We start from the raw sequence: 71908 nt of genomic DNA on the forward strand, positions 1-71908 counted from the left end.
GCGCCTCCATTCAGCGACGTGACGCCCAGCAGGTCCGTAGATATCACCTCAGCTGGGTGTCGCTCGTAGAGAACATCGTCTCGAGAAGAATTAGTGAAAGACGAGGCGCTAGGTGTGTAGCATCAGTTACCATGGCGATCAAGCCAGGTTAAAAAAGAGCCACCTTGGTCGAAAACTCTGGCTTTAGCCTCAACATACCTGCTAACCCATGAGCCTCACATCCGTAGCTACTGTCACGTCGTTACCACGGTTACCCATTAAGATAGGCTGTGATGTCTGGACGCTGATTTGAGAAACAAATCTGATTTGCCTGCAGTCTGAACAGAGCCTGTGAGATCCTGTTTTTGTGTTGAGGACAACTGATTGAGCTCTTGAAATAAAACTGCGTGGCGTGACTTGCGATGGAAAACCACTTCCATTACTGCTCTCTCGTATATATATATATATATATATATACTGTATGTATATATATATATATATAAATAGTGTATTCTTGTCTTGTCTGCCTCTGGATATCTTTGACAGGTTGTTGTAGTATCATATCTTCTTTCTCAGTCTCTCCCTCTCCAGCTCACACACTTTCTCTGTCTTTGTCAGACTCGATATCACTTCTTCCTCTCCTCTCCTCGGCTCCCCCCCTCCCTCCCTCCCTCTCTGGCTGTCTCTCTCCCTCTTCTTTGGCTCTCCTGTCTCCCTCCGTGGCGTTGGTTTACTCCTACTTCTCCTCTCATCGACGCTTCTGTCATGTACCGTCATGAATATTGAAACACCACCCCCCTCAGTAAAGCTTGGCCTGTCTGAAGACGTTAGCAGCAATGAATACCTCCACCAGCAGCTAGTCTAAGATGTTTGAGTGGTGGCTGGTTGCTGCACTGAGCAGGAATAGCCACCGACAGCCCGCTGACCTCAGTGCTGTATCCTCTGATGTCTGTAAGTGAGACGTGCTACTAAAACACAGATGTCAACAATCAGACGTTATATAAGAATCTTAATTGATTGTTATTATTCTTCATGTTTCATTTCAGTGTCGTTAAGTGTTCAGAATGTATTTATAGCCATGGTGGCTTTGACTCTGAATGCTAACTACCCAGGCTCATCCTCTATTTTTAGCCATGCTAGCTGCATGGCTTTATTGATGGTAATGTGTGTCTGTCAGTCAGCTGCTTTGGTCCAGACTCAGATATCTCAATAACTATTGGATGGATTGTCACATGATCAGGTCCAGCAAGCCATGGTGCCCGAATGAATGCTAATGACTCGCCACTGCATTTCAGTTTGAGCCACTCTGGTTTATTTCTGACCAAATACCAAAACGAACATTCCCATCAGCTGTGCATTGTGTTCACAGCAAATTACCCAATGTTAGCATGCTAACATGCTAAACAGAGATGTGAATATTCTTTATAGCATTATACCTGCCTTAATAACACCAGCGTGTTAGCATACAGACATTAACATTTACCTGAAAGCAGTGCTGTTGGCATGGCTAATTCCTAAAAAACAAACTGAGCTACAACCATGAACAACAAACACTTCATGCCACAAAACGTCTTTTTAGAAAGACCAAGTTCATCTTTTATTATTTGGATACAACAAGCAGCAGCCACCCAGGCTGAAAAATGAAGCCAAAAGCAGTTCCCCAAAGGGCCACTTGAGGCTGCCTCCAAAAGCCAGTCAGTTCCCATAGACCTCCACATTAAAATGTTGAACTTTACAGCAGAAACACAGGTTTACAGCCAGGTACATAAAACAATGTTGGTCTCTCTCTCAGGGGTGTTTTTTATTGTAACTCACTCATTTAGGTTATGCAGAAATATGAGCGTGGCCGCGTTGAGTGACATGGCTTCATTCAGCCCACCTCAGCTCCACCCACACACCACCTTTTGCCTATTTTTGGATGAACCAGGAGTTTGGTGGAGTCGCTACGATGGTGACGGCTGGAGCCGCTGGCACTGAGCGTCACGATTGGCTCTTCAGAAACCTGTGATAGCTGTGAAAAGTGTGAAACCAATATGCTTGAACAGCTTTTCTGATAACGATTCTGTTATCAATAGCGAGCAGCAACACTGGCATTGATTTCTGAAAGTTTTCTGGGACTCGGCCTTGGCTTTATCTGCACTGCATCACTCACTCCAGTTCAGCATCTATTCGTCATCCCGGCCAACCAATCGCAGCCTGAGCTGTGGGTATAAATGAGCATCACATGAGCTGAGACCTTCTATGCACCAAAACGATCAATATAACAAGTTTACGTCTTATTCTTGAACTATCAACAGACTTTTAAGGTGAAAAATGTATTCAACAGTGGAGTATTCAAAGAATTCTTACACATCCAGAAGTTATTTCACACTACAATTCATCTTTTATTTATTTTTTTGCACATGGCAAACATGTTTCTGAAACTTTGAAGGCGGGTGCTTCATCATGGTCGATTCAGTTTCTGCAACCAATCCGTTACAACCTCCGTGTCCACCAGAAACCTTCCACTGCAACAGAAATCTGGCCTTTTTAGCCACAAATTGAGGATGAAGTGGTCAATTGTCCAATTGTGGCTTTTTCATTTGTGACATTTAACAAAACAATTTCAATGATCTGACTGGGCTCCGGAGTCATGGAACATTTTTTTCTCCATAATGGGGACAGTGTTTGCTGTCAGTTATAATAACACTCTCAAAGATGGCCTAGTTCTGTGACAAAATACCAACAATTTCAAGTTTCACTCCTCTTCCTCCTCAATCATATCGCTCTGTCCAGATCACTCCTCTTCAGTGGGCTCTTTAATGGCATGACAGAGATTCTGTTCATCGCCAAAACAAACTACATATCTGCCTTCCCCACCAGCTTCAACAATCATCCAGCTCTCTGCTAAGCTCTGCTCTTCTTTCACGTCTCCTCTTTCATATGTGATCATTGAAACGCTGTCGCTTCGCTGTGGTTCACATCCTTACACCCTGTTTGTTTGATCCACGAAGACTCGACTCCCAATTAAACATAAAGGAAATGAAGCAAATTTAATGAGCGGATTCAAGTTTCACATTTCACTCGCTCCTGAATGAGACGTACGTTGCTTGTAAGTGACACCTACGCTCGTCTCGGACAGACGATTTGGTGACAGAACAGAGCTGACTCGAATTAAAGCAGCTCAATAAAGACAGTCAGCTGACACGGGAACAGCGTCTGTACAGAACGAAACATGAAGATCCGCTCTCAGATCATTTGACCTACTTGTTGACAGAAATTGTGAAGATAAAGGTTTCCCCTGCTGTCCACAGCTGAAGTGTCCTTGAGCCAGACGTGCGGTCCCACTGCTGCCGATGCAGGTCGGCACCTGCTGCCGGCAGTGTGTGTTTGTGTGTGTGGCTGAATGCACGGCATTGTAAAGTGCTTGCAGTGCTCTTGGAGTAAAGGCACTATATAAATGCAGTCCACGGGCCATTTACCATCACCCTACTTCACACTCACACTCGTACATATCCGGCCCCTTCTCCAGAGCAGCTGCATGTTCAGTGACTTGCTTGTAGGCACCTACACAGCAACGGGTTTTTCATTCCCTGTTCAGGACCACCAGATTTGGGCCGGCGACCCTCCGTCAGAGCGCTGCGTCTTGACCTGCCCGAGGCTCGGCAAACAGAGCGAAGTCAATGTGGATGACACCGTATGCTGCAAAAAGCATGCCTGGTGACAGTCCCTGGCAAACTCACTACATCAAAATTCAGTTTCTGCTTGTAGCCACCAGCATGAGGTTACAGTTCAGTCCCCCTCCCACTGAAGACAGACAGGCAGCCAATACAAGACCGACAACAAGAGGCTTTTACCACAGACAAAGAGGGATTTTATGAATTCAGAGAACACTTAGTTGAGCTTTTATATCCAATCAAGCCTTATTTCACGCAGTGCTAAAATGTACAAGCACACATAAAACCACTCCAGGTGCTGTCAGAGCGTCCATAAAGTCAATATTAGCAAAGACAGCCGAGTTGGACAAATAAATGAGGCTTTTAGCTTACAAAGATACGTATTTGAAAGGCTGTTTTTTTCTTTTTGGTTGCACAAAATGGAAAAAAAAGCAATTAAGTTACCTTTTTATATTCGGAGAGACATTCATGGAGGACAGGTGTGCTAAACTTTTGGCTGGTTGACGCCAAATATCATGTTTGTCATAATGAGAGCAGCGTTTGTTCAGAGCCTCATCGAACTGAAACCAATGAGAACTTTCTTTATTTCACAGAGAAGAAGACGCCAAACACACACGGTGATCATTCACACCCGGATCAATGGCATCATCATAAGTCCATCGGAGGAGGCGTTGGGTCAACATATTGATTTATTTGCTCGTGATTGCAGCGCGTGCCTTCAGAGACCATTCTGTGGCCTCAGAATGAGTCTGAATATGGTGCAGAGGAGGGGGGACACTGAGACAAAGAGGACACGAGGACAAGAGGAGAAAACAGGAGACAAGAAGGCAAATACGGTGAATGAAAGAGCGGCGGAGGGACGGAAAAAAGCGGAGGGGGAGGCAGTTTGGGGGTGGAGTAATTCAGAGAATGCAAGCACTGCCCTCCCTCCCTCCCTCCCTCTCTCTCTCTCTCTCTCTCTCTCTTCACTCCTCCTCCGGGTGGAAATTCATCCTTCAGGCTCGGTAGCGGACATTTGTGTGGAGGACCGCGGGTGAACGGGACGTGTCCAGTCGTGGAGGTTTGAGGTCCCCCAGCAGCAGCCTCCCCAGCCCGGTTCACGGCTGTCGCGGCCGCCCCCGTGCCTCTGTAGCCCCGCTGGAGAGAAGAGAAACGATGTGATTTCTCTTCTTTATTCTCACCTCTCAGCCCGACATTTCTTCCATTCTTGTTTTTACGCATCACATTTTTGTTCCACTTTCACGTTTTGCTGCTGGTGGAAGTCCGCGCTCTGCTGCGTTTGCTGCTTTTTGCCATTTTTGTTATTTTTCATCGTGAAGTCAGCTTCCACCTTCCGTTGCGAGACTAACTTTGGACCACCGCCGGAGACAGCCTGTCGCCAGCCAGGGGACGGAGGAGATTTGACACCGAGCAGCGAGCCTATATTTGTCCGCTCGACTCTGCGGGAGGAGGAAGGAGGAAAAGCGAGCTCCCCTGTCGCCACCTCCGCCTCCAGTCTCCGTTTCCATCGCGCGGAAGGAGCAGAAGAAGAAGGAGGAGGATTTAGCCTGGAGAACGGGAAGGGATATAAACCCGGAGCAGCTCTGACGGTCAGTGGGCTCTTTCTTTGGTGTCAGTTTGCTGAATGTGTGGCTTGAACGTTTCTTTGTGGGCTCGGACAGATTCATGGAGAGCCAATAAAACGATTCCAGACAGCGCAGCTCTCAACTATTTTACACGTTTACTGTAGAAATATGACCGAGGCGTCGGAGCAGCGTGAATCCGCTGCGTTCGGAACACATCCGGGTCCGCTGGGGGGGCGCAGCTCTGTGCTCCAGGATATTTTTAGGCTATCGCTGTGTTATTAGCTGGATTGCTGGGCTACTTATCCCAGCTACCGCTTTCACCAGCCGCTCTCCGCCCTGCTCCCTCTTCCTCGCCTCCTTTCCTTCTCTCCTCCTGTCCTTCCTAGCCGCCCTCGGCGCGCGGCGTTTGGACAGCTGAAGTTGCCTGAAGCCCACCGGGCTCATTCCTCTGGCTCCAAACCCGAACAGGTGCATTTTAAAGCCAGGCCAGGGCAGGCTATAGTCCAAGAGGGCTGGGGGAGAGAAGGGCCTCTTTATAATTTGGGCTGACTGTATTTCATCGGGCTCTCTGGGTTATTTTTGGGCGTCCTGTGGAGGGACGGTGTCCCCTGACACTTGACGTCCGTGTAATGTGCGCTCGCGGTGAGTTAGTGACCTCATTGTTCTTCATACTATCCTCCGTCTCCTCTCGTGTTACTCGTGCTGTTGCGTGTATGCCCGTGCGCGTGCTCTCGCGCGCCAGTGGGAGTGGAAGTTGGTTACGGTGTCTCGGATGGATGGACCGTGTCGGGGGGGTCGTGAACGCACGGTTCATTACGGGCGCTGCGGGCCGGTAACGAGCCTGTTAAAAACGAGAAGGCGCGCGCTGCCTCGGTGCCGCGAGCCGCTCCGGAGGTGAAGTCAGCGCGCACCGGAGGAGGTTCGCCCACCTGGTCGTGATTCCGCTCACGTCTGCTTTGCCATGGAGACGTTTGACAGCCTGCCGCGGTCTGGGTATGTCTCCTTTGACCGAGGGACAAGACAAAGAGGAGGGGGGGGGGGGGTGCTGTGTGAAAGGCAGAGGATGAAGCCCCAGAGAGAAAGCTGAGTAAGGCTGTTTATTGAGTGTTTGGAGTCTGAGGACACTCACATTAAATGAAGACGTCCTCCTCAGCTGTGGCCCTCTGAGGCCTTCTCATGATGTCTCACTGGAACCAGTTTGGTGCTGGGGTGTGAGGTTTTCCATCAGGCAGCCAGAGGCTGACAGAGGTGCAGCCTGACCTTTGAGGGCCTGGTTGCGTTCGCTTCATGTCTGGCGTGTCTGTGTGCTGCAGCAGACGTTCCCCACGTTTTAAACACGTCTTCTCCGGTGGCGTGTTTTAGCTGCCTGTGTTTTCATGTCAATTGATTGTTAAGAAATGCTCAGCTGCTCCATCCCACAGGCCCTAAATGACTTAAAGGACTCGACTGTTTGGTGATGGGCAATTTGGAGGGTTTCAGTGGTCCCGTGGGTGCCTTTATTCTCAGTCTGAAGCCTACAGAGGAGGCCTGGAGGTCCACCTACTTTCCTGCTACTCCCAGTGGATTTAAATAAACGCTTCCTCGGTGCACCACCCTGGATCCTCTTCCAGTCTGTTGTTCAGCTCTGCTCTTTTCTCTTCTGCTCAGTCCTTGGTGACAGAAATCAGCCAGACCTGCAGCTGAGCACACTCGCTCGTATGTGTGTGTAAACAGGCGTCATGTTGGTAGGACTGGTGTGGTTTGTAGACAAGCTGTCTTTAATCCTCCACACAGAGAACAGTGTTTGTTTCCCTCCGAGCGGCAGGAACCACCTCACTGATGGTGATGATGTGTGTGTGTGTGTGTGTGTGTGTTTGTTTCAGCACCATGCTGTTAATTTGTTCACTTAGGTGTGTGTCTCCTGTGTGTGCACCACATGGTGAGGACGAGTTTAGGGACGAGCGTGTTCGTGCATGAGTTCTAGTGTTGGTGAGCCCAACTATCACTGTCAAAGTTCCCCAAAGCGAGCCACATAGACCCCCCCCCCCCGATGATGGGCCGTCACCGCTGCCCTCTGCGACGCTCACATGTTAAAGTGTGTGAGCACAAAGCCGGGTCTCGCTGGAAAAGGCCACACATGTTCAGTCGACTCTCCCCGGATAAAAAAAAGGATTAAAAAACAGATTAGTGTCCCAGGCAGTCGCAGTAAATAACCTCATCTTGTCTTTTTTTGATGAGGAGCTGAGGACACACACACACACACACACACACACACACAGGAATCACCTGTTTGTGTATTTGACAGGATTTCTATGTGCGTCACCTCATCAACCTGCAGCGTAGAAGAACTGTAATCACAAAGTGGTGAGAAATAGAAAGTGTGTGTGTGTGCGTGTGTGTGTGTGCGTGTGCGTGTGAGTGTGAGTGTGAGTGTGTGTGTGTGTGTTCTTTCATAATATTTTCAGCCATTTTCACAGAGTGGACCTCTGTGTCAGCCTTGAAGGGTTAAGTAAACGGTGTGTGTGTGTGTGTGTGTGTGTGTGTGTGTGTGTGTGTGTGTGTGTGTGTGTGTGTGTGTGTGTTCTGTGCTTGCTGGTGTTTGTGTGTCAGAGTCAAGCTCTCCACTGAAAGGCTCCTCAGTCTTCAGTCTCTAGACGTGATTCTTAACAGGTTTAAATTACCTCCAGAAGGCAGCAGAGCTGTTGCTGCGACCATCTTTTCAAGGTGATGATCAGCTTAACGGGTATCGAGCGCCGCTGCACGAGGTGCAGCAGACGCCGTGTGCTCGGCCTGCCGTGCGTCGGACGAGAAAAACAAAGTCAGTGGCTCCGTTTTGTGGTTTTGCGAGGAAACCCTGGAACGCCGCTCTGGTTTTTCACCTAATCGTTGGCGTGCTGAAAAGCTTCTGACCCGAGGCGGCCCGGAGAAGCCCGCCACAGACCTGCTGCAGAGCTTCAAACAACCGCTGTCATGTGTGGAGACGGTAAAGGCTAATGCTCGTTACTTCTGAACCACCGACTCCAGGAAGTACGTGTTGCAGTTCAGAATGAAGATGTTGGACTTTCACTCTGCTAACGTGGCTGCTTTTCCTCTTCCTCATCTTGGAAACTCGTGTTTTTTTGTTGTTCTTTTTTAATCCAACAGCAGCTTTGGTTTTATCCCGCTTCCATCTTCAGCAGCAGCAGATTGGAGTCAAACACATTCCCCAGACACACTCCTCCTCCTCCCCCCCCTCCTCCGCCCCTCTCAGGGTGTTTCTTCTGTCTACGTCTGAGCTACTCCCCATTCCAGAAATCAATATCATCCAAAATAGGATTGAGTCCGTCTGTTATGAAACGCCTTGTGTATCCTCCACATGATAAGTCTAATCTTCGGCTCACTGCTTCTCAAACTTTGGTACGAGTCTTCTTCCAGCGCAGAGATCAGGACAGTTTTTTCTTCTTCTTTCCTATTTCAAAAGCTTTTGCAGGAAGGTAAAACATGTCTGCATGTTGTGGAGTAAACCTACTTTATCACGTTGGGAGATGAGATTTGGATCCTTCGGGCACTTTCTCTCTCTGCCTCCGTCAGGCCTTCTGGGCTAAAATAGGGGCTGAGGCATCCACAGAGTTTGTCTGCCTACAGTTGGCTACGATTCTGTCGCTGTGAGTCATGCTCTCGCCGTGACTGGAACACCACTTGTCGATGCACATACGGCACATTTGTCAGAACTCGAAAATAAAACGGTCATAAGATGTTTGAAGAGCCTCGCGGGCTTTAAAAGGTGTGGGCCTGGGCCGGTCCTGGTGCTATTCTTAGACTGAAATAACAACAGGAAAAAACACCGGGCTTCGGTTGATGACACGTCGATTCAGAGGGTCTGCGTGGGTAAACTGGGACAAAGCTGTTGGTCTTTTTGCTGTTGTCGTGGTTCCAATATGCTTTAAAATAGAGGCCAATGAAGCTGTGTGAGCAAACAGACACTCTTCATCCGTAATGTTCTGCAGATGAATCAAAGCTGCTTCAGAGCTTTCACTCTGACGGCTCAACGTTTGGCTGTGCTGCTTTCTTTTGATCGTGACCTACAGTAGCTCCTGTCACGAGCTGTAACTCTCTCTGAGACGTTTCCTGTGCGTTACAGCGTCAGTGCAGAGCCCGTCAGTGTGCAGGAGCCTCCGTCGTCCCTGCAGAAGAGTCTCCAGCTGCTGTCTTCACTCAGCAAACGGTGCTGTGGAGTCAGCATGTTAAATGACACCAATCAGAGGCAACGGAAGAAAGGCGCTGTGTTTTAGTTCTGGATGTGCAGGCGGTTTGCACAAAATCCTTCGTAAAGGATCTATCTGGAGAGTTTACACGGGACAATCCTCATGGTTGATTTAAGCCAGAGTGGTGAATTTTGTGCCACGTCACTGTTTATAAAAGTACACAGCCATCAGAGTTAATTCAACACTTTTAGCTTTGAACAGAGGCCTGAGGCCACATCAATCCTGTGAGCGAATGAACGAGACTCCGATCAACACCCGTCAACTTTAAATAACCGTCAGAGAACTGTCACTCTCGTCACTGCTGGGAAATGTTCAGAGGAAGTCGTTTGAGATAGAATACATTTCTCACTGTAGATGTGCTGCTTTATGAAATCATCATCACACTGAAGATGATCAAAAAGAGTCGATCGTGATTCCAGTAAATTACGGCGACAGAGGGAGCTCGCTGCAGGAGTGGCGCAGGGCGGCGGGGACTGACGGACAGGCAGCAGCTGTAATGACAGACCTCCTCATGGCCTGTATTTTCCTTCCACAGGGAGCTCAGCTGTGTGTGAAGTGCGCTTGAACTGGGTCGTATTCTTACGGTGACTCATAACGCCACCCAGCAACGGGAAAATCCTCCCGTCTGTCAGCGCTCCTACACGACCAAAACTTGAAAGCTGTTTTTAGTTCCTGATTGACCAAACCCCACAATAAGAGTCTGCGCGCCGTGTCGTCAGCGCGTCCTCGGATTTGCCTATTTTGCGATGTGAGTAATTTGCTGGCAGCCGTAGACGCCGAACGCGCAGGTTGAGACGGTGTGGGAAATTTATTTATTTATTTAAATCTCGAGCTGTGAGCACGAGGGAGCGTGACAACATTTGTGCCGTGTGTGTGTGTGTGTGTGTAGCTGTTAGCTATCACAGCGTTGCTCCTAGCGGCAGTTTCCCGTATAATTGCAGCTGACAGAGCTGTGTGCTGCTGCAGAGGGAGATGGCGCAGCAAGCCGGCTGGACCATTATGAGTGATCAGTGCAGCTAACTGCTCAGGCCTGTGTGTCGCTGATATAGAGGCCGTTTTAGTGCCGGAGCTCAGGAGGGGGGTGTGGGGATGTGGGGGGTTGTTGCTGTTGTGATGCACAGTGATGTCTCAGCTCCATATTTGCTCAACTGTCGAATGTTTCCATAATATCTTGACTCGACTCTTTTTTTATTCACATCCTCCACTGAGTTCCCAGAATTCCTGTTTCTTCTCTTTGCTCCTCGTCACTGTGTGTGTGTGTGTGTGTGTGTGTGTGTGTGTGTGTGTGTGTGGCAGTGCAGTCATTAGTTCTGGGGCATTAACTGCTTATCAGTGGACAGTTTTATTAGCCCCCTTGTTTTGGCTGGTTAGCCTTCTGGACATGGAGCCAAATGGCGCTCTGAGTTGCCCGGTCAACCATGGAGGAATTTCATTGCCACGCCAGAACTCTTAACGCCGTGAGAAGACCTAATTGTGATTCGACTTCACTACCAACGCAGCAGCCACATGCTGCGACGTTGAGATAAAACCTCAGTCTGAACTAAAGTCTACATATAAAATGACAAACTGAGCTGGAAGCCTGAAACGCCTCAGTGTTGTTCTGCTCTGCTGGACTCGGCGTCTCCAAATGGCAAACCATTTGGGTTTGTCCAATCAGACAAACAGTCCCACATCATGAAAAAACAGCGACCTTTGTGTGCGACATGTCCGGCAGCAGCGGCAGTAAAGGAAATCTCGAGTTTCCTTGTAATGATGTCTGTTTAGCTCTTCTTAAGCTCTGAAACAGGCCCACATGTAGAGGCGTGTTGCTCGGTCATCCATGAAGGAATCCTGCTTCACCACAGCAGCCAGAGCCGCCAGAGAATGTCACCGCCTGCCGGTGCGGTAACCATGGAGACCCGCCTGGTTCGCTGAATGGGGGTGGTGCGTCTTTTAACAAGCTGAGTAGTTATGTTCATTCAAACCAAGACGAAGCGCAGACACTCACAAATATTTGAATGTTTCAGTTTCTTGGCTTGAAGTTGGTGAGACGCGGTAGAATAAAACGCTGAGTGCTTGTTTTGGCTCATCCCGCATGAGCTGTTAACACCGAGAACATTAAAGATGAAGGAGAAAGCTCCTCTGACACACGGCGTTGCTGCTTTGGAGACTATTTGCATGCTTTGTTATGAAAATTTAATAACTGCAGAGTAACTCAAAGACGTGGAAGAAGGAATGACACTTCAGACCGAAACAAACCTGGAGGACGTTGTTTCATCTGTTTGTTTCACCGTGTGTGTGTGTGTGTGTGTGTGTGTGGACTCAGGCAAACAGCTTGGCCCCTCCACCTGGCCGGGAGCCTTAAAGCGTTGGTGGGAGGTAAATACAGCAGGCCGAGGAAATGAGACCTGAGAGAAGCTGACATGTTAAATCTAACAGTCAAACACAGCCAGGTCGACTTCACACCAGCGTGTGTGTGTGTGTGTGTGTGTGTGTGTGTGTGTGTGTGTGTGTTCACTGGGTTGGATTCTCAATAGATGACACTGTTGCTGGTGTGGAGTCAAACACACACAGAGTCACACACTCGCACAAGCAGGGCCATACATATGTAGCGGTGCACGTCAACACACACACACACACACACACACTCCCACTGCACAGCCTGACACACACAGCGGCGAGGCTTCAGGTTACTCACCTTCTACAAGTTAGGACGAGTCAACAGGTTTTCACATTCCAGCAACAGAAAGAGGAAACAGTTTTCACTGGAGAAACACATTTTAAGTAAAACCAGTCTGAAGTCGGAGAATCAGGATCAACCAACAGTCCAAAACCCAAAGTTACAATCGAGAGCGTTTCAGGAGTTTTTCATTTAAAGGATTACTTTGGTTTTTTACAACCTGGACCTTATTTCTAGCATTAAATACGACCATTTACTCCCCCAGACAACTTTGGTGGCATTTGGAGTCGTTTTGAAGAAATTAGCCCCAGAGGATCGGCGCGTATATCCGTATAATGCGAGTACTCGGGGCATCCATGCGCAGCCTCTATATAACGCATAATCTGCAGAAACTTGTTCATATTCCAATATTTAGTTCTGATATGCTGGTGCTATTCCCCTCTGAGCCCGTGGGGGCATGTTATCAACATCCGGCGTCTCTAGGCAACTACCTCTGACGTGGATGATGTCATTACCGAACGCCGGGCGCTGCGAGCAGCCAGCCACAACACGGCTGACTCTGCGGCGGTCAGCTACGAATACGCAATAACGAACCATAGCTGTGCCAAACTACAGCTAAACTAGCCGACCGCCGGCTCAGAGGGGAATAGCACCAGCATATCAGAACTAAATATTGGAATATGAACGAGTTTCGCCGCAGATTATGCGTTATATAGAGGCTGCGCATGGATGCCCCGAGTACTCGCATTATACGGATATACGCGCCGCTCCTCTGGGGCTAATTTCTTCAAAACGACTCCAAATGCCACCAAAGTTGTCTGGGTGAGTAAATGGTCGTATTTAATGCTACAAATAAGGTCCAGGTTGTAAAAAACGAAAGTTATCCTTTAAAAAACAATTAATTGATTAAGCAATTAATCATTGGATTGTGTAAAGTTACTGTTCTGTTCCTCATTGGACGACAGTTTAAGTGTGTGAAGCTGCAACGAGTCAGTTCATCAAATGTCAGAAAAATCAAAAAACTAATATGAATATCTGACCAGCAGCCTCAAACCCAACAGATTTAATTTATAACGGCATTAAGAGAGAGACAAGCAGCAGTTCTCCACATCAGAGTCAGCTGAAAGCAGTGAGCTGTGGAATCTGCACAGCTGTTCACAGATTTCTTATACGATCAATCAGCTATCAATAATATTGACCGGCCTAATCGTTTTAACGCTCTAAGTGATAAAATGACTTGATTACCAGATTACTGTGTGAGTGTTTATTGATCCTCATATAATGTGTGTTTGTATTTCCTGAATCGATGGACTGAAGCGATGCTGAGGTGTGACGGAGGCACATCCAGCTCTAAACTTAGAAAAACAAAGTTTCCTGCGAACGCGCGGCAGACGAGCAGCACGCAGGCGGAGGGAAGCGCTCAAACTTTGACGCGCGCCGGTGAAGGAGCACTTCAGCCGCCGCCGTCGACGCACCAGGAAGTAAACACCCGGCGAGATGTGTCACGGGCCGTGAAAGCTCCGCTCCGAGCCCATTTGCAAATTTGTGTCGGATCAGGATGTCATGAGTCACCCATTCATCCGGTTATTCACCCACCCATTTATCCCTCTATTCATCCACCCACCCATCTATCCACACACTCATCCACCCATCAAGTCATTTATTCACCCCCCCCCATTCATCCGTCAATCTATCCTTTATGATGGGCAGTCATTCAAAGGGACGAGAGCTGTCGCCTGCCAATGTGCTCTGATGATTCACGTCCTGGAGGCGCCATAGTGTGTGTGTGTGTGTGTGTGGAGGGTGGGGGGACAGGATGTAGTAGTTGTGGGATGTCTTGATTGATAGGACTGGAGACTGCAGAAATACACAGAGACGGAGGAGAAAGAGGGGAGGCGGGTGAGACGGGGTTAATAGAAAGCGAGGGAGTGAGCGCAACAGAGAAAATGAGCAGAGAGTGGGGGGGGCACGCTGACAGCAGGAAGCTGGGCAGAGGAGGACAGGTGAGAAATGGAGCGACAGCAGTTTGCTGGTCCTCGGCGTCCTTCAGGTGTTTACTTTGACCTGCATTTGCAGCTCTGGACCTCAGGGGGTGGGGGTGAGGGGGGGTGGGAGGGGTGTGTGGGGGGGTATTGTTTACATAGTTGCCGCTTCAAAGAGCATTACAATTTAATAAAGCGATAATCTTCAAGGGCAAACGGGCTGTGATGCAGCCGGAGCCACACACCCGAATCCCTGCTGTTCACAGTCCAGCAGCAGGTCCAGAGTCCTGTCGAGACCTCGTATCTCCCTCAGCTGAAGTCTGTCTATCAAAAATAAGCATCATCTGAACACCTGAAGTCTATTATTAGGCTTTAAGAAGAATCTTTAACTCTTCCTGCTGCAACCTTTCCTCCAGGTTCTCACATTGAAGGCAGATCGTCCCGTTAGCAGCAGCTGGACGTGCTGATGATACGAGGCTTCACCGGAGACTGGACGAGTTACCTTTTATTCATTAGGCTTGATTTTCTTTCGGGGTTTGTTGTTCTCGTTGTAGCAGCTGTCAGTTACTGCTGCCGCTGATGTGTTGGATCATTCAGAGCTGCAGATTCACGTCCCGGCAGCGTCTCCGGCTACGCAAACTGAACTCTACTGACAACAGTTTATTCCTCTTTACGAGTCAAACAGGAAGACGTTTGGTTTTATTCCAGATGTTTTCGACCTGCAGCTGCAGTTCAGTGAATGGTCGGTTTACTCTGTGTGCAGATGTTTAGATGCTCGTTGACTCTTGTTTCGTACTTTAACATGTTGTTGACCAGCTACAGATTTAATTCATCTGTAGTTTAACCTTTTTTGTCCATGATCACATTTGAATGTTTGCTCGTGTGCCTCAGATTCCTCCTTCAGGCATGAATGAAGCATTTTGAATTGACCTGCACAGACCTGAGAACAGTGTGTGTATTCTTGTGTGTGTATTCTTAAAAAAACGAGTTTTATAATCTATGATTTGTCTTTTGCAAAGTTCAGACTTGTTTCACTCACTGAAGCGCAGTCACAGTGTGATGGTTACAGAATAAGAGATTTGGACTCTGTCGAGTTCCGCTGTAAGAATGTTGAAGTCATCGAGGAAACGTGAATTTGTTGAGAATGACCACAGGGGAGGGGCCTGCAGAGGTCTTTCATGGGGGGTGCATGTTCTCTGAAATTTACACAAAGAGAGAGCATGCAGTTCAGGGCTGCTCTCCCATTAAATATGAATGTGCTTTAAGTGAATTTACAACAAATTCTAACAGCAGAAACAGCAGAAATTTGGTCAATAAAAGCACAAAAATAGAAAAGCACGTTCATACGCTGCAGGATGAGTTATGCTTTCGCATCACAGAAAAATGAAAGAGCGAGAAGAAAAGCAGCCAAAGGCGCTCTGCCGTCATCTGCTCTGTGTTTAAGTCCTGAGACATCAGGTGGATCTGCTGCAGAGCCACAGCTTCTCTTGAAGTTCACCTCAAACCAGGTGTTTGGCCTCTGCAGAGCGGGGCCTGTAATCAGCCGAGCTCGGCAGGAATGATGTGAATTCTGTCTGAAACCCTCACAGCCTCGTGGTTTCTGGGCTCTCTTCAGGGCGTGGCGTCATTCTGTTTGTCTCTGAAATATAATTCACGTAGCAGCCGTGCAGGCATCGATAGACGCTGTCAGTTTTGATTTGAGCAGCAGATCTAATGTTGTCGCCCGCTGATTCTTTTCATCCCTCTGTGCAGAATTGAAATATTTCATGGAGACGCAGACAGAGAGAAAAGTCTTCTTTGAAGTCCGGTAATTCATCCACAGCGTCCTCCCTCCGCTTCGTTGTTATTCTGAGACGCTAGCAGATTCAGCAGCATGGCCAATACGTTCATTGTTTGCAGCGTGCTATCGGGAGGTACAGGACTGCACTTTAAATGACTGTCACCCACTTACCCGAGAGAGCGAGGGAGAGGGGGGCGGCAGAGAGGGAGTCATCGGGGCGGGCGGCGTGGAGGAGACGGAGCGAGCGAGCTATCGCGCCGCGCAGCAGTGTGTCCCCCCCGACACGAGGCGGACTGTGTGTTTGTGCGTGTTCGGTGCACATGCGTTGTTATCCTGAGGCCTGCAGGACGTCTCTGGGTGCTTTGAATCCCTCAGCTCCTCTCTGCACATTAACTGGAAACACCGACACCTCCCTCTCGCTGCTTCGCTCTCGCTCGTCTCTGACTGTCTCTGCTCTGCTTTTAGCTGCTGTTTGACTCATGTCCTCTGCCTCTGCTGGCAGGAAGCACTATTTCCTCCCCACCTATATGCATCATCCGCTCACGTAGCTCCTTTCAGCCTCTCTTGGACGTCAGTCGGTTGGTCGTTCCGTTTCGGTCTGCGCTGAAATACTTACTGCCCAGTGTTTTATCCACACAGGATTTATTGTTGTAGCGCCACCCTCAGGTCGACAGCCTTCTTCTGTCTCACAGCTGTTGGGTGGATTGTCATGAAGTCTTGTGCAGATAGTCGAGGTTTACAGAGGATGTTGTTTCCTGAAGTGGCATCAAAATTTCACTTTGCCACTTTGGTTTTGACCAGATTGTTTCTTTACATTTTTATCGTTGTTTTTTTTATACTTTGTGTTTAGAGCTAACTGTTAAATGGCAGCATGCTAACTACAAATGTCTGCAGACGGCGATATGGATGTGTGGGAGTTAAAGAAATCTGATAACTATATATCGCCTGATATTTTTTTTACATGAGCACATGACATAAACAGTCTTGAATTTTATCCCTTAGATTTGTTTTGTTTTTTTAGAAATGAGACTTTTTAGAGTGTTCAGTCAACTTGTCAGCGCTCTCTTGTGGACAAACTGTATAATGACGACACTGTTTCTCAGTGACCTCAAACTCATTTCTTCACTGCAGTTTCTTGTTGCCTGTCGGCTGACACGTCCACGTGTACACACAAATATACACATTTATACGCATGTGCATGTACTTCCTAACGGCTTCACTCGCTCTAAGTCTGAAGTAAAAAATGAAGCTCGCTGAATTTCCTCCAGATCGGCAACGAGTCAAATGTAAATCGTGTGATGCTGCTCTTCAGTTTGTTAACACTGTGCTGCACCACGTTAGAACGAGCAGCCGTCGGCCATGTTGGACGGTCGGGGGAGAAAGTGTGATGCTGGCGGGCCTGAGACCATCACCCAGCCCGTGTCCTGAATGACTGAGGGCGAAGGACTCGGAGCGAGGGTGGGACCTCGCCTTTCTTTCACATCTTTCCTTCTTGCTGTCTTTCTTAAACCTCTCGTCCATGTCCCCCCCGCACTTATCCTTCCCCCATCCTCGACTCTGCCTGACTGCCCAATGATAGTGTTGATTGAATATAGATGAACCTTCAGCATCGCCGGATATTCAGGGTCAAGCTTTCCACCTTTCCATCACTGAGACGCCCCCCCTCTCCATCCTCCTCACGTGGCCACACTCCCTCGTTTTCCGGTCACTCCTTTGTTTGTGAGCGTCTTTTAGAAAACACAGCGTCACCTTCACACAACCCAGAATCCTGTGAGTCTGCAAAGATTATCACGCTTTAATTGACCGGCTACCATCACAGAGGCTGTTTTTCACTTCACAGTAAAAAGTGCATGAATGCTGCTGTTGTTGATGTAGACGAGGGCAGAGAGCGATGATGCAGCAGGGCTTGAACTCCTTCTGCAGCATCATTTTCTCCTTTTTATAATAAGCCGTTTTCTTTGCTCCGTCGAAAAAACAAATAAGATGTGATATTACAGTCATTTATTCGTCCCTCCTCGAACCCTCAAAGCCAACAACATGCAAATGCAGCATGGAGTGTTTTTGTCTCGAGCGAAGAAATAAGTGCGCCGCTAACCCCGCTGCTCTCTCTTGTGTTTTCATTTGCAACAGTTTAGAGGGGTTTCAGGTTTGATTTCTCGTGGCATTTACCTAAATCCCTTTACAGCGGAGCATTAAGTAACATTCAGCGCAGAGGTGAAAAATCAAATCTACTGATAAATATCAGCTCAGCGAGGCTGCCGCTGCCTCGGCCTCTTTGACTGTGATAAATTTAGCCGGCGGGGGGGACGTCTTTAGCCCGGCGGAATGTCCAAACTACGGCCGCTTTAAAACCCGGCCACAGAGCTGGAGGTCACATTGCTCAGTCCGTAAGGCTTTCAGCCGTGGCCGGCTATTATCATAGAGATAAAGAACGGAGCCTCGGAGCTGAGACATCTGCAGTGACCGTGGAGGGACGTAGAGGTGGAGGGAGAGGGAGGGGGGGGGCAAAGGTAGATCCGAGATACTGACTGGCTGAATGAGCGGCGGGCTGGAGTGAATTATGAGCTTTTGAGAAAAAACCCCTCACTGACTAAGTGACTGGCAGAGAGAGTGAAACAGTGGAGGAGTGAGCGACTCGCCGCCTGGCTGTTCCACAACCGGCTGCATCCATGAATGACTCAGTAACGCTGAACGTGTGACTGGCTGACAGACCGAGCGAGTCACAAGCTGACTGAATGATCCGAATAATGTGAGTACAGAAAGAAAAGCTGGTATCGATCACTGATGTGGTGACTGTAGATTCCAGAGAGTGAATCAGAAGTGATGCAGTGTCAGTCTGTACGTCATCACTGCAGCTAATCCAGCTAACTGTAAATGCACACAAATTTATATTAAAACTTAAAAACATACATATGTAAATACCACACAGCCCACAGCATAACTCGGTTATCCATGGCGACGTTGTACTTCCTCTTTACAGTCTCTGAAGCATTATGGGAACTGTAGTTGAAACAGTACAGAGTAAGAAAAACAATAATAAGATATCAAAAAATCAACTTTGAACATCCCTGTAGCTCAGAATGTCTCATCAGCCTTCCTCTGTACATTCATATACACATCATGTGGACATACAGACAAAAGCTGCATTCTGATTGGATAAAACTACATTTATTGGCACACAAACGTTCAGTCTGATGGTCCCATTTATTGTGCAAATAACAACATGTAGTGACTCTGCTAAAAGCCTGTAAATAAATACAAATGAGTTCTTGCAGGCTGGTGCTGTGGCAGGTGTGTGTGTGTACCGCAGGTGTGTGTGTGTTCCGCAGGTGTGTGTGTGTGTGTGTGTGTGTGTGTGTGTGTGTGTGTGTGTGTGTGTGTGTGTTGCTCTCTGACGCTCATCAGCACATCTTGCTGCCTGGTTGTGTATTTATAAGTCGGTGGTGTAAGCCAGATAGGAGCGACACAGAGATGAGAATTGATGACCTGCATCACCAGGGGATGGGAGGAGATGGTTATCACCGCAAACCCATCACACACACGCACGCACACACACACACACACACACACAGGGACACAAATCCATTAAGCTGCACAAACACAAACACACACACATATCCAACATACAGATACGTGTAACCAGACAAACATGTAATATGAAGGGACGCATAGTGGTCAGGGGTTTACTCAACGCACACACACACACACACACAGGCTCCATATCTGTCGGTCCCTGCAGTATCCAGGTCGCTGCAGTGTGTGTAGACACAAACTATATTATCAGAAGTGTACCTGCACATGGCTGACCCAGATTAGTCCTGTTTATCTTCGAGCAGACGACAGATGTGTTTGCATTATGGAGCTAAATGGAGCTCGGCCGGGCCGGCAGGGAGCTAAATCAAACTCCGAACACCTGAGGGCTCTTCAAATAGATTTCGGGTTTGTGACCCCAGAATATATCTGCAGTTTCTGGGATGTCGTTCTTGCCGTTTGTGTTCAGCTGCACGTTTCCGGCCTCTCACGGCTGTGTGATCGCGGCGTCTCGGTCCATCGAATTAGCACGTTTTGACTGAGCTGTCTGTCAGGACGAGCGCTAATGAGGCTTCCATCTGGTGCCACTGGCTGCATTGATTGGTCACATGACCGATGCATTAGACATGACTGCTTTAAAGACTCTGTGAGGGAAAATAACTTCTCACTCTGAAACGTTACGTCCAGCATGAACTGAATGATCTGAAACCAAACGTAGAGACAGTTCACACCTTAATTCACACAATTCTAACTCTGTCTTCATTAATTAAGGCGTTAATGTGTCAAATATAAAGCAGCTTTTAACTGAATTTGACATTTTGGAAGCATGCTTGATGCTTTCTGCCGCACGGCACCAGAAGATAAATCTGAGCGTTGGACTGTTTAATCTAAAACGAGACGCTCGTCCCCATTTTAAACACCCGCCCTCACAAAATGATTCATAATGTAAGAATAAAGTGTATCATCTCACTCATCTTATAAAAATAGCTGTTTCTGAAATGATGAGTGATGGTCACACAGTTTTAAAGTTTTCACTTTTTAAATTGATTTATTACTTGAGAATTTGTGGCGTGTAGCGCTAAACGGGGGGGTTAACTTCAGCAGATCTTATTCAACCTCTGACTGTATTTAAGTCAAAGACTAAAAATAGTCTCTATTAGATTATTTACCCGACCAGAGCTGTCAGAGGGAGGGAGAGCAGAGCACATTCAGGGGGAATTGGATGGCACCTGGGAGGGAAAGTTCAGGGAATGAAGCGCACCCTCGGATTAAAGGCCACAGATTAGCAAGTCTGCAAGTGTGTGTGTGTGTGTGTGTGTGTGTGTGTGTGTGTGTGTGTGTGTGTGTGTGTGTGTGTGTGTGTGTGTGCATGTGCGTGTGTGTGGAGCATATAGAGGGTCTGTTGTTGCCCGGCTGTCATTTTCTGTCACACTGGCAACTGTCCCCAGCTGTCTGTCTCACAAAACACACACACACACACTGAAACACACATGTGACCAGCCGCTCCCAGCTGTCACTGTATCTCAAGTCTTAGCTGGTGGTCCCAGAAGGACCCCCCAACACACACACACACTGACAGCACACTCACACCTTGAACTATGGAGAGCAGATACGTGCACGACACATGTTTGTGTTTTGGCTGAAGCGCTCGACTGCATCAAAGACAGATTGAGGAGTTAGCAAGACACACACACACACACACACACACACACACACACACAGGGATGTGAGAGAGAGACGTCTAATTGGAGTGAAATGTAATTACTGCAGCTACCTACACATTCTTTACCAATAACAGTTTCCTCCTCCTCTTTTCTTCTCTCTCTCTGTTGTGTTTCTCTCTGTCTCTCGACCACCACTCCATCTCTCTCTATCCGATTGTTCATTCTTTCATGTTTCCTTTCTGCAGCCGTTGCAATGTTATAATTAGCCTACTGAGATGCGCGAAGCATCGCGGCACTTTCCCCTCATGAGCTGTTAGCCTTCGCACACACACACACACACACACACACACACACATCCTCTCTCTGAAAAGCCTATGAGCCTTATAAGCGAGCGAGCGAAAGCGCTGATGCTTCAACGTTCCAAAACACAACTTTAATCAAAGTGGACGCGTGTTTGGCTGCGTTCGCAGAAGAACCGCAATTCCCATGATTCTGCCCCGCTGGTTTCTATTTTTTTTTTTTTTGCCTCGCCTCAAATTAAATCCTCATTTTGAGGAACTTAAAGCACAGCGAGCCCTGCGGGGGACAAAAAGGCTTTGTTAGACCGGCAGGAGGAAGGCACAGTTTGACAGAGTAGGAAACAAACCTACGCATCAATATGAAGAATGTTTTCTGACGGCAGGAAGTCGTTCTGTTTCTTTCATCTCAGGAAGTTCACGTTTCGGCTTGATTTCATGTTGAAACAACAAAGACGAGGATATTTTGAACGCTGACGAGCTTTTCTGCTCTTGTTTTTGACGGAAGGATTATTTGGTAGATAAGGATCTTGTTTTCGGAGATAATAAATGGCGTCCCAGTCGCCGCAGGTTGTCTGAGTAATTCTAGAAAACCAACCTTCGCCGTGTGTTTGGGGAACGCTGGGACGTCCGGAAAAGCCACCGCGCCCGCAGTGTTTTAGGCCACGGTTCGCCTGATGGTGCAGCGACGCCCTCACGGCGCTTCACTTTCCTCACATGATCTCCTTTATCAGATCTATTTTTATTCGCACACACTTTTACCTGCTGCTGTGCTTTTAACTCCTGCAGATAGCGGCGTGGCGCTCCATTAAAGCTCGCCGTCTCTTTCACATGCTCGGGTTACCTGACCATCCCTCATGAATGGACACGTGCTCGTCCCAGACCGGAAGCTACGCCTCGCCGTGTAGCCTGAGGATGGATCAGGTTGGCGTGAGCCGGTGTTTGGTGTCTCCTCGTCCGTCTGTCGTGTTTTTCCCTCGGCTCGCCGTGTTTTATGAGTCAGGTTCACATCTGCTTCCAGCTGTCCGTCACTCGCAGATCACTCCCGCGTCACAGCTGGTGCGAGCGAGGAGTGGCCGGAACTTTCCGCCGGGACTTGTTGTTTCTGTCAGCTGGATTTGTAGCTGTTGTTCTCGCGTGTTTTTATGGCGGGACGTGTTTGTTGTTCCCCTGATGGAGCCGTGACTCCCACCGCTCTGCTCCTTTGTTCTGCTCTGATCTCCTCCGTGAACCTCCTCTGTCAGGAGTCGAGGTTTCCTTTTCATTTCTGTCTTTGTTGTGGAATTCATAAATTGATAATTTGCCTTTAATTCAAAGCTCATTGGATCAGTGAGTGGATCTTTTTCACAGCTGGAGAGAAAATGAAGTCCCACTTTACATGTAATTATCACTTCATTAGTGATTCTGGTCTTTTCCTCTCCTATCTCCTCTCCACTTTTCCTTTCTCATCCTCCTCTGTCCTTTTCTCCGCTTGTTTCCTCTCCTTGTCTCCTCTCCACTCTCCTCTCCTTGTCTCCTCTCTCCTCTCCTCTGTCCTCTCCTCTCTTGTCTCGTCTCTCGTCTCCTCTCCTTGTCTCCTCTCTTGTCTCCACTCTCCTCTCCTCTCCTTGTCTCCTCTCTCCTCTCCTCTCTTTTCTCCTCTCCTCTCCTCTCCTCTCCTCTCCTCTCCTCTCCTCTCCTCTCCTCGCCTCTTTTCTTCTCTTTTCTTCTCTCCTCTCCTCTCCTCTCCTCCTCTCTCCTCCTCTCTCCTCCTCTCTCCTCTCCTCTCCTCTCCTCTCCTCTCTCATCTCCTCTCTCCTCTCCTCTCCTCTCCTCTCCTCTCCTCTCCTCTCCACTCTTGTCTCCTCCTCTCTCCTCTCCTCTCCTTGTCTTGTCTCGTCTCCTCCTCTCTCCGCTCTCCTCTCCTCTCCCTGTCTCCTCTCCTCTCCTCTCCCTGTCTCCTCTCTCCTCTCCTCTCCTCTCCTCTCCTCTCCTCCTCTCTCCACTCCTCTCCTCTCTCGTCTCCTCTCTCCTCTCCTCTCCTCTCCCTGTCTCCTCTCTCCTCTCCTCTCCTCTCCTCCTCTCTCCCCTCCTCTCCTCTCTCGTCTCCTCTCTCGTCTCCTCTCCTCTCCCTGTCTCCTCTCTCCTCTCCTCTCCTCTCCTCTCCTCTCCTCTCTCATCTCCTCTCTCCTCTCCTCTCCTCTCCCTGTCTCCTCTCCTCTCCTCTCCCTGTCTCCTCTCTCCTCTCCTCTCCTCTCCTCTCCTCCTCTCTCCACTCCTCTCCTCTCTCGTCTCCTCTCTCCTCTCCTCTCCTCTCCCTGTCTCCTCTCTCCTCTCCTCTCCTCTCCTCCTCTCTCCCCTCCTCTCCTCTCTCGTCTCCTCTCTCGTCTCCTCTCCTCTCCCTGTCTCCTCTCTCCTCTCCTCTCCTCTCCTCTCCTCTCCTCTCTCATCTCCTCTCTCCTCTCCTCTCCTCTCCCTGTCTCCTCTCTCCTCTCCTCTCCTCTCCTCTCCTCTCCTCTCCTCTCTCCTCTCCTCCTCTCCTCTCCTCTCCCTGTCTCCTCTCTCCTCTCCTCTCCTCTCCTCTCCTCTCCTCTCTCCTCTCCTCCTCTGAGGAGCTGCTGAGCTGCTTCAGTGTTGGCATGTCACACAGACCCTCTCCTCGCCGCCTTATGTTCACACATATGGCTCATCCGCTTGCCTTAGCAGCAGCTAACAGTGGACCAGCCGCGGCTGGATGGAGGCTTTGCGTTGTGATCGATCTGGTTTCTGGTGGACTGTGCTGCACTGAAGCTGCATCATCTTGTTCCAGCTGCTGTCAGACTGATTTGAGTGGGAACACGCTCACAGATCGTTTGGTCGCTGAGGTCACAGTTTAACAGTTTTACTCCCAGTGCTGCTGTTTAGAAATTCCTCCATAAGTGGCCAATAATGACTTCTAAATGATCACAAAGTCTTCCTGCAGCTCTCCCGCACACACTGCAAAAGAACAAAGCAGACTTCTCATATCCTCACACTGGAAGCATAATCTCACGCTCCTGTTTACACACTGCAGATCAGTCAGCACGAGCGAGCCGGCTAAATACCTAAAATATGCCTAATCTCTGTGCTAAATGTCTAAATCTTATTGTGAAGGTAAACCACATTGTAATCCCGAGTTCTGCTCAACAGCTGCAATGCAAACACAACCTGCGGGGACTTGTGAGGGAAATGTGTGCAGGATGCTGAGGCGCTGCTTTGCTGCGTTTGGTGAATGAACGAATGAGGAGAAATCATCTGTGTGTGATAGGTGTGATACGTGAGAGCGTCCTGCATGGCGTCAGTCCATGAACGTCACCGCCTCTCCCCCCTCCCCCTGTTTCTCAGACCGTTCTCGTCCCGTCTGGGCGAATAATAGAGGCATCAGCTGTGACTTTGGGGGGATTGAAAGGTGACGGGAGGAGAGAGGGAGGAAGAAAGGTGGAGGGAAAGTGAGATTGAAGGAGGGAATAAGAGAGGAGTGGACTTTAAAGTACCACGGACGTGCCAGCGTCTTGTCCTTGGCATGATCCCTCTGATTGGCTATCCCCGGGGAATTTCTTTCCTTTAATAGGCCGCTGAGTGGCCTTACTGTGTTCTCATTGGTTGCTGAGTGGAATTTTAGTTATTGTAATATTTGATGATGAGGATTGTTGTTGTGTCATGTGTTTAATTATGCAAAGACCAAATGTATAACAGGTTTATGTACGTCACTCACTGATTAGAGCTAAAATAAAGAATCAGGTTAGAACTGGTTCACACAACCACATGACAAAAAGTCATCGTCATTATTAGATAATTCCAACTTTTGATCATCTGCTTACGTTAGTGTTTGGACTGCACTTAACGATTATTCTCATTATTGATTAATCGGCCTCCTTTTTGTCCATGAGTTAATCATTTGGTAAAAAAAAGGTGAACGTTCACAGTTTCAAGGTGCTGTTTAGTTTTTTGGTGGGTCGACACATCGTTTCAGTTCTAATTAATAGTATTTTGGGGGGTTGTCGAGCAGATACATCCCATAAACATATCACTAAACATATTTAGAGTTTTTAGTTTGAGGACTTCTTGGTCCTCTCGGTGTCTGTCTGTCCCTTCAGGTTCACATCTCGCTGTGTTAAAATTTAAGCAGCTGTCTGAGATGTTGGACTTCTTCCTCACAGCGTGCTGTGTGTGTGTGTGTGTGTGTGTGTGTCCCTCTGCCTCGGGTACAGCTTTTTTTTCTCCCATGGGAGGGAATCAAAGCCTTTCTAGAAATTTTACCTTTGGTGCTTCCAAAGCTCCCTCCTCCCGTCCCCGTCCTCCCGTTCCATCACCTCCTTTTCATCATACCCCAGCGATGGCATTAAAGTCTCTCTCAAGTCTCATGATGCCACCCAGGATGTCTCCTTCATCCCCCCCAAACAAAAAAGTGCAGAGAATTTACTGCGTTTTAGTGAAGGGTGAAATGTGTTTTGGGAGTTTGGTTTGTTGAGAGACTTCCTGGAAACGATCACAGCTTCTGGAAGTCATCTGGCCTTTTTGTTGGTACACAACATGTCGAATCAAATCAAATCACCTGGTCAACAGTTCAAAACCCCAAAATCACATTTTACATGATTTAAATCAGAGAAAAGCTACAAATGTTTGCTTGATATTGACTGAAATGACCACATTAAGGCTGAATTCTACGTGTTTCAGCACGACAGAAACAGGCTGCAGGTGACGGATTTTGCAGCACAGCAGACGTTTGTTTGCAGAGGTATCACAGATTATCGCTCAGAGATGAAAAGCGTTCGGTATCAGTTTGCCGATAGTCGAGACATTTTGCGAGCTGTAAATGTTGGAGAGTAACGAGGCGTAAAACACACTTCGGCTGTCTTTGGACACGAGGCAGCGTGAAGACGATCCACCCTGTTATTATCACCGAACAGGAAGTGCATCTGCACTTTGCTAAGTACAGAGTTCACATCGTGTTCTGTCGTCTCCTCTTAGCCCCGTGTCTCTCTCCTCTGTCCTCTCCCCCAGTTTCCTGTCCATGTCCATCAAAAGCTCCGCAGAGGAAGACAGGCAGTGAAAACATACAAGTGTCCAGTTAACTGTTTATTTATAACGATGTCCTCGCAACCTGATAGAGGAGGGGGGATTCAGGGGCGCTGCGGTCATGTCTGGGTATTTATTTTTATCACAGAGCAGCAGCGAGTGTCTCCAAAAGTCAGCGAGTCCAACAGAAGATGAAACACGAGCAGCAGCTTCTGTCTGTGTGTCTGAAACAGTTTCAGTTTCATGAAGCTGTAGATTTATCTGAGGGGTTTCCACATGTTAACTAAAGCTCAGACAACAAAATTAATGTAATAATAAATAGATTAAAGCTTGTTTAAAGGACGTCCTGAAACCAACACGTCACAGATTCAGCACCTTTAAAGTGGATCCGATGTGTGTCTCACTTGGAAAAGCCTCTGTTCCTAACCCGCCTGCTGGCGTTACGCTGTCATTACTTTCGGGTTGTTTTGCACAGCGTTGCCTCATTTCTTTTAGCGGCGCAGCTGCTGTGGGTTTAGAAGAAATAAATTAAGCTCTGGGATTCAAGAAAATCATCAGCTTCCATAAAAACACAGTGAAAAACAAGGCTTCAGTGCCGCGTTGACTCCTGCATGTACACGCTCTGTGCTGCAGAAGTGTTGAGGATTAACTTTGTTCTGTGTTCGGCTTCGTTCGAGCTCTCTATTGAAGACGCCACCTTTGTATTCAGTCAGAAACTCGTTCTATTAGCCTGATGAGTCCATCCGTTTAATTATCCCCAGCGCCGTGAAGTGAATACAGCATGAAGCCACGTCTGGAAAGGTGTTTGAACGTGTGTCCAGCGTCGTTTGAACGTGTGCAAAGCAAAAGATTTGATTCTATTTAATTTCCCCTCATCCTTCGCCCGCGCAGCCGAAATACGATCAACATGTGGGAAAGTCTTGCGGACAATCGCCCCCCAGCACCGTAAATCTCAGCACTCACTGGCTCAGTGTTTGCAGGGCAGTAAGAGGAAGGGCCTCAGCCAATAGGAAGAGAGTCACACAGACATCGTTAAGTTCCTGTTTGGAGCAAAAGTGTCGCCATGGCGCCCGGTGAACTGGTTTCAGCCAACAGACCCACAAACATGCGAGACCCAAGTCTCCCCCGTCTGGGCAAAGTGTTAGTTAAGTGTTAGCGCACACACACACACACACACACACACACACACACACACACTCTCCATGTCGAGCTTGTGGAGCAGCATCTCTGTTCCTTGATGTTTTCAGCCAATCAGGAGGGAGCTGGAGAGTCAGGTGGAGCCCCGGGTTGTGCTTGTCTTTTCGTCTCTTCTCTTCCTGTTTCCTGTGTTCACGTCCATCTGAAATGCTTCGTGCTGTCTCTGTCTGGCTGTCCCTGTCTCCGAAACGTCCTCGTCCTCCTCCCTCAGCACTCCCTCCGGCAGAGAGATCAGAGAGCAGTACCAGGGGGTGGGTTTGGGAGGCGGTGTTGAAGGTGTTGAGGTGATGACGCCTGTGTGTGTCCCTCACTCTCTGCGTGGACAGTCCTTCGTCCGGCAGCGGGGACAGCCGGGTGGACTCTCTCGTAGCGGCGCTCCCTCGCCATCGTCAGACTGATTGTCCCGCGAAAAAAGGCGTTGACGGTTTTGTAGATTTCAGAGAGAAAGATGTTGCATACCTGAAGCCTCTGGAGGGAGGAAGAGGAGGGAGGGGACAGGAGGAAGCAAGAAAGTGTTTTGGAAAAAGAAAGATGAGCAAAGAGGACAGAAAGGAAAAGCGAAGATATCCTGAGACCCCGAAAGACGGAGAGAAGCAATGAAAGAATAAATGAAAGCGTTAAAAAGAAGCAGATGACAGACTGAACAACAGCGAAAAAGCAATAAGGGGAAATAGGAGGGATGTTGCCCCCAGCGGTGCAGCTGAAGGTAGCCGACATGAAAGGGATGGAGTTATCCCTGCAGCCATCTTGGACTAGATTCCAGAGGGGTTGGTAAAACTTTAACGCTCCAAACAGCGTGTGGAAAGAATTCCAAGGTTCATCAATGAAAAACAGGTTTCAAAGAGGGAAAATCTCGACTTTCACGAAGCTAAAAAGGTAAAAATGACGACGAGGAGAAGAATTTGAGCCGAAGCTGTTTTACTCTGTTTCCTGAAGTTTGGCTCTGGGGATAAAAGCCGGAGCGGCGGGGGGAACGGCGCCGTGGCGCTCATTAAAAACAAAGTTTTGTCCAAAGGTGATGCGCGGCAAGGGCGAGGCAGCGGCAACAAAGAGCCTTTTCTCGCTGGTCAAAAGCTACCTGGGAGGCCTGGTGTTGTTGCTGTCGGGGATTTCCCGCCGTGACTTCACTTTCTCTGCTACGGGCCAAAATGGAGTCACGGCGGGGGTCCCGCTCTCTTTCCTTTCTTATTCTCTTTCATTCTTTCTTTCTGCTTTTCTGTCTATCTTTCTCTCTAACGAAAGCCCTCAGGGGAAATCACTTGTGTTGTGACACACACACACACACACACACTTGCACAGGAGGGGGGTCTTCTTCTCTCTAAAAGAGCTGCATGAATAACAAACGCGAGTTCAGTCCTCCACTCTCACAATGGACACAAACACACACCGGCACACACACACTCTCTCTGCTCTTTCTTCACCCCGCCCCCACACACACCTACACACACACACACACTCAGTTTGACCCCTCGCACAATACAGAAGGCATGCATTCATTAGCGCTTCCAAGAAAGCTTTGACTGGTTCGGCATTGTTGGCTAATCCAAGGTCCCCCATGCATCACCTTCACCCCCCCCCCCCCCCCCCCCCTCATCTATCCATCTCAGTCTCTCCCTCCATCACATCTCTTTCACTCCGCCTGTCTCTCGCTCTCATTTCCCCGCGGCTCTTCCGTTCACTGCTCTGAAGTCAGTGAATAACTCGCCGACGAGCGATTTATGAAGAGCCGCGAGGAGAGAGGGCCAGAATTGTTGTAAGAACTAATCAGATTACTCCACGGCATTGATAATATTATCCCCCCGCTGCCCCCCCCACTTGTGATGGATTTCTATCGACAATGAGATTTGCGTGGCACGAATCAGTTTCAGGGGCTGAACTTCTCGGGGGGATTGACTTGTGATTGGCTGCGAGCGGCTGTACGTTGAGGTGTCTCCTGCTCCGAGCGCGACTCGCTAACCGTGTCTTCTGTCTTTCTCCCTCTTGTCTTGTCTCCTCACAGATCTCAAAGGTGCTCAGCACAATGGGACGCCTCAACCTCTGAGGGCCAAGCACAAGAGACAGAGGGGAAGAGGAAGAGCGGAGCCCAGGGAGGGGGGAAAAGAGGACAAAAGAGGAGGAGGAGGTGGAACAGAAGAAGGAGGGAAGAATCTTGCTCGGCGCCAGACGAGGAGGAGAGCTTTCTGCTGAAGAGTGGGCGGAGAAGGAGAGGGAGGGAGGGAGATTCGAAAGGAGGGATTTGCCGTATCTGCTGGGGGTGCATGCTCCCCTCTAAGCCCCCCCCCCCCCTCCCACTCGGACATCCTCCGTTTTATTTTTTTCTGCACCAGTGACGGGACGACAAAAGGCAAAGAATGCGCAGTAAACTGAGTCTGGGAGGCCTCGGGGCGAGCGGGGGCCTCGATGTGAGACTACCCAGGACTAGAGCCTTGCTGCTGGGCTTGCTTCTCGCCGTGGCGGCCTGGCTCCCTCCGCCGGTCTGCGCAGAGGTGGAGATCGACGTGTTGGACGAGATGGTGTTGATGGAGGCGGGTGGGGAAGCTGAGCGGGTGGGCAGAGGAAGCGAGCTGGAGGCCTCCATGCACTCCTCATTCCTCCAGGACTTCCAGGAAGTGACGGGAGGTATCCGGGCGATGGATGCGGTTGCCATAGAGACCGGCGAGGCCGCGGTGACTCGGCAGAACGTGGCCTCACCCGCCGCCTTCCCGGACTCCTCGGCGGTGGTGGGTCGGATCTTCCAGATGAAGGTGCCAAACAAGATGGAGGATGTTTACCTGGGAGACATCGTCAAGGTGAGTCACCATTTGTTCGTTCTTTCTCTTTTAGCTCACTCGACTGCTTCTGTTGACCCTCGTGTTTGGTGAAAGTCCTCTTCCTGGCCTGTGTGTTTGGTTTCAGCTGGATCCAGCAGGCTGCAACATGCTCTTATGAACAGAACTCCAGTCGCACAAACGCCCAAAGAGGCTTTTTATTTGCAGGGTTAGTGCTGCACAGAAAGGACCAATCACAGTTAGATAACATGTTAGCTAGCGAGAGCCTCTCAAACCTCGAACTGTAGCAGACTGAACATCAGCCTCATAAACAATTCTCATAAAAGACGTAAAAGGAGTTCATCTCCATCACACCAAACACAACATTAAGGTTTAGGGCAGCAGAGTTTATGACACGGTTTTAAGCCTGTTGTACAGTGGCAGATAGAAGGAAGGAGCAGTGGGGAGGGGGGGGTAGAAGTGCTGGGGTCGGCCTACAGTTGCTTCAACCTCAGCGAGTCGGTCGACTCCGGATGAACTCCGGGAACAATCAGAAAGGAGCCGTTTCCCTAAAAAATCTGTCGGTGAAATGATGCAGATGTGCACCGTCACTCATGAGCCCCCCCTGGGGCCGCTCGTATCTGAAGCCATTCAGAGCGATATGCCCTTTTTTAATTGCGCTGCATTTTCCGCGATGGCCAATTTCCTGTAATATATGTAGCCTCGTATCTGAATCGGAGGCTTTAGTGGCTTTGCCCTCGCTCTCGTCTTCCTCGCTCCCTCGCTGTCTTTCCACTGTTTCTCCTCTCTCTGGCCCTAATCCCCCCCATTCATCCTCCTCTCTCCTCTCTTAATGTCAGTTATCTTCCTCTCTTCCTTCCATTCTCTCAGACTTCACCTCTAGCTATGACAGATTTAACTCATCCTTCTCCATCTCTTTGCCTCCGCCCCTCCCAGACACACTTTGTCTACTTATACTTGCTACAGCCAGTGTTTCCTCCTCCAGCCTCCATCCTGCTGTCCTTCCTTTCATCCACTCCCCTCGCTCGCTCCTTCGGGCTAAACCTTTAATATAGTTCACTCCCTTCCTTCCTGTCCTTCGTCTTCCTCACATCATCTCCGACCCTACCTGCTCGTTGCTCTCACCTTGCTATCTGTCCATCCTTCCCTGTTTTTTCTTTTTTCCTTTATTACGCCGTTAATCTCGTCTTCTCTTCACTTTTAAAACCCCTATCTCCTCTCCTCCTCTTCCTCTCTCTCTCTCCCTCTCGTTATCTCCCTCCATCACATCCCAGCCTTTCATATGCTGCCCCTTGCTTCCTCTCCTCTCCCCCCTCTCCTCTGCTTTTAAGTCCTATCTCTCCCTCCACACCCTTCCCTCCCTCGCTCCTCTCTTCCACCCCTGTCAAAGCACATCAGATCATATCAATCAAGTTTCCTCGGTGACGAGCAGCGTGAAAATATTCTCGTACTTTTAAAACCCAGACGGTTGACACGCAGTCAGACTGTGAGGAGGCAGGCAGGCGTGTTGAATCTCACATGTGTGTTTAAAAGGAGTGAACAGGTGAAATCGAGGATGTTCTGTGCAGCGATTATTCGCCGTGTTTCTCATCAGTACTTTTCATTTTTCGCAGACTTTTTCATGAAACTCAGTGTTTTTATGCAGTTTGCAGGCGATTGAAAGGGGCTATTTGATTGGTGCAGACCAGGCGCGTCTCGCTTGCACTCAACAGGCGGCGTGTGTGTTCTGTCTGGAATTTAAAGGGATATGATGCGTATTTCATGTGACAGTTGATCAGGTCAGCTGCCTGGCTCGTCGAAGCTCGTGGAGATGGCGGCTGAGCTTCGTTTTTATTATGTAACCGTTATTTTGTGAGTCTGTTCTTTCGGTTTTGGCACTCCTCTCTGTTCTCTCTGCTTAATTACTCCTTTCTTCTCCTTCTCTCTGCTCCTCCGTCATCTCCTCTGCACCTCCTTTCTTTCTTTCCCATCACATCTTTTGCCTCTTTTACTCTCCTGATTCGTCTCCTCTATTCACGCCTCTCCTTCTCTTTTCTGATCTGCCCTCATCTGCAATCACAGCCCACGCCTCCTCCTCCTCCTCCTCCTCCTCCTCCTCTTCTTCCCCCTGATTTTTAATCGTGCTGCTCATCTTCCTCTTACCCCTTCACCTCTTCCTCCGTCTTTCCTCCCCCGTGTCCACTTGTCCCGCAGGGGTAAAGCTGCTCCTCCAAACCTGATTGTATCTGTCACACTGTAAGCCGGGGGGGGCTCCTATTGGAGCCAATAGGAGTTGACGGCGTGGGCAAAGAAGCCAAAAAATGGGCAAAGTGGAAAGAGAGAGGAGAGATAGAGGACGGGCCGGAGAGTCAGAGAGATGAAGGGAGAAGCAGATCACGACCTCAGAGGCAGCAGGATCAGCTCACAGATCAGACGGAGATCATGTGATCCGTCCACGGCGTCCACACCTTCCTCCTGCTTTCCTCTTGGACTGTCAGAGTTTGTTTACTTCTTCCTCCTCTTCTAATCTGAACGGCTCTTTGCTTCCCCTCCGCTCCCGCTCTTCCCCTCCGTCACAAATTTCAACACTCTCCCCTTCATCCGCCTCCCCTCCCCTCCTCTTTGGATGTGAGTCCCCCCTCAGGTATTCCGAAGGTCGGTGCTCAAGGTTGTGGAGCGAAAGGCCAAATCAATTTTAGCGCTCGGCGTTGCGCTCATACTAATGGCCTTTTCTTATGAAAATCTGCCAGAGTTTGAGAGGTCTGTAGCTGCGTGACAGCCCGCCTGCCCATTCACCTTTTGCTGAGCGGCCGGGGCCCCCGTCAGTGAATGCAGCAGCGTTTATCCATTCATGCCGCGTAGAGCTGGAGTCTCAGCCGGGTGGGCAGGACGTCAGCCTCAGAGGAGGAGAGGGAGCTTTTAAAGAGGTCGCAGGGCCTGAAAACACAGACAGGAAATGTGATCTTACAAATACGTCAGTTTGATCCGCTTCTAACCTCATGTGATCAGTCTGTAGCACGGCTTCCTCATTCAGTGTCGTTAGAAATCTGAAAAACTGCTGTTTTATTTTTCTAATCTTGGTATTATTCATGTTCTTTGACCAGATAATTCACTCTGATAATGTTCTGTGAAGCTGCTTCTGGTTAAAAGTTATTGACAGTCATGAAAAAGGGAAAAAATGTGTGTTTATTTTCCTCAAAGCAAAGAATAAATATAGTATTTTGAGACTGACTCCATCATATTAGCAGTTATTCTTCAGAACTGCACAAACCTGAAGCAAATGTTGGTGTTTGAATGACATCACATTCAGGAGGGAAGTGATTTTACAGCATTTTGCTTGTTAGATAATGATCCCAACCAGTTTAAGACACTGAGGTTTGCACTTTTTAAATTAAAAAAAAGCAAAGATCCGTAGTATCAGACCAGCTCTCAGCATTGTTCCCTACCCTGACTTTATTTTAACTGTGATTGACTGTCGCGGGGTCGAAAGGACCAATGAGGGCTCTGATACTGCAGTGACAGTCAGCCAGTGATGACGACACATGTGAAGACACAGCGCTGAGACGCTCAGGACAACAGCCTGCTTGTTATTGGTCCTGCTGGTGGCGTGTGAATGGTCACATGGTGGTAAAACATCATTTTGTGCATGGACCCCCGCTCAGGCAGATTATTCCCTTTGATCGAGGTTGATGCTCAGTTAGCCTCGTCTGACTGGTTTTAAAGAGATGGATTTTACAATTTTTAGCCTCTGTTCAATGCAAAGGTTTGGATGCTCCAACTAGAAAACATCCAACTAGAGCTGGAAACCATTTCTGGAGTCCTCTCCAGGGGCAGCGTCCTGCAGCACGGCGATAATTCACCGCGACGCCGGCAGGTGAAAAGGTGCGACCTGTGTGACCGCAGCATCTGTACGGAGGTGCTGCTGGGACTGAAAGAACCTGCGGTGGTTCCATCATCCACTGTTATTAATGGAAGTGGCCGCAAGAACGCGGTTTCTGGCCAACAGATGAGCACTCTCCATAGCCTCATTACCACAATTACCAGTGTAATTAGCTGATTGGCTGATGGGCTGGCTGGCAGGCGAGCTCACTCCCCTCTTTCTCTTTTTCCTCTTTCAGTCCAGGAAAGAACTGACGCTAGCTGAATTTCTTTTGTACTTTAATTCTCGGAAAAAGAGAAGTGTGTGTGTGTGTGTGAGTGTGTGTGTGTGTGTGAGTGTGTGTGTGTGAGTGTGTGAGCGAGCAAATAATGTAAAAATGTAGATATTTTCTGTTTTTGCACGTGTGTCTTAAAACATTCCTTCGTGAATATTTTGATTTTGTGTTTGCATGAAGATTAAAAAACACATTAATCACATGTAGAGGAGTGTGTGTGTGCGTGTGCGTGCGTGCGTGCGTGCGTGCGTGCGTGCGTGTACATGTGTGTGTGGCTGTCAGAACACATTGACCGGCTGTTTGAACCCCCCCTCTCTTGATGAATGGAGACAGTAGCTCGCTGTCGTAGAGGCTCGCTCCCCCGGGGGGCATTTTGGTGGGAAAACTAACTTTCTCCTCTCCTCCCCACTGCGTCCTCTCCTCTGCTCTCAATTCATTACCGTCTCCTCCTCCTCTGCCTCTTTCTTCCTGGCGTCTTGTTAAATTTCCAGTGTTCCCTGCGTATGATTGAAGGACCCCCGCCCCCTCCTCCACCCTTTCTTGTCACTGTCATCCTCGCTTTCTCTTCCACATCAGCAGCTTTCTGTCTCTTTTCAGCTCCTGCAGATTAGCTTGCAACACAAGCGTTTTTTCTTTTTTTTCTGCAACACGAGCAACAATTATTTTTCCTTCTTTCTCTTCTGTGTGTTTGACTTTGAAACCACAGCTATCTGTCTGCTGTTCCTCTGCATCACTCTGCAGAACCTTCTCAAAGCTTTACATCCTGATGCTCAGAGCTCGGCTCGTACAGTAACAGTACTGTTGTCACTGTTTGTCATCGGCCTCTCTGCTGTCCGGCCTTACAGGAAGGCTCTCCCTATAAGCCCCTGTAGCCGTTAGCTGGCAGGGCAGCAGTGGAAAACTGGTATTAAGAGCAGGAGGGAGGAGGCGGCCCAAAGATAAAAACACACACCAGAACATATGAGTCACCCTCGCTGTAAGCTAGCATGCCGCGATCGGTTTACTGGCACCAGAATGGTGGTGGCCGTGTTGCTATGTAATTAAACGTACAGCAGGCGAGGCTTCTTGATTCATATGTTCCAAATTATATGCTCCCATAAATTCATTCATAATTTGGTGTTTGGTAGTTTTAGCTGAGGCTTGTGCATTTGACAAACTCCTACTGGAAATGGTTTCCTTCTGTCCATGTTCGTCTGTCACACTGATACCTTCGTACCTTCATGTCAGTGTTGGATTTCAGGGAGTAATTTCCATTTGACCTTTAGCACACATAATTACTGCCAAACAGCCACTGTGTCACTCCCCAACCTCCAGGAGAAAAGTCAGAAAGAGAAAAAAAGGAGCTCATTTGGTGGTTTAAGTTTCCAGAAAGAGAGTAAAAGTAGATTTTTTTTTTTTTATGCTGGTTCACCATCGAGAAAGTCTCCTGATGTTGTCACGGTGTGTCCTTCTGTAGCCTAGCAACCGCAGGTTTTGGACTGGCCGATGTCCTCCAGCATGGTTGGTTGTCAGTCAAAGTGGAAGTGGAGTTGCAGCGCGGCGGCCGTTTTTATTGGTTTTCCAGGCTTCGTGAGCCAAGCCATGTTTGGTGTGTGAAGGTTATATTTAGATGCTGGACATGTGGTTGTAGATTGTCCTGTCAGAGCAGCGCTGCACGGAGCAATCTGTTGATCATCGCTGGAGACATAATGCACAGTCATTCCGCTCGGTGCAGGACGAGCTGCGTGCCGCCTGCACAGCTCAGTGCAGCGGCGAAGCCTTTTCGCAGGAGCCGAGTGGTTGAAAGCCTGGAAACCGTCCACATGCTCTTCATCTTTTCTCGAACAGCATTGATTTGTTTAGAGTGACCAGCCTCCACCTCCTCTTCAGGCAGCAGCGCCATGCATCTCCTCCACTTCAAAAAAGGCCCGTCTATAGCATGTCTCTCATTATCCCCGAGCAATGTGTTTAAGATTTAATGGTTGGTGTCGGCGCTGCAGCTCGTTAGCCGGATAAAGATAGCTGATGCTTTATTCGCACAGCATCAAAGCCAGAGGGGGATAATCGCTGACCAAGCGACAGGGAGGGCTCGGCCGAGCTGCTCGCGAGGAGGAGAAGCGATCCTTTAAGGATGCTCTCGGCCTGTCAGGTTACAGTGAAGACGGCAGCTGGAGGCAAAGAGCGTCTGTCAAACATCTTATTGTAGGCAGAATAATTGAACCGCAGTTGAGTTCTTTTCATTCGCATCTCAGAAGAAATGATGGGAACTTGAGTTTGGATGAAGTGCGTTTAATTGTCTCGTGTTTCCCTCCTTTGTAGCTGTGTCACAGTGGATTTAACAGTGCTCTCACTCGGCCTGCAGCTCCTTCTTTAGTGCACTTCACTGTACACTGTGCATCTGACTCTATTTCATGCTGAGTGGACAGTTTTGTCTTTTTTCCTTCTGTGAGGTCAAGTCGTTTTATAAAAGAGACAAATGCACACACATTTACTTTATGAGTGCAGTAAAATTGATTCTTTCATCCTGGCAAACATTTTGATAAGAAATTCATCATTTAAAGTCATTTTTTCAATCAAAAATCGCAAACATTGCACAATTTCATCCCCTCAGTTCTGAAGATTTGCTGTTTTTCTTTGTTTTATGTGACAATAAATTAAATATCTCTGGCCTTTGGACTTTTGTTTGGACTAAATAAGTAATTTAAAGGTGTCGCCTTGGACTCCAAGAAATTGGGATGAGCATCTTCACCATTTAAAGATCAAATAAAGTCAAGGAAGTGATTATCAGAATAATCAATAATGAAAATATCTGTATTTCACACACAGAGAAGAGTGTGAGCGTTCAGTTCTGTCACAGAAAAGAGAAGTTTTGGAAAGAAAGATCACAGGAAGATACATGGCTGCATGTCTGTTTGCCAGATACTGAAATTAAATTATGTTTTTGTGTTTGGGAACATCATTAAAACATAGGGGTGTGTGTGCGTGCGTGCGTGCGTGTCTGTGTAAGCGTGCGTGTGTGTGTGTGTGTAAGCATGTGTGTGCGTGCATATGTATGTGTGTGTGTGCGTGTGCGCGTGTGTAAACGTGTGTGTGTGTGTGTCTGCGTGCGTGCGTGTTTGTGTAAGCATGCGTGTGCATGTGTGTGTGTGTAAGCATGTGTGTGCGTGCATATGTATGTGTGTGTGCGCGTGTGTAAACGTGTGTGTGTGTGTGTGCGTGTGTGTTTGTGTGCGTGTGTGTGTGCGTGTGTGTGTTTGTGTGCGTGTGTGTGTGTGCGTGTGTGTACGTGTGTGTGTTTGCGTGCGTGTGTGTGTGTGTGTATGTGTGCTGATGATAGTGAGTAATTCTGGTGAGGCTGCAGCATTAGTCAGAGCTGAAGCTGAGAGTCTGCGGAAAAAGAGCCACAAGCTGAGACAGAGATAACACACATGCCTGCTGTTTTTGTTCCAGGCAGGGGGTGTACTGTACAAATATACATGTGCAGGCATCCATGTATACTGTATAAAGTGTGTATTTTTTCTGTCTGTGTGTGTGTGTGTACGCAGTCTTTCACCTCATTCTTTCAGTATCTCTGTGCCCTTCCAGCTCATTTTCTCTCCTCTCTCTCTCACACACACACACACACACACACTCACACTCACACACAACATCTGTCTCCACAGGACGTTGTTTACACTCTGCTTTATTTTCCTTCCTCCCGCCGTCCAGCGTAGCACAGCAGGTAGCGAGGTAACATTGTGTTTGCTAAGCCAAGACTGCTCCCACCCAACCGATTGGACGACTGCTGCATAGGCAGCAAGCTGTGTGCTCGTCTCCTCGCTCGCCTTCCAGTTGTCCTTGTCATAAACACACACTCGCACGCTCACGCACACACACACACACACACACACACATCAGCAATCATAGTGGTCACACATGTTCAGCCTCCCTGTCGTTTGCCTTCACACATTCACACTCTCTTTATTTCTCTTTTGCTCTGACTGCATGTCACACACACACACACACACACACACACACACACACACACACACACACACACACACATCTCTCTCCTCTCTCTCTCAGTCTCTCACCCACACAGCTGGAATCAAACAATGGCCAGCTTCTGTTGGCTCCTGAGCAGCCTTTCATTGTTGTAAAAGAGAGAGAGAGGTAGAGAGACATGGCCAGAGAATGGGCGAGAGCTTTATGAGTTTTGCTGCAGGCTTTGGCACCGAGGTTTACCACAGAGTGTTTGTGTGTGTGTGTGTGTGAGAGAGAGAGAGAACATGTACTTAAGCACAGGTTTTACAGCTGAGAGCTCTCTCCATCATTATACTTTAATGAGTGTATAATAGGAGTGTATCTGTGGCTCAGATCGTGTGTGTTTGTGTCTGAATTAATACACACACACACACACACACGTACACGTTGAATCAGACGTCGTCCCCTCGCGCGTTCATCTGCGTTTCAACATTTAATGACATTTTAATCCCACAGCTCATAATTTCCTCCTCATGTGACCGTTTCCTGTGGACATTGCGCCGTGCTGCAGTCCAGACTATTAATAGAAAGGGTCTATTTTTCCTGGAAGGTAGTTCATCTCTGGGAATATGCATTTCCATTCAGCTTTGTTACTGTCCAGTGAAAGTCTTTTATTTTGAGTTGCACTGGGAGCGTGCTGAGGTTCGAACATGCACAGCAGATTCTATGGTTGAGGAGCCATTAATGCATAATTAATGCTTATAAATGCTTAATTAATGCTTTACAGTGTAGGTGATGTAAATTAGCTGCGTGAGGTGAAAGGTCAGTGTGTATGACTGCTGTTTTAGATTCTCTTCATGATGTCAGTTCCTGTTGCTCTCTTAAAGGGAGGTGGAGTTGGGGGTCTGTCAGTGAGGTGAAGCTGTGATGTCAGTGCACATGAGGCGCAGGACTCTCGTAGTTCTCGTTCCTGGACCGAAACACAGTGTGAATGTGAACGCTGTGGATTTTTAACGGCAGAAAAAAGATGGAGTTCCCCTCGTAAACATCCCCCCCTCCCCGCCCCACCCCCACTCATTCTATAGCTCGGCCACGCATCTGCCCGTCCTCCTGTGCGCCTCGTACTTTCTGCTGGAGACCCTTGACGATGCCAGCGATCTCGTCTCCACCCTCTTTGTCTCACCTCGCCTCTCTCTCTCTGTGCGCTGCCTCTTCCTCGCTCGCCCCACGCTGGGCCTCTCTCCGTCTCGCTCCACTTCTCATCCCTTTTCACATCATCTCTCACTTCCCCTGCCTTTTCCCCCCATCATTCTCTTTTCACGTTCCCTCCCTCCTTGTCCGTCATTCCCTCCGCCTCCCCCTCGTCCATGCATCTGCCTCTTCTCTCCCCTTCATGTTTTCCCTCCTCCCCTCCCTCCATCACGCAGAGTTTCATTTCACCCCGAGTCACCGTATCACAACAGCACGCCCAGGCTGCACCTCCTCCTCCTTCCTCACCTCCTCCAGAATATGAGGCTTATCTGTCGAGCTGTCAAGCGGCTCCCCGGCAACAATGGCCTCCTTTCTCCCCGTTCTCCTCTCGCCGACACAATGAGCTGCTTTCTTTCCCCGAACGACAAGAGACTCGACGCCTCCTCTAATATCTCTGTTTCTCTCCATCATTCTTCTTGCTTGACCTCTCTTTCTTTCTCTCCGTTCTTCCTCCGCCTCGCTGTCTTTGTCCAAATGCATCTGACTGTCTTTCACTCTCCCAGCTTGCTCTCCTCATCGGAGCTCTGTGATGTCTCCAGGGAGAGTAAAGTGTGTGTGTGTGTGTGTTTGTGCATCTTTGCTTTGATAGAAGCAGCGTTATAGATATTATAGATCCATACTGTATGGGCTGTATTAGCAGGTCGTCAGTGCATGAGACGTAAAGGGAGCTCAGGGTTGTAAGTCTACACCATTTCTCCATCTGATTGTAATAATATGTGTTTTGTTTGGTTTTGGCTGTGACTCTAAACCACACAGAGTAGCGATGACAATATTTTTTAAGCACTTATTGGAATAAGAAATCAAAATCTGATTCAATTTCTGCTCAGACAATGTCAAATGAAAGGCAGCTGCAGTTCTCCCGTGACCTGCAGGGCATGAACTTCTCCTGGCTGACTCATCACTACATAACGATCAGCAGCTGCTGGAGGAAGGGTCTGGTTCTCTGATGAACACACTCACAGGTACAAGCCTTCAGACGTAAAACTGAGCAGAAGAAGTTTCCAGCGGATAAGCTGGAAATCCTGTTGCCTTGACGGCGGGAAGAACCTAAAGATTACAACTCTAGAAATCTGATAACACGTTCAGCACTTTAAATCGGGGCTTATTCCAAATTCTGGCTCAGATTTGGATGAATCCAGCGACTGTGGCGAGCGTTTGATTTCCAGTTTCAGTGACAAAGCACAGCGTAAAAGTCTCACAGTCAGTGTTTGGAAGTGTTATCATCAAAGTGAACTTAATGGATCAAAAGTGAAAGGAGTCATTAAGCAGCAGCATTTTAATCATGTAGCAGAACTTCTCTGTGAAATTCTGGCTAGTTCGTTTTTATGAACAGAGAAAAGTACAGTATTTCTCTCTGAGGCTCAGCTCTGAGGCTGTCTGCAGCCGTCTTTAGCTTTTTGCCCGCCCCGTGTTGCCGTCCGACTCCGCGCTGCAGCCACTCTGAGCGGCGACGGCTGGAAACAAACCGGCTGAGAAGGCAGAAGGAGTGACGCCAGCGATGCAGAGCGAAATAAGGATGATGCCAGTGATATGCGATAATGTCGCCTGGTGTTTCATGCCCGTCGCTCACACAGACTTCAAATACGCCGTCAGCCGAGCTGGCTGCACCGCAGCGCCCATCGCTGCGGCTCGGAGGCCGATAGTCACGGTGGCTTTATGAGTGTGTGAGGAAAAAATGAGAAAAATGATCAAACGGCCCCAAACTTTGATGAGATTATCATTCATTTCATTTTAATTAACAGTCTTTTAAGTCTTGGCGGAGGATGTGGTTTGCTGCTGCTCTCACTCTGGAGGTGACAGCCGTACTTTACACATGTCAGCGGTTCAGGTCTTTAAAAATCCTCTTATCTCTGAGTGGCTCCGGTTTTTAATGTCATCAACGATAACATTCATTGTACATGCTGCTTTAAGTAATTGTGTCCCTCCTCAAAAACCACATTTCTGAAAACTGGGCAGGGTTTGAATCTTTGTGGAGGTCAATAAGACGAGATTTCCCTGTTGAAAAGTCCTTGAGCAAGGCACGTAACTGCTGCTGCTCTGAAAGGTTATCATACTGCTCAGGAAAAACCCCGAGTAAATTAACGCTGTGCCTCTATATGTTATGTCTTTGCCCTAAGTTGCCTTTGCCACCACCTTAATAGCTTCCCAGAAAATAGTTTATAGCCTCCTCGGTTCTCGCTGCCTGGCCCCCTCTGTGCTTCTCCAAATAAATCTTCCAAAATGCAGGTTTTCCCTGGCTGTTTCAGAAGGGCTTAGGCGGTAACCTTGCCAGTGGTGTGTGTTGTATGGGAGGGGAAGGGAGGCTGGAGGAGTCTGTGAGAGCACACGATAACCTTTAGGGCCAAACATCAAGCTTGCGCGCGCCGAAGCCTTTTGCCAGGAAAAGATATGAAATATTTTTCTTGACATTTTGGGGGATTTGATGTATTTTTCATGTTCTTTTAGGGAGGCAGGAAACTACAAGCTCTCTGCTGAGTTCAGGGAGGAGTTTTAAAGGCGCCGTTGTGTTTTTGTTTTAATGCTCAGCTCAGTCGGTGGGGGGGCGTCGCTCCTGCTCCAGAGAAGATCAGGTGGCAGGGATACAGCAGCCTTCACACCTGGAAGCTGTCCAGCTCAGGATGACGTCCACATGGACTGTGTTTGTCTTTCCCTGCTACTGCCTCATAAGTGCTGCTGATATTTTAACCTCTTCTGACCAAACTGAAGAAATAAAGTGTCACCTGTTTGTCACCTCTCACCCTTATTTAATGGGCGGCAGAGAAGGAAGCGATCATCTCTGTGCATTCGGGGCATAATTCAGTCATTTGCGGAGCAATTACGACAGTTGTGATGAGATTACCGCCCGGCAACTCGCTTGTCCTTCATCGTCTCTTTGTGATTTAATTTGCGATGCCATGTCAAGAGGCACTAGGTTTGAAGTTGTGAGGCCGTGGAGCTCAGAGTGACAAATTCAATCAAACGCTGCTGGAGGAGCCGACGGTTGAAGACACAAGTGTTTTTGTTTCTCGGTTCACTTTTCAACACTTTCAGTGGCGTCTCTGTCCCCAGCAGTGGACGTTTTGTCCTGCTGGAACAGATATTTGTTGCTAAAGTGTCTGTATAGTTTTCCTCTAACCTGCAATTAACTATGTGGATTGAATCGTAAACAATATTTACGTTTCCCGCAGAAATAATTTTAAAGCTGGATTTCCTGCATCACCTCCTCAGAAATAAGCTTTTATCTACCAATGAAAAGGACTGTCAGATTTAGGAAATGACATTTTGAAATAATGACAGCAGCAAAGAGGAAAGCCGGGACACAGAGGAGGGGTGAGGTGTCAGAAGAAGAAAGAGGGAGAGGAAGAAGAGGGGAGGAAGAGCTGACAGAAAGAAAACGCAAATCAAAAGTAAAATCATCAGAGTCGCTCATTTTCAGTTCCACAATGTGTGTGTGTGTGTGTGTGTGTGTGTGTGTGTGTGTGTGTGTGTACACATTCGATGTTATCTGGGTGGCCACACCTCAGCTTTGGGTGTAGCCTTGTGTGTCTGCTGTGGCCTTGTGTGTGTGTGTGTTTGTCCCTTTTTGTGTACAGTATGTCTGGGTGTGTGTGTGTGTGTGTTTATGTGTGTGTGTGTTTTCCCCCGGCGCTGCATGTGTGCTGGTTAGAGCATTAATGATGTGTCTGGGGAGCACTGCCTCTACATAATTTATCAACCAGGATTTATTAGCCGCAGAATTAACTTGTGGGGGCCGGGGAGCACAGGATGCATTTGTTCTTGTTTCGGGATTTATGCGTGTGGATGCATCGTCACTCCCCCGTGATCCATTTCTCTCCATCAGCCTCCCGCCACGGGGACGTCCCCGGCCGTATAATTGGCCAAGTTATTTTAATTTTAGTCGAGCTTGAATTACAATTCAGAGCGTCAGTATGTGTGTGTGTGTGTGTGTGTGTGTGGACGGACCGGATGCCAGCGATGGCCACAGCACAGTTTTTAGCACGAACCCCGATCCTCTCAAAACCTTTCTAATAAAGCGCAACAGCAGTTAGTTCAGTTACATTTAGACAAATAAAAACACACTGGAAGACAAAAACGCTGAGATTGTGAGGGTTTCACTGGTGCAACATGTCAACAAAAGCAGCTGCATCTGAATCCATTAAAGTGATGTGTGCTGGACCAAAGGCTTCATACTTTGTTGAAATGTTTTATTTGTAAAAAATTATTTTTTTTCCAGGAAGCAGCTAAGCACAATATTTATTTTATAAGCACTCATAACCGAATGTTTTCCATCTGAAAGCCTCTAATGTCTGTGAGGCCTTCACTGTCCCTTTGTCTTCATTCACTTTGTGTTCCTGATCATAATGTTTCTGTCATTTGATTAATATCAACAGTCATTTTTTTTTTTAATCCCATTCAGTCAGATAATCCCTTTATTTGTGACTATCTGTAACTCATCGGCTCACTTCCTGTTTTGTTTGTGTTGCAGATCACAGAGATGGGGAAGGATTCGCTCCCTGCCTGGCTCCACTGGGATGCCAGCAGCAGAATCCTGCAGGGTCTGCCTTTGGAGGAGGACAAAGGTGTCCATTACATCTCCGTATCCATCTCCAACCACACAAAATCCTCCTCTTCCTCAGAGGTGTTTTCCATTGAGGTGCACCCTGAAGATCATTTGGACGCAGATTCGGCCCAGCTGGCTTCCAACCAAGCCTCCACTGAAGACGACGTCCAGCCCTTCATGTGTGGCAACGAGGAGCCGGTCACGGTGCTGACGGTGATCCTGGATGCAGATCTGACCAAGATGAGCTCAGAACAGAGGGTGGAGCTCCTGGACAACATGAGGAGCTTCTCTGGGGTGGGGCTGCAGCACATGAAGATACTCCCTGTGGTCAACAACAGGCTGTTCGACATGTCTGCCTTCATGGCCGGACCGGGCAATGCAAAAAAGGTGAGCGAATGTGCGAGCGAGTAAATGATAAATGAGAATGGATGTTGGCTGCACGAGTGTCTGGTTTTGTGGATAAAGGAAATATTTGTGAGTAAGTGAATAATTGAACGTGTCGTATTATCAGATGGATAGTTTGATTAACGATTGCCAATGTCTCTTCAGGTGGTGGAGAATGGAGCTCTGTTGTCCTGGAAGCTCGGCTGCTCGCTGGAGCAGAGCACAGTCCCGAATATCAACAGTGTCCAGGGTCCTGCGAAGGAAGGCACAATGTCAGCCAAGCTGGGCTACCCTGTGGTGGGGTGGCACATTGCCAACAAGAAACCACATGTCCCCAAGCGGGTCAGGCGCCAATTAAACAACACTCCAACGCCTGTTCTGGCAGTGCTTCCTCCAACAACGGTCGTGGAGCCTCCAGTGAGGATTATCCCAACCCTCTCCTCCCCCTCTATTGCTGCACCAACCGAAAGCTCTGCTCCGCCGGTAAGAGGCCCCGTTCCTCTACCAGGCAAGCCTACGATCAGAGTGCGTGACCCTATTGCCCACACGCCAACCCTGGGACCCCCTCAACCAACAAGGGTATTGGAGACCACCAGCAATATTCTTATTCAGCCAACCATGACCAGGCCTACTTATGTGGAGGCCACTGCCACACCACCCACACCTACTAGAAGACCTACCAAGAAACCTAAGAGACCCAAAACCACACCGGTGCCCAGAGAGCCAAAGACCTCCACAGCTAAGACGTCGAGGCGCACCACACCATCACCTGGTGTCATCCCGGATCCATACAATGAGAAACCTGTCCTGCGTAACCCCATTGACCAGGTCAGCGCATTGGTGGGCACCTACTTCGAGGTTAAGATCCCATCTGATACGTTCTTTGATAAAGAGGATGGTACAACAGACAAGCTGCGTCTCACTCTGAGGCAGAACCACAATGACGTAGTTAGAGAGGGCTCCTGGATCCAGTTCAACACCACCAGCCAACTTCTCTATGGCCTCCCTGATGTCCAGCATGTGGGGAAACATGAGTACTTCATGCAGGCGACTGACAAAGGTGGCCTGAATGCTATTGATGCTTTTGAGGTCCGTGTGAACCGCTGGCCCATCAACGATAAGACCCCTGTGATCTTCACAGCCCGATTCGATGGGGAGCCACGTTCAATAACAAACGACATTCACAAGAAGATTCTCCTGGTCAAGAAGCTGGCATATGCACTGGGGGATCGCAACAGCAGCACGGTCAGTCTAAGAAATATCACCAAAGGGTCCATTGTGGTGGAGTGGACGAACACCAGCCTCCCGCAGCACTCGTGTCCGAAGGAACAGCTCACAGCCATGAGCAGCATACTCGCCAATGACAGAGGAGAACCCACAGCTACCTTTAAGTACGCTATGGGGCCTGAATTCATGCCACTGGACGTCAGGGTCAAGGGAAGGGCAAGCTGTAGAACACACTCCTTCATCCCACAAGGAGAAATAGATATACCAGAACCTCCAGCAGTCACTCCAGCTCTGGGAACGGGCCGGCAGAGCACCGATGACGTCTATCTCCACACGGTCATTCCCGCCGTGGTGGTGGCAGCAATCTTGCTGATAGCCGGTATCATCGCAATGATCTGCTATCGGAAGAAACGAAAGGGCAAGCTGACCATCGAAGACCAGGCCACCTTCATCAAAAAAGGTGTGCCGATTATCTTTGCAGATGAACTCGATGACTCTAAGCCGCCTCCATCTTCCAGTATGCCCTTGATTCTACAGGAAGAGAAGCCCCCGCTTCCACCCCCCGAGTACCCCAACATGGCCACACCAGAGACCACTCCCCTCAACCAGGAGCTGCTGGGGGAGTACACAGCTCTGCGGGACGAGGACCCCAACGCACCTCCCTACCAGCCGCCGCCGCCCTTCACCACTCCCATGGAGGGCAAAGGCTCCCGTCCCAAGAACATGACTCCGTACAGATCTCCACCTCCATATGTGCCCCCCTAAGACTTGTTTAACCCTCCCCTCATGGGGTGGAGGGAGGGGAAGCCTGAGGAACTGTGACGGTTTCCATTCTGGTGTTTGTCTGTCTGGACATTTACAGGGAGAGATGAAAAGAGGTGCTAAAGTACAAAACAGCTACGGGGGACTTTGGTTTGGGAGGCGGGTGGGGTTTTACAGTTGACGGATGGGATGATTGGTTGAAACAGCTGGGAGGGACTACTGTTTTAGTGGTAGCCCAGCTACTACAGTGGCCTAAGACAAACACATTTTCGTCACATTGGCTTTGGGATCGGCCAGTTGGTCGGAGGCGGCGATTGGGAGACGTGTTCTCCTTTCCCAGCATTTCATTTTTTTTTTCCTCTGTTGATTTAAAATACTGGCTTTTATTTTGTTTTCTCTCATTATCCCAACGTTATTATTCGTTTTTTTTTTTTTTTTCTGGACTGAACCGTTTGCCTAACAACTCTTCTTTCGTCTTGCTTTGAAATAATACGAGGAGACAGTGAACCGCCATCAGACCGCTGCAGGCATCAGCTCGTGTTTTTAATAAGGAGTGAGATTCTGGAGCTATCGCCTGGATCTCAGATCGCCCCTGCAGACGACACAAGACGACGGGAGGCCGAGGCGTGTGTGTGCGTGTGAATGAGTGGGCGTGTTTCTTCAGATTCAATACGGTTTGCCTTTTAACACTAGCTGTCTGTTTCTATCCTTATTCACAATGTCTAGTAAAGATGAGAATAACAAGGTAGCCTAAAAAAGATTTAGAGATGAATAATAAATAATTTGTTTGTTTCATTGGTTTTAAAATTCACTGTATATCTGGAAGATGTTCTGATAGATTGTGTTATATTTTTCGGGTGGTGGAAGAAAGCGTGAAGAAAGGGACTGCCTCGCTAAAATAACCTGCGGGAGCTCTTTATTCCTGGTTTGATTGAACGGAATCGATCAATCACAGCTTCCTCTCAGTTGTCCTCGTCCCCTCAGCAGGTCTAACAGGCTCAGCAAGGCGTAAGCGACAAGAGATCTGGGTGAGGTGAGGTTAATGTGAGGAAAACAAACTGCTGTCTTCATTATGAAAGAGATTATCCAGCTCACTTCTAAGTGCAGAGTTTCGTGTGGATTTGGATGCAAAATGTACAGTTTTATGCAGATTTCAGCTGATGCAACTTGACCTCGGTTTGGCGACGGTGTTCCCTGAGGTTAAAACAACAGGAAAAAGACCCCGTCAGTTTATTTTGGAGCAGGGAGAATTATTTTTTTATGTAATGAGGCAGTTCTGCTCTCCGGTTAGAGGAGAAACTTTGTGTGCCATGGAGACTCTCCCAGACGGGATTGTACAGATATTCACATTTTAGAGGTCACAGAGGAGGCGGATGTGGCTGAAACTGAGGCAGAGATTCAGAGGGGAGAACGAACCTTGAATTTCCAGTAATTAGCTCACTGAAAAATTGTCAATGAAAATCTCCTTCTAATTTTTTTACAAAGTTTTTGATACAGCCTCAAATTGTTTGATTATTAAAAGAAAACATGATTAATGATTAGTCTTCTGTGATTTGTAAAATCTTTAGCCTAGAAGTTCAATTATGATTCAATTATGTACACTTTCTTTTTTTTTGTCATGGGTCACATATTTCAAGTGTTTTATTTTATCGTGTGTGTTTGCATATCAAAATGTATCTCCCACTATACAAAGATGGAATGACCGATATTTTATGTAATCACAAATTTTATTTTTATGTCCTTCTGTTTTGCTCATGAGTTTCAACTGAAAGTGACCCTTTGCAATAATAATGTAAGGCGCAGCCCGCTCAGTGGCTGGTCGACGCAGGCTAAAGCGAGTGACTCGTATTGTCATAATGTTGGTTTTTGCAGGATGCCAAGGCTTTTTTGCTTTTCAAGTGTGCATTGTCATAATAAAACCAACTGGTACGATAAAAAAACCAACCTTCTTCATTCATGAATCTCATTGAACTTGTCCTGCTGCTTCTGTTGGGGAGTTTCCCACCTATGGAAAACGTCTTAGCTGTCAGATTCCCGCTCAAACCCTGACTGATGTTTATGGATGAGCTTTTTGATCATTGTCACTTTTCTACTGCTTCCACTTCACCTTGAGTTGATGAATCAGTGTCTGAAGTCCAGCAGAGGTTTTGCCTCCCCAGACGGCTCGCTGCCTGGTAACCACGTGTGGTCTTTGGGCCCACTGCAGGGATGGCGCTGCTGTCCTTTTTCTGCTAAATTATCCTGCTATTGAAGGACTCGTTGGACAATTCAGTTTGAAAGCTGTGCCCATTAAAAAGGCGACGCTGTGAAAACACTCTCTCAGCTCCAGCTCCATTTCCACACATTGCATACAGATAATTTGCATTGATTACTCAGAATATTGATTGGATGTAAACACTTTGCCAGCTCTGTTGCACCTCTGTGATAATTCATGACAGAGTTTAATTTGGAAGGAGAGGAAGCAGTGATGAATGTATTCCCCAGACACCCCCGGTTGCTAAAATGAATAAATGGATCATAGCGATGACAAAGATTAATGGACGATTGATTTTGGTTTGATTGAGACAACTTGTGAGTTAGCTCAATGTATTATGACAAGGTCCCATCTCTCAGAGTGACTGAGTAATGGAGGTAAAGAGGACTGAATCAACACACTTTGGTCTCTCAGTCATTATGAAAACTGATTATTAAGCCAAACAAAGCAAAATAAAGACGTTAAAAGTTCCTGTATTTCAGATTTTATATCCATGACATTTGGCTCTTGCCCTGCAGAGCAGCATTCTGCCACTTCGACAGATTTTCAGCACATTTCGAGATGAGAAATCTGATTGGGGATTCTGGAAGATTATAGATGTGCTGACGTTGCATTTTACAGGGCCTAATCAGTCGCCTTCGAAGTACTAGACAAGCTCAATCTATCACAGGCAGGATGCTCAAATGATTTGTAGTGCCATTTTGTCTGCATCCTGCGGGAACGTCGCATCGCAGAGAGTCAACTTTCTATTTTCTCTCCAGAGTTTGAGGTGAAATGGACACTACAGACAGCTCTGGCCAGATCACGAGGCCTGTGCGGTGCTTTGCACACAAGAAGTGGTGACAGCTGTTAGTCACAGTTTACAAAGGCTGAATTATAATTGCATGGCTTATGTAGGGCACTTGTGATTAAGAGGCCAGGGTTGGTCCTTTAAACAGCCTCTCAGAATAGCAGATGGATACTTGATGAATACAGGAACAAGACTACTTCTCAGAATAGACGCCCCAACAGGATCAATTGTCAGACTGCGTGACTGTACACTTGATGTTCCCTGGATTCCCATTTCTCAACGTTCCTATTCTTAGATACACGATGAAGATTGGCCTGAATTCTGACTGGGAAGAAGTGTAAAGTTACGTTTTAGGAGATGTCTAAATAAAAGTTGGCCTATGAATTGGTATGCACGATGGTCTGACTTGATGTCGGAGTGGTAATATTAGTAGTTAAAACGTCTCCTCTTGTAACGCCACGCAGTTACAAGCGTGGACGACTCGCTCCTCTCGGTGGAAAGAAGAAAAGCGAAGATAAAGTGTTGGTGTTGCCTTTCTTGAAGCGCCTCTTTTGATTCAGCTACCTTGTACCAGTGCTTTTTATTTTTTTTAGACGTGGACCGCTGTGCTGCAAAGTAGAACAAAGAGAAAAAGAACAATATTTATTCCATTCTGATCTTTGGGAATGTGTCGTTTTCGACTTAATGATGCATTTATGTGCTTTTTGTAGTCAGTCGTATGGAAGGTCTGATCTGATCACGAGGCTTTAATCCTCTGTTGCACATACAGAAAACAATGGAAGTAAAGAGACTGAGTTCCTGCAGCTTTGATAGGTGAACTGTAGCTCCTAGTTAAGAGCCGTTCACTGGCCAGCCCTCATTTTTTATCTATTTTGTACAATATGAAGCACATACAATCAGTTTGACAAGAAACCTCTAATACCACAGGGCAGATGACTCAGTGAAAATCAGCTAAAATGGATTTGACAAAATAGAAGATATTAAAAAAAAGAGAGAAGTCAGCCTTCTGACAGATGATATGTTCTCTCTGGAGTCGTGACAGACTTTATGAGATGTAATTTCAGCTGACTGAATGTCGACCTTTGACAGTTGCGCAGAGCATTGTTTGAGGAAATGACGTAAGCTCAGTCACAAAGACGCACCTGTTGGAGTTCGTCCAGCAGGGAGGCTTGATTAAAACCCTCCACTGGAGCCCCTGAGGTGGAGGGTATGTTATGTTATGGTATGTTATTTACCAGAATAGAGTTCTATGAAATTGAGGCTGAAGTAAGCAGATGTTTCTATTCAGGTTTATACAGTCAAAAAGACAAAACAAAGCCAGTCGTGTCCTTTGAAAGAAAAACAGATGCACAAGGTTGATTTCCAAGGTATGAAATACATGAAATATGTTTTCAACATATTTAGGTTTTCTGTGCAGCGTTTAAGAAAAAAGAGTGGTAAGTCTGGACTATTACATGCAGAGGAACTGAAATGCAAATGAGAACTGCCTCCAGTTTTCAACTGGTTTCAACTGTTTAACTGTTTTTTGGTGAGGATGAACTTTACACCAGGTTGGTTTTGTTCATCAGCATGCAGCGGCCGAGGACGCTCTGAGTCAGCCTGGCTTTCAGAAGCATTAGCACGAACTGAGGGCCGAACCCAGAACCAGACGTTTCTCAGACTGTCGATGGAAAACACTCGCCAGATAACGGCTGCCGAGCCGTGACAGCAAAGTCAGTCAGTTCACTCTGTGAAAACATGAAAGTGGAATTTTTTTTTTCTCTGTCATATTTTTCTCTCAAGGGAAGAGCGATGTGTAACCTTAATTAACCTTTAGATAACAATACATATATATTATCTTCATAATTTTGCACAAAATAATACTTTGACTTCGACAGAAGAAGGTTTGTAACGTTTATTTTCATTTTTCAAACCTTTCAGCAGCAGATGAGACAGAAACATTTGTCTGTTTCTGGTGTTTCACCGTTTGCTTCATGGTCACTTTCATCCGGCTGCTCCGACACTTTGCTTCTCCCACCGAACACCTTCCCGTCGCCGCAGTGAACAGGATTGATGGTCGGGGGTAACTTTCAACTCAATCCCTCATATGAAGTCTGACAGGCTCCTCGGTCAGCTGATGAAACACTGCCAGTGATCGTCTGCGTCGTCTTCATCGGAGTCTCCATCACTGGTTCCTCATCCAGCCTCTCTGAGATCACTTCAGCTGCGTGTCGAGCACCAGGACTACAGAGAACTCAAAATCAAGAGAGTGTTTGAAATGGCGCATCAGCAGATACACAATGATTATCAACTATCAATTATCATATCAACCAAGATGAATAGCTAGCTGAGTTGTGTCAATACATGCACAATATTGTGCAGCGATGCTAGTTAGCTGTTATCTATGCTAATGTGGCTGTAATAGAAAAAAACTGGGATCATAGTGTAAACGGCATTTGTCTTCTGAAATTAACAGATACAGGTAACAAATATATCAAATATATAAAAGGCTAATTGTGTAAAATAGCTGATGCTCAGGACAGTCATGGTGTGAAAACCCGACAGAAATAACTGCTGACGGCTCCTGTGATCTCTATAGGAAATAAAGTTTTGACCCACTTCTGGAATGTTGAGCAACATTTCAAAAACTTGTTTTCTGATATTATAAAACAGGTAAATAAAAAACTTACACCTGCAACATGATGTGCTGAAAACACCACCTGCCTTTCTGAAGGTTGATAAATCAATAAAATCAGCGTTCCCTGCTGTCTTCTCATGTTGTCCTTGACACTTTAAACCAAAACAAGGACATTCAGGTCTGGCTGTTAAAAGGAGATTCTTGTCCCATCTAAACCCTGACAGAACACCCACCGCTGTTCCTCACCACCAGCCCCGCCGATGGGAACACTGGGGAATACACATTAAGCTATGAGGAAAAAAGGAAATTCACCATTTTCCTGCCGTGTTTGAATGCATCATCCTCTATATTTGCTCTGCTCACAACCGTATAATAATAATAATAATAAAGTTAATTTGTGTATTTATCAAAACCAGTGTTACAAAGTGTCTTACTAACTAACACAACAATAAAATACAGAGTAATGTCAGAATAAACAGGCCAGCATGAAGAATAAAAGAGGAAGAAAACTTAAAGTAATGGATGATTAAAACCGTAAATTAAACGTCAAGGACAAAATGTAGAAACAATGAGTGGATGAAAATGGAGGAAAGAACAGTGTAACTCCAGAACGGAGAATAAAAAGAAACCTCAAAATTAAAAGCAAAAGCCTTTCGCTGAAAAGTCGTCTTGAAAAGCGATTTAAAAGATGCTGATGTAGTGAGCTGGAGGTCGCTCCCCGGTCCTCTTCAGTCCCCTTCGGTCCTTAGACCTGAGCGGGAGCGTCAGCAGGTTCCTGCCTGAGGAGCTCAGGCTGCATTCTGGTTGGTCAGAGGACGGCAGATAACTTTGTTAGTTTCTTAAAGGTGAGGTTGGAGTCAAAGAGCACTTCCAGGTCCTGACATTTGGTTTGACGTCAACTGATAAGGGACTGAGAGTGGACTGGATGCCGGGACGTCGACTGTCAGGACCAACGATAAAGATCTCCATTTTTTAAGAAAAATTTCTGACATCCATTTTCTGCATCATCTGCAAGACAGTTTGTCAGACTGGAGAGGTTTGTGGTGTCGCTCGGCTTTACTGGGAGATACAGATGAAATGTTGTGGTCCCAGTATTGACCCCTGGGGGACTCCACAATTTACTGAGGCATGAACGGAGACAAAAGAAACAAAAAAGTGTTTCTGTAGATCACCTTAACTTAACACAGCAGGTGATTCTGGTTAACCTGGCATCTAACAGGTGAGACAGATTTTGCAGACACATTAAATAAATAATTACAATAGAGAGAAAAACGAAGCTAAAGGGTTGTTGACGGGCGATCACACATGCGTCTTTGCTTACGCTGCATCTTTCAGCTCCGTCATGAGCACGAAACAGACGTTTGGAAAGAATCCGATTCAAAGGATTCAAAGGACTGTCTGTCTGTCTGCTGGTCCAGGTCTGTCTGTCTTCCTGTGACGTGTGGACAGAGACACTCAAAGGCGCCACACTTGTCTGATTCCCAGCTATTTAAATGGAACGGGCTCTGCTTTAAACTCCCCTCCAATCACTCATGTTGTCATGCTGAGTGTTCTTGACCTTGCATCTTCCAACCGAGGGGTGTGAATAGAGTCTCTCTCTATTCTTTTTCACCCCCTCCACTCTTCCAGCACACCCACCCCTCCATTGCTTTTGTAAACCACATAATGAGTTCCTGTCTGGTTTTACTGAAATGCTTCTTTTTCTCTCCTCTTTTCTCGTCTAAAACGCTGCAACTATCGACAAGTTTCTACCTGTCGTCTTCAAACCCATCATTTTGAGTGTGTGTGTGTGTGTGCACGTGTATGTGTGTGTGTGTGTGGATGACACATTTTGAGAATGCCGCACTGCTGAAGAAAGATAATTAGAGGACTTGATGTGTTTTTGTTGTGAAGGAAAGAGTGTGTTTCTAACGATTTTTGGACTCTGTTATTTTGTTGGACACCACTTTCCAGCGTTCGGTATATAAGTCAAACGCTGTGCAGAGACACTCTGTGCAGACGTGAAGGTTCAGGCTTCAGTTGTCAGTGTGCGTCACGTATGCTTTCACAAACATTATTAGTGTGCATCAGTCATCGTTCACGCGGCGCAGCACATACAGACATACGATCGGGGAAGTAGATTAAGATGAAGGCTGCACAGCCTCTTCTTCCCTCCATCTCTTTATATCACACTGCATCCAGTTGAAGAAGCTGCACTTGTTCACAATCAAATGACTCGCGAGGCTCTGCTTATATGCCAACCTTTATACTTTGCATATTGATGGGAAAATAAAAAGCCCACACAGGCACATACATACATACAGATGGAGGTTTGAAGGCTACGACAGAAGAGAATAAATCACATATTGATACTTGTGAAATAGTAGGAGCGTATTGTAACATCAATATGTCGTCTGGTTCATTCGTCTTGTCTTTGGTTTGCCCTCATCATGTGCCCCCCCTCCTACTGAAGTACATCACAAAACAGTTAAAGTTGTGATTGTTGAAGTTTTCACAGTGAAATTCTTGTTTGAAATGTGATTTCAGTTGCTCAACAGTCTCCGATGTCACAACATGATGCTCCACATATTTCAGTGGGGGACAGGTCTGGACTGCAGGCAGCCAGTCCCTGAAGAGGACTCCGGCTGGACGGCAGCATGTTGCTCCAGAACCTGTTTCTACCTTTCAGCATTAATGGATCCTCACAGATGTGCAGCCTTGTCTCTTACAGGCAGAGATTTCTTCAGGTCGTCTGGATCTTTTAATGATAATCTGTCCTTTCTGAAGGTGGAGAAGATCAAGTTCTCGTCCAGATGTAATTCTGGAAAGTTCTTCAATAAGTTTGAACCATTCATTGTTTTGAGTCTCCTGTGGCACTGGATCAATACACTTCCTATTTGCCATCAAGAGCTACGATCAAGCAAAAAAAAAAGAAAAAAATCCTGAATGATCACAACACCAGTGTGTCTCTCTGATGATGAACTTTTATATTTATCAGTCTCAAAAAAAAAAGTTTCTCAAAACGTGTGCACAGTAGTATGGAAGTATAATTTTAATTTAATTTTTTATTTAATTTTTTATTTAACATTTTGGATCAAGTTTACTGCAACATCCCTGCTGCTTACAAGGCTGTAGCAGCTCCTCACCTGGGCATGTCAGACCACATCTCCGTGAAACTCATTCCTGCCTACAAGCCTCTGGCCTGCAGAACAAAGCCGACCACCAGGACAGTACAGATATGGACTGAGGAGGCCTCCTCTGCACTTCAGGACTGCTTCGAACTGACAGACTGGACTGTGTTCAGAGAAGAGGCAGACCTTGAGGAGTACACATCATCTGTATTGTCTTATGTTCAGTTCTGCACTGATGCTGTCCTCCCTGTTAAGACCATCACAGTGTTTCCCAACCAGAAACCATGGCTGGACAGCACAGTGCGGTCCCTGCTGAAAGCCCGGGATACTGCCTACAGATCTGGAGACAGGCTGGCTTATAGCAGGGCTCGAGCAGAGCTGAAGAAAGGAATCAAGCAGGCCAAGCTCCAGTACAAAAACAAAATTGAAGACCACTTCAAGAACAACAACCCACAGAGCATGTGGAGAGGCATCAGAACCATAACAGACTACAAGCCGAACACACAGCTCACCAGCCACGACCCCGCCCTGCCTGACACCTTGAACAGCTTCTTTGCCCGCTTCGACACATCAGGCAGCAGAGAAGTCACACACCTACCCCGGCTGGAGGAGCAGCACCAGCCCCTCGTCCTGCAGCAGCACCAGGTGTCATCCACCCTGAGGAGGATCAACACCCGCAGAGCTGCAGGACCGGATAAGGTGTCAGGCAAGACTTTGCAAGACTTTGAGGACATGCGCTGACCAGCTAGCAGGAGTGTTCCTGGACATTTTCAACCTGTCCCTGCAGCTGTCCACGGTTCCTGAGTGCCTCAAGTCCTCCACCATCATTCCGGTACCGAAGAAGACATCCATCACCTGCCTGAATGACTACCGGCCTGTTGCACTGACCCCGGTAATCATGAAGTGCTTTGAGCGGATTATTCTCAGGTACATCAGAGACTTCATCCCCTCGGACCTAGACAGCCTTCAGTTTGCTTACAGAGGGAATCGGTCCACAGAGGATGCTGTCTCCATCACCCTGCACACAGCCCTGACCCACCTGCAGCAGCCCAACACCTACGTCAGGATGCTATTTGTAGACTTTAGCTCAGCTTTTAACACCGTCATCCCAGACAAGCTGGCGCTGAAGCTACACACGGTGGGTCTGCCTGCGTCTCTGTGCCACTGGATCAGAGACTTTCTCACCAACAGGCCTCAGGTGGTGAGAATAGGGAACATCACATCATCCCCTCTGGTCCTCAGCACGGGCACGCCACAGGGTTGTGTGCTCAGCCCAGCCCTCTTCACCCTGTTTACTCACGACTGTGCTGCCATACACCCCACCAACACAGTCGTGAAGTTTGCGGACGACACTACAGTAGTGGGTCTCATCTCAGATAACAACGAGACCCACTACAGAGAGGAGATACACCAGCTCACCCAGTGGTGTTCAGCCAACAACCTGGTGCTGAACACAGGGAAAACCAAGGAGGTCATTGTGGACTTCAGGAGGTCCAGGAAGACGGATCACGCCCCCCTCCTCATGGACGGAGAAGTGGTGGAGCGTGTGGACAACATCAGGTTCCTGGGCCTCCACATCACATCTGACCTCTCCTGGTCCATGAACACCTCCCGCCTGGTGAAGAAGGCACAACAAAGGCTCTTCTTCCTCAGGAAGCTGAAACGGGCTGGACTCTCCTCTCGGTTGCTCGTTAACTTCTACAGGGCCACAATTGAAAGCATCCTCTGCCTCAGTGTGACAGTGTGGTATGGCAGCTGCACGGCACAGGAGAGGAAACAACTGGCACGGGTGGTTAAAACTGCACAGGGCATCGTGGGCTGCCCCCTCCCTGACCTAGACTCTATATATGAAGGTCGGGTCAGAAAGAGGGCGAGATCCATCGCCACGGACCCCAGCCACCCGGGCCACAGACTGTTTGTACCGCTTCCATCAGGAAAGCGGTACAGGAACATCCGCACCACCACTAACAGACTGAGGGACAGCTTCTTCCCCAGAGCTGTTAGAGCTGTCACCCCCAGCAGCCCCTCACTGCAGTGAGAGACTGTGAGAACTGTGAACACTGCACACCGCACTTTACACCTACACCTACACCTCTACCTCCACCTGCACCTTCTGTGTACTTGACTCTTATGTACACACATATACTATAATTATATACATTTTAGTATATCAGCACATTTCAGTTTCATTGGCATATTTTATTCTGTCGGAACATTTCACTGTGTATATTTTATATTTTATTCTGCTTGTATATTTTATTCTGTTTGCACATTTCACTTCCATATTTTATTGTTTATTGTTTAGTATATTTTATTGCCTAAGTATATTTTCATTCTGTTATATTTTTAATTGCTTCACGAATATTTTTTTTTTTTTTTTTTTTTTTTTTTTTTTTTTTTTTTATTGCATGTTGGTTTATTTTATTTTATTGTAGTTATCTTAATTTTATTCACTCTTTCTAGCCTTATCTTTCTTACCATCTAACATGGGGGTTGCAATGAAAATTTCATTGACATGTGCAATGACAATAAAGACTCTTGAATCTTGAATCTTGAATCTTGAATAATAAGGGGCCAACATAAGATACATAAAGACTGATTCAGAAAATCCTTAATTTTATACAGAATTGTGTATCTATTATCAATTTCAACCTCATTATCTGTGGCCCTGTCCTCCTGCCCCCCCTCCGTTTCCCACCACACTTTCTCCCCTCACCTGTCCTGCATCAGCCTCGTTAGCCCCGCCCTGCTCCCAGCGTTTACTCCAGCCAATCAGCTGCTTCCCCTGTTTCATTCACCTCTCTCACCTGAGCTTCTCCACCCATCTCTGCAGCTGCAGCTCATCCCCTCATCACCTCACTTTGTATTTTAGTCCATTTTTCTCTCGGTGTTTGTCGAGTCATCTGCTCAGTTTGCTCTTCTCAGTTTATTTTCTATAGATCAGATATGACTGTATTGATCCCACACTGGGGAAATTAAGAAGAGTTCAGCAGTTGATCCTGTCTTCCTGCGTTTGGCTCTAGCTGATGACTCCATGGTCCTGGATCCAGCACGATTCCCAAAAATTCAAAATTATGGTTGAAATTATTCCCACAGAAAATAAATTAGCATCATTTGCAAATAAAACACATTTTAATGTTTTAAAAACTTCAAACATCTGAATTGGCCGAACACTCAGCCTTGGTGAACCCCACAATTAACCTTCAGTAATAGTTAAACATCGTTTGATGATGACATGTTTTTTGGCCCCTCTAGTTCTATATCTTTGTCATCTCTTTAAGTAGTAACATCTATAGTTTTTGAGATCCTGCAAAAGTCTTATTCATGTTCTATTGTGGTCGATATTTAGTCAACATATTCAATAAGTGCAGAGAAGAAGTCACATTGGTTATAAATCCATTTTAGTGTTCACACAGGGCACATTTTATATTTTCATTATAGTCTTTCAGAAAATCTTTTGCTTTGCCTCTGGAGGCAAATATTAACCAAACCCTGAAGAGGTATTTTGATTGGTTCAGGTGGATGCATCACATGATCACATATGTGCTCAAAACCTCCTTTGAGGAATCCTGCTCAGACTCACTGGAGACATCCTGATCTCCCTCCTGAGCATTCCCACCAAGTTTCAATCAAATGTGATGAAGAGGAGACAAATGGAGGGGCTTAATTATCGCGCTGCTGCGTTGTTTGTGATGAAGACACAGGCGTGTGTTCGGTCTCACTCCTTCTTTAAGTTGAATGAAACGAGCTGGAGGGACGTTGCTCACCTTTGTGAAGCCTGAAACCTGCTCGCTGCTGCTTGCAGCTTCCTTCTGTTGAGCACAGAAAGCTTCAGCCTGGAATCGCCGCTTGCAGCTAAATTACACATATTTTTTGATTTTCGTAATGAAAGCCTTGGGGTTGTTTTGCAGATGCTGGGCCAAATCTTAGTGTTGCTCTATGGCAATTTATTAAAATGGTGTGTTTGAAGTGTGTCGTGGCCTGTTTTCAGCTGCACAGACGCTTCATGTTTAACAGAACAGTTGTTGTAAGAATGTAACAGCGCCTGGTGAAGACTTATACTGTGGTTTTGGTTTGTTAATACTGGAACAGCAACTTGAAGCATGAGACACGACGTGTTTACTGAACTAATATTTGACGGAAACATCAATCTCCCTCATTAAGCTTGTTTTTATTGTGTAACCCCGTCACACGCAGGACTCAGGATGCATCAAAGCTCTTTGCATGTAAGTTTCCCATCAAAATGTAGCCGTGGAAATAAATCAGTTTGTCATAAACGTCATTTCGAGGCAGGCTTGTTCACTCTTGAACTGCCTTTATTTATGATTGAATGAACGACTAGAAAATGAAACATTAGCTTTGCTCAACATGTTGGCGGCGTCCCTCAGGATTGAGGCCACGGTCGACGGTGTGGCCGGCCCGGCTTTGTTGGAGATGGTGGTTTGCTGTGCTACTGGATATAAAGTGCTCAGATTAGGTTAATAATATGTGCTGTCCTACAGCTATTTCATCTTAATCAGAAGTCTCTCGACTGCAGATAAAAACTGGTGAGCGTCAGTGTTTCCCCGTTTGATTATTCTCCTTTCATACGCAGCTACATCAACACTGCAGGCAACAAACCTCCACATCACAGCTCCACTGGTTTAATACCACACACACACACACACACACACACTGGGGCACGACAATTCAATGTCACAGCCATTTTCCTATCATCTCAGCAGCCATGGTTAGTATTCTGTCACAGTGCCCAGTGTAGTATGAAGCAGTGCTCATTTGTATGTTGATAAAATGTAATCTCCCAGGTGCCTGGCTGAATTTGTGAACACTATCCTTCTGACATTTGCAGAATGCCAAGCAACACATTGCTCTGCCAGCCCGGGTGGAAGAGAGTGTGTGTGTGTGTGTGTGCGTGCATGCGTGCGTTTCTTTGTGTTTGTGTGCTCAAATGTGTGTGTGTGTGTGTGTGTGTGTGTGACATCGACTGTTTTGGTGTTGTATGAGCCAGTCCAGATCTATTAGCTTGTTTTTTTGCTTTCATACATGTATTTGTGTGTGTGTGTGTGTGTGTGTGTGTGTGTAAGCAGCGTTTGAGTGTGTTTTTTGCTGCTTGTGCGCTGGTCTTTATTTCCTGTCTTGTCCCGAGAGGTGTGCGAGGGATTAAGCCGATGTTTGCTCCAGACAGCAGATAAGATGGTAATGCTCATGTCTGATAGGAATTAAGTTTCACAATCTTTTGCAACAAAGCTTCGAGTAGCTTAGCTGGTTTAATGAAGAGTCACTCAAACTCCAGTTCTGTCTGTTCTCTGAGCTTTTGGCTTGTGTGTTGGAGAGCATGTAGCAGCGATTTTATGACTGTTACCGGAGCTGAAAGTCCTCACAGGTCAGTGATGGCAGGCAAACTTATTTGGTTAGAGCCTCTGTTAAAGATCACATCCTAACTAATCAGATGATATAATAAAAGCAACAAGCTAGACGAGACTGCGAGAGCGTGCTAGCATCTGCGTGTAGCTACAGTACACGCATATAAAAGTGTGAAATAACCATTAGCCTTGAGATGAGTTTGAAGTATAAACATTCACAATTCACAAGAGACAAATGATCTTTTAGTTCCAGGTCTGGGATAAACTCAACAACACTGGTTCCTACATCACCCATTGTAGGAGCCAAAATGTATGGTTTCTTTATGAGTGTATTTGTATATTTGTCCACTGGGTGGCGCATGATAATTAACCTTTCGCCAGGTACATAAGTAGGAACTAACTGTTGTTGGTCAGGTGTCCTACCCGGAAGGGCAAAGGGTTTTGACCGCTACGCTGCGCTGCGCTACGATAAACGCTATGCTGGCTTATTTTGTTGTTGATTTTGGCTTGTGACTACGCTGCTTAACCGGATGTATTGGACTCGTGGAATAAATGGAACATCCTTGATTCAACAAGTACAGTCGTTTTGTTTTTGACCAGGAAGTCAACAGTGTAGCTAGCAAAATCCCTTTAGGTAACATCTAGCGCGTCAGCCTAGCCACCACCCGCTTTGCCTCAGTAGTTCCGTATGAGGACAGAACTCCTTTGATACCCATAATGCAACTGAATGTCTGACCTTCCTTTATTCCTGCTGCTTTTAAACCAAGCTCACAGGAAAGCCGCCACGCCTGGGCAGGATCATGTGACACGTGGCCCAGAGAGCACGTTACCAGAAGCCATGAGAAAAGAAGCAGCTGGGACAATGTTGAAATCATTTTTAACGGGACGCCATCTTGGAATGAGTTTGTAACACAGTGAAGTATTTCCTTACTCCTCTGATGAGTAACTGGACATCAGGTGTGAACTCACCTGAATGAAATCAAATATCCATCTCGAGGCCAAAATGTCAGAAATAAATACACTGACATGTAATCTCCACATTCACAAAAACCTTCTTCCTGCCACATTTCATGTGTGTTTGTTGCTCAGACAGTGAGATGAAGTCTTTCTGTGTCAAGGACGGAAGTGCTGCTCCGACACTGGCGGCGAGGTCAGTTTGCTTGCTTGCGTCATGAGACTAATTGTGTTATCAGGTAACAATGACCTTTTCAGACGTGTCCTGGTTGTCATTTGTCTGAATGATGTAACTTTCTCATCGAGCAGAGCCTCAGATCCTTCACTCGACCCCGTCATCGCTCCTGCACATCTTCACCCTGAAAACACTGAAGAGGCTTCGTTCAGGAGCAGCAAACCAGAGGTGAAGCGTGTGTGATGCTGCACCCTTCAGCTGCGCCGTGATGTTGCTTAACGCTGCAGGCACCACGCAGCTTTTTCTCTTAAATATCCGCCTCTTGTGACTGAAATGAGCTTGATTGCGGCTGAACTCACGAGCTGCAAAACCAAAACAATGAGCTGAAAGACGACAAAGTTAGAGCAATGCATGAAAACAGAAGAGCTAAAACAAACTGATGGAAGAGGTGAAAATGTTATGAGTTCAATTTTCCAGCTGTGTCATTATGGGGTGAAAGCCTGTGTTTCATCCAATCTTTGTCAGAATCACATTAAAATTCAGAAATCAATGGAAAAAAAACAAGATTAAAGGATAACTTTCGTTTTTTACAACCTGGACCTAATTTGTAGGAATTAAATATGACCACGACAACTTTGGTGGCATTTGGAGTCGTTTTGAAGAAATTATCCCCAGAGGAGCGGCGCGTATATCCGTATAATGTGACTACTCGGGGCATCCATGCGCAGCCTCTATATAACGCATAATCTGCGGCGAAACTCGTTCATATTCCAATATTTTGTTATGATATGCTGGTGCTATTCCCCTCTGAGCTGGCGGTCGGCTAGTTTAGCTGTAGTTTGGCACAGCTGTGGTTCGTTATTGCGTATTCATAGCCGACCGCCGCAGAGTCAGCCGTGTTGTGGCCGGCTGCTCGCAGCGCCCGGCGTTCGGTAATGACATCATCCACGTCAGAGGTAGTTGTCTAGAGACGCCGGATGTTGATAACATGCCACCACGGGCTCAGAGGGGAATAGCACCAGCATATCAGAACTAAATATTGGAATATGAACGAGTTTCCGCAGATTATGCGTTATATAGAGGCTGCGCATGGATGCCCCGAGTACTCGCATTATACGGATATACGCGCCGCTCCTCTGGGGCTAATTTCTTCAAAACGACTCCAAATGCCACCAAAGTTGTCTGGATGAGTAAATGGTCGTATTTAATGCTACAAATAAGGTCCAGGTTGTAAAAAACCAAAGTTATCCTTTAAATCCTGCTATTACTCCCGAAAAGAACTGGAAGGTCTTTTAACGCACAGACCAACGAGAAACAACACGTTATGAGATGCTTTGGAAGAGCTGTCGGACCAAAGCGAAGATTAAACTGGTGTAAGAAGTTCATTCAGCATCAGTCTGGACCTCACAACCTTTGCCACCAACAGCACATCATGAGCATGCTGAGCTACACAGAGAACATGTGGTCAGTTTAGTGAGATTCCCACGTGAAGAGATTCATGTTGGCGAGAGAACACACACCCTAAAAAACACAACATAAGAGCTGCATCACATGTAACGACGGTAACACGGTCGTTAGAGACTCTAATAATCAAGAATAGGATGAAAAAAATAGGAACTATGGACGCACTGTCTCCTTTTCTTTCATGGCGGATGGTCCAGTGCTCCTTTCTTTAGCGTTTAGAGCATTCAAACAGCTCTTATCACAGCTGCCACGCAGATACTTCCAGGTCAGTTTGGAACTTTCCTAAGAAAAAAAAAGACTATTGAACCATGACAACTGCTGCCGGCCTGACGCAGCTTAAAGCTCCACCGCGATGGTGACAGAAACTGCAACACGTTCAGCCCCTAAGGACGCTCAGAGCTAAGCTAAATAAACCTATGGAGATGGTTGATGAGGAAGAGGAGATAAATAATAAATTCATGAGCTTGGATCATAATCATTAAACCACACAGTGTCTGATATCTGCAGCGGGGGGGGGGTCTCTCAGTCAAAACGCTGAAAAAAAAGGTTTGATGACGTCATGAAGAAGCTGGGGATCATGGGAGTCGTTGCTGAATATCTAGCTGACATGACTCGATGTCCTTCCTCACTCCCTGAAGCATCAAACACGCCGTTCCCGCTCGTCGTTTTCAGACAACTGACTGCAGAAACGTCACATGTTCCACTTCTTAAATTAAAAACATCTGTGAGACGGCACAGTCAGCGTGTTTATTCTGCGTCATCCAGGGGAGAGAAGAGGAAGTCGTGACCCAGCGTTTGACTTCCGGTGTCAAACATTCGGCTGTGAAGACGACACTCGGATGCAGAAGTGCAGTTATTTTTCCACCTTCTCTCTCCAACAGAGTTTTTCTGGCTTCTGTTCGTCTGCTCTGAACACATATTGAAGCCGTGACCTATGTGTCACATGTCACGTCGCTACATTTCTCGCCTTGGGCTCTGAGATACAGAGACCAAGTCATCTGTTTCAAAGACAGTGGCGTTTAAAGCATCAGTGGGATCTCCGTGTCCCTCTTCTTCCTCTCTCCTCTTCCTCTCTCTCTCCCTCTCCCTCTCTCTGTCTGGGTACACTCATTCCCCCGAGGAGTCGTGTCAAACAGAGAGGAGCTCATATCAAAGGTTGTGTTAGCCCCCTGCGGGCTCGGGATCAGAGGGGTCGAGCCAGGAAGAAGCGAAATGAGACGAGCAGAGAAGAGGAGCGGAGGAGGAAGGAGAAGAGGGGAGGAAAGTGGAGAGGAGAAATTATGTTTGGGGGGGGTTGCAATATTGCAGCGGGGCAGAGGGGGCAGATGAAAGGAGAGGAGGAAGAGGAGAGGAGCGTGGAAGGCAAATGTACTGTCGAGCAGAGGAGTAACAGCCACGGCGGATGGCAGCCAAGGAACAAAGAAAGGAAAGCTGTCTTCTGCTCTGCCAAGGTCTTCTGTTTGTCCTCCGCTGTGACGAGTGAAGAGGAGAGCAGAGGAGGAAGAAGAGGAAGTCTGCGAGACGTGAAGAGGAGCTGTCAAACAAACTTTCTGTAAACAGCATCAGTAAATCTCATTTAATACAGTGTGAGTATGTTAGATATCCCAGCCAGTCTCAAACCTCAGCGTCACACTGACCGTCTGTGTTTACGTTCCCAGATGATGAAGCCTGACGACGCACTTTTCATCAGGTCCATTTTAACGTGTCCACTGCTTTGTTTTATGACCAACTGCCTGAAAAACCAGCGTTCCCATCAGCCCCAGTCAGACTTCAGTTTTCTGCTGATTAGCAACACTTAGCATGCTAACACATGAAGCTAAGATGAGCCTTGTAAACATTACACATGCTAAACTTTAGCATGTTGACATCACCCGGGTCAAACAGTTCTGTACTTTAGTACTTTAAAAAAGTCATGAGAGGGACACTTTGACTTTTTGTGCCTCATTTAAAGTATGTTTGATATGTACTTTTACAAAGTGTACTTCTAAATAGACTTTATTAAGTTCCACTTCATGTATTAAAAATGAATATGCTAATTCTGCAGTACTTAAAGTGGCATTTCAAAGTATTTATAAAAAGTCTACTTATATAAGTGTATAATAAATGATAAGTGTACTTTTAAAAAGTATACTAAATTACAAATACTTCTAATAGTATTAAAGTGTACTCATGAACAATATATTTATTTTTAAGTCCTTTGTAACAAACTTTTAGCACGATTAATTAAAGTCTACTTTCATTTCACTTAATTTTCAGTATATTTGAGTATATTTCCGACACATGCAGGTGTGCTTTGAATGTTCATGAATCCTGATTTTCAAATTTAGCCAATTTAGCAACTATTTACACTTCAAGTATACTCAAGTATTACTCAAGTGGTACTCAAGGACTGCTTGAGTACACTTCAGTATACTTGAAGGTGACAAGAATAGTACAAAGTGTACTTTGTAATTCTTCAAACAGTGTAAGTGAAGTGTAATATCTTTTCACCTGGGCATCATCGTGAGCATGTTAGCATGCTTATGTTAGCATTTAGCCTCTCAGAGCTGTTAGCATGGCTGCAGGCTCTCTCTCGTTTATGCTCTACTTGGTATTTCGGGTTAAGGTGAAGGTGGAGATGCAGCTGAAAGCCTGAATGTTCACGTTACTCGTAAAGTGGAGGTACGCGTCTGATCGTGTCTGACGCCAGAAGTGTTCACAGCTGATCCAAACAGCCACAGCTGAAGGCAGCGTGCAGCCTGCCGTCATTGACAGCGGTGACGAGTGACAATCATTCAAAAACTGCATCAACTGTGAAGACTTCCAGACAATCTGTCCTCGCAGGCAGATGTTCTCACCTCTGCACACCTGGCCCGTCAGGTGTGAGGTGGGCGTGACTGTCAGTGTCAGAAAGTCACAGAAAATGTTAGCGTTTGAGGAGCCGCCCGACGTCGGAGGGCTGTTCAAACAGGAATCATCAGCCATGCTGTCTGCAGTTTGAAACATGCACTAACATTTACAGTCTTATGATGGCTGACTGCTTTAAGGAGCATTTCACAGTTAATGGTAACAGTGAAATTTGACAATTACAATTCATCCGAACCATGTGAAAAATGAATAATCACATTAGTAAAACAAGAAACATAGACCAGTGCAATCCAAACTAAATACAGCACTGCTGTGGTTGCAGTCGCTCTCTGTGCTTTAGCATTGATGAGAAGAAATTAAATTAAAACATATTTATCATCCAAGACCTCACTTAATTCAACGGCCGAAAGAAAATATAGTTTCACAGAACTTATTCAGTTATTAATGGCTGTATAAGCCAGGATGTAGTTGGCAGGCTGATGCTTTCTGCTTGGCAGTATTTTCTTCAGCCCAGCTGGAGTGTTAAAGGTCAAGAGCGATGGGGAGATGTTTACAGCGCAAATTACATACAAGCACAGAAGCCTGGGGAGAGCTTACAGGCTCCAGTGGGCCTGACTTGACTCATTAGTTAGAACTGCTGCAGCTCCATCAGCGTGCAAGGCCACGAGATCTGACAACGGCACTTCACAAATGAAGCGGCGGAGTTAGAGATTTCAGAGTATGGAATGTGTCGACGAAGACGATCTCAAGTGTCTCCGAAAGCGAGCCGACTCAGTGAAGAAACCTGCACCTGGAAGGAAAGGCTCGCCTCGAGGCAGCGGAAATAAAAATCCTCCTCACCGATCGTCAGATGTGTGAAACCGCTCTGACAAAACGTGACGGCAGCAGCAACAACAGCGAGATGCAGGAAACTCAGAGTCTTCTTCTGGATGAATCAAAGTTCAGGGTCGAACCAAACACCAAATAACAGCCTGGGAGGAATTTCTCATCCTCACACAGATATTTGTCAGTATTCAATACAGGAAGTAAACGCAGTCTTTCATCACGCTTTTATTGGAGTGTTTTTCATTTTTGCTTCTATTAAAAATCAGCTTGGCTCTTTGGTTTGAGGGTTTTAGTCTCTGGATCATTTTTCTTTCGTGTGATTTCGTTGCTGTATCGCTGAATCTTTTGTTTTGTTTTGAGGCTGAGAAATAAAGTTTGCATTTAACATATTCAGTTTCTCCTGTGGGTGAAAGTCTCGAGGCGGTCAAACGCGGCCTCGAACAAGACCTGGTCGAGTGTTCCTCCTGACTCGGTCGCATATAAGACCTGGAACATGTGGACTGTTTGAAATGGGGGCCAGAGGAAGCTGATGCCTTTTGGAACACTTTAGTGCTTCACCAGCAGTTCTGCTGAAGCAGCTCTGAGGTCGACGCTGTCAATAACCTGTGACACTGATTATTGTTCAGTGTTGCTTTACCGTGACTCGACGGCTTCAGGGCTCGCCGGTTCGAGACACGCAGCTCCCACCACTCAGCAAATTAGTTTCCCAAAGTGCATCTTTGTGCCGTGATACCATGTTATGAGCCATCATTGAAGCTAAACATGCTTCCTGGTGTGGGATATCTGGAACAGAGCTGAAGCTAACAGCTTTGGGAGGAGATAGAAGGAAGACCAGAATCTGCCGCCGAGTCTATTAGCAATTAAGAATCCCGATCTCCCTCCATTCTCCTTGAACTGTATTGGACAGAAAAGACTGTATCTCAGCGTTCAATTGGTCACTGTCAGGACACTGTGAGCCCGACTGTCCAACTGAAATCAGGATGCTGCTCGATATAATGGATTCCTATTGGTTTCTGCCGGCTAGACAAACGACATTGGAGAGGTGAGAAAAATGGCTTATTGATGACTGTCTGAGGCTGTGGTGGCTCTCAGGGAGCGACGCCAGCCTGCACATGGTCTCTCCACCGCTCTCTCTCACACACACACACACACTTTGGTGAGTTGTGAGGACATTTGTCCCACCTTAACCAAAGCCAGACCAGCCAGGCCTCTTGTCTCCTCATCCCCATGTTGTTAAGAGCTGCTGAAGGGACTTCTCCTCTCAAAACTTTGCAGATGGTTTCATTTAAATAACTGCTTCCCAAAGAAATCAAATTATTATATTTCACGAAAAAGATTCGAGAAAAGTCCGAAATGTTAATAGAAATATATAAAGCAGAGGTTTCAGAGTCTCTGTAATGATCTCATTATTAACCTCCACTGATCACTGGATGATCAGTATTAAAATTCTAATACTGTACAATTTAATTTGCAGAACAAGTACTTTCACTTGTGAAATTTTAATTACATTTCATCACAGTACTGCAGTTCTTTCACTCAGGTAAGCTTTAATAGAGTAATCGAGTACTCACACATTGTGGCATTGGTGGTTTTATGTCAGTGAAGGATCTGAGTATTACTGAGTATTACTGAGTACTCTGCATGAGAAGCTCCGTTTTGCTGCTGTCGGCTCTCGGGGTGATGGACAGACTCGGGTGGTGGGTGGGCGTCTCTGGGTCCAGCCTGGAGTGGTTTCTGTAACTGTGCGTCATCATCACAGACTCCGTCCAGCCTTCTCTCCTGTTTGTTATGCAGATCGTATTCAATGAGGAACCTCGTTTAACCCCAAAACATCGCAAAAGTCGCTTAAATTATTGTTAGAAATACATTTTTCCTACAGCTCAGTGCAAACAAAACACGTCTTGTTTCTGCTCAACCAGCCTCTGAATAATGAAGACGGGATCATAAACTTTCCTGTATGCAGTAAAAATATATACTTTAACAGCATTCAGTACTCATGAGGATGCACCAAATCCTGATCCTGAAAACCCTAAAAACATTTTACTGTGAAGTTTGTGGTGACACCTGAAGCCCATCACAGATGTTTCCTGTTACTCCTTAAAATAGACCAAATTATTTTACATATTTGACTTCCTGATATTCAGAACAGACCTGATCTGCCTGTTTCTTCTTATATAAACGACGCAGACAGAAAACAGGCTGAAAACTATGAGGTTAAACGTCTTTCTAACCCAAAACAAGGACTTTGGTGACTTAACTTTCATAAAAGTTCGATGTAATTTCCTTGAACTTGGGCATTAGTCATCAAATTGTTCACATTTAATTACTACATTTTCTAATTCCACGGCTCTTCCCCAGCCTCTGTTTCTTTATCATTATCTGTTCCTATGGGGAGCAGTAATGCATGCTCACATAAACAAACTGCACCGCCTCCAGGCATGCTGAATAAAACATGTGGATGCTGAAATTCTACGCAATTCCCCTTTAAGTACATTTGTTATTCCATGCTGATTTGTTGTCCTAAACCTCGCCCTTTGCCTCCCCTTGTTTCTGACGGTGGAGAGCGGTGACGCAAATGTAGCTCCAGAGTTTTATATGATTGACACGTGTGTGTGTGGAACTGCAGGAAGAGTTCAAGGTGGGACGCAAATAAGGAAATACAATACACACAGTACAGAGCAGCTCTCGAAGAGATGAAGAACAGCATATAAATCATCTCATTTCATTTCATACCATGTGATTAAAAGCAGTGATGGAAGCTTTTTATTATCCACGTCGTTGTTGTAACTGCACAGTTTCCACTCTGTGCCACTCAGCTGTTTCTAAACATAGAGGAACGACCCGTGCACATACAGTAACCTCCATTATTTCAATTATTGTGATGCACTCATGGCGTTCGTATATATAATTCATGTGCTGCACACCACCGCCTCAGTCATGTGTGTACATCTCGATAGTCTGCGCTGTAGCTGCCTGAGGACACGACGCATCGTCCCATGAATCATAGCATGACACATGATGGGTGACACACACCAAAAATGAGCGAGACACCCCCATGCTTCTGCTTTCTGTGTGCTTTTCTTGTTCTGTCTCTCAGCTGTGTGAGACGTGGGCTCTGAAATGATGTATATATATATATTGTTTGTCTTGTAATGCTGCAGTCTTTGAACACAAACAGCTGGTTAGAAGTGAGAATGAATAACATAAAGATCAAACAGTTGGCTCCATGCATGAAATTCTGTTTATGGATGATGAAACTGAATTCCACCTTCTGAAATGATGTTTTACACAGTCTGTGGTCACATCTCGTTATGACTTGTCATCATGTTTCTGCAGTAAACCTCTGAGTTTCTTCTTTAAAAGTCTATGAAGGACAATTTGAGCAGTACAGTATATAAATTATACAATTCTTAAATTGTGTACAAGTCTTCTATTTGGGGTAAATGGACCTGAGTAAAACTAAAGTTTGGGGTTTTTTTTATTTGTTATGTATCTGGTTGATGGAGTGTTAACAGTACAACACAGAGAGAGACAAAGGCTGGACAGATCAGAGACACACAGCACAGGAATTTACTGCAGCCAAGTGAATTGTGCATCGCTGTTAGCATCAGAATGCTAACATGTTATAATTGTTGAGATTTTTTGTGCAATGCAGCTCGCACAGCTAAAAAAAATCAGAACTTATCTCCAGCCCGATCACTGAGCAGCCAAATGTTTGTTCAGCTCTTTATCTCTCAGCCAGTCATGATACCTTCATACCAAACCGCTCTGCAAACCACTTCCTGTTGCTTCCTGTGTTGCTGATATCGTGATGATTTCCTCTGCTGCTGCAGTTTTACAGGCTTGTGAATTCCCCTTCTGAAGCTCAGAGAAACTCTCATTCTGCCACAGCATATCATTCAGCGGAGGCCCTGCTCTCCTCCTCATTACAGCCACTCATAAGGTCAGTCAGGCCCTCCAGAACAATATGGAGACAGAGGGACAGATGGGGAGAGACAGACAATGACTCAAACAGACAGACAGAGCCGTGTCAAAACCGAAAGCTGCAGCTTTGCCATTCCGGCATGAGGAACTATAAATGGGCCTCTTAATTAAGGTCCCTCAGCCCCACACATGTCGCCAAAGGCTGTTGCTGCTACTCACATCCAGCTAATATGGTTTTTATAAGGGCCTGGAGGAGAAGAGCGAGGGCCGAGCGAGGGACGGAAGAGTGGGAAAGACAGGCAGGGAGAGAGAGAGAGACGAGGAGAGAGCACATCCTGACGGCCGTTCAACATTTGGAAGACTTCAAAATAAAAAGTTTGTAAAAAGTGGGTTCATGAAAACTATGAAAGTAAGATGAAACTGGAAATCGAGTCTTCTGACATTGTTGTGTAGTTTCAGTTTGAGTTTCAGTCCCCAGAGTTGCAGAAGTGCAGGTTAAAGTCTGGAAATGAATTAGCATGTTTTATTATTCTTTACTGCAGCACACGTGTCTGCTCTGTAACTCCTACGCCCCGCGTTCTCCTTTAAACATCAACAACAAACCGAAATGGAGAAATGAACATGTCTTCAGGTGTGTGGACAGCTTGTTTCCACACAGCCCGTCTCTTCGTTTTAAAGCAGATCTTTAAAGCCGACAGCAGCCTGCTACACAAGAGCCGCAGACTTTGAACAACAACCCACATGAGTGGCGAAATACATTTAATATGTTCACAATATTCTTATATCATAGATCACGTGGCTACATATATGGAAAGGCAGTTGCTTGTGGCTTTGCGGTGCAGTGGCCCTCAGCTCTGCACAGTCTTTCAGCTTGTTGATTCACCGTCAATGTTGCTGCTAATGCTAATGCTACTGCTAATGCTACTGCTTGCTAATGTTGCTTCATGTCTGCTGGATGTGAAAACAGGCAACAGCATGAACATAAGAGGTAACAGTTTGAGAGCCTGAGAGGCCAAAAAATGGGTTAGTG

General features: G+C 46.8%; 1 protein-coding gene across 1 annotated transcript; it reads left to right on the top strand.

Moving 5' to 3' along the window:
- Positions 1-4629: 4629 nt before the first annotated feature.
- dag1 (dystroglycan 1) lies at positions 4630-49174 on the top strand. The gene is made up of 4 exons (XM_041959008.1): positions 4630-5224; positions 29548-30337; positions 44108-44569; positions 44732-49174. Exons 2-4 carry the CDS (start codon positions 29900-29902, stop codon positions 46556-46558), a joined length of 2727 nt encoding a protein of 908 aa, XP_041814942.1. The 5' UTR covers positions 4630-5224; positions 29548-29899; the 3' UTR covers positions 46559-49174.
- Positions 49175-71908: the final 22734 nt, after the last annotated feature.

This window comes from Chelmon rostratus, chromosome 2 (genome assembly GCF_017976325.1).
Source record: "Chelmon rostratus isolate fCheRos1 chromosome 2, fCheRos1.pri, whole genome shotgun sequence".
Classification (NCBI taxonomy): Eukaryota; Metazoa; Chordata; class Actinopteri; order Chaetodontiformes; family Chaetodontidae; genus Chelmon; species Chelmon rostratus.

Coding starts and splice junctions, on each gene's coding strand:
- dag1 (XM_041959008.1), top strand. CDS start 29,900: ATGCGCAGTAAACTGAGTCTGGGAGGCCTCGGGGCGAGCGGGGGCCTC. Junction 30,338..44,107: donor ACCTGGGAGACATCGTCAAG/GTGAGTCACCAT, acceptor TTTGTGTTGCAG/ATCACAGAGATGGGGAAGGA. Junction 44,570..44,731: donor GACCGGGCAATGCAAAAAAG/GTGAGCGAATGT, acceptor ATGTCTCTTCAG/GTGGTGGAGAATGGAGCTCT.